The 71,136-nt window shown below is 46.2% G+C and overlaps 2 protein-coding genes and 1 pseudogene across 2 annotated transcripts; all 3 read left to right on the top strand.

Moving 5' to 3' along the window:
- The first annotated feature begins 427 nt into the window (after window positions 1-427).
- Window positions 428-4,344, top strand: LOC147911890 (uncharacterized protein CXorf49 homolog; annotated as a pseudogene).
- Window positions 4,345-19,944: 15,600 nt separating this feature from the next.
- LOC101396935 (uncharacterized protein CXorf49 homolog) lies at window positions 19,945-23,864 on the top strand. The gene is made up of 6 exons (XM_087427492.1): window positions 19,945-21,291; window positions 21,865-22,021; window positions 22,569-22,645; window positions 22,901-22,946; window positions 23,549-23,590; window positions 23,697-23,864. The coding sequence occupies exons 1-6, from the start codon at window positions 20,029-20,031 to the stop codon at window positions 23,699-23,701; spliced, it is 1,590 nt and encodes a 529-aa protein (XP_087283618.1). The 5' UTR covers window positions 19,945-20,028; the 3' UTR covers window positions 23,702-23,864.
- Window positions 23,865-39,451: 15,587 nt separating this feature from the next.
- On the top strand, window positions 39,452-43,371 carry LOC101397207 (uncharacterized protein CXorf49 homolog). Its single transcript, XM_087427498.1, has 6 exons — window positions 39,452-40,798; window positions 41,372-41,528; window positions 42,075-42,151; window positions 42,407-42,452; window positions 43,056-43,097; window positions 43,204-43,371. The coding sequence occupies exons 1-6, from the start codon at window positions 39,536-39,538 to the stop codon at window positions 43,206-43,208; spliced, it is 1,590 nt and encodes a 529-aa protein (XP_087283624.1). The 5' UTR covers window positions 39,452-39,535; the 3' UTR covers window positions 43,209-43,371.
- The last annotated feature ends 27,765 nt before the right edge of the window (window positions 43,372-71,136 follow it).

Below are 71,136 nucleotides of genomic sequence, written 5' to 3' on the forward strand. Positions count from 1 at the left end.
CTAGGTGTTTCACCAGGGTACTGAAGTTTCTCCTCACAATCCCCAATCCACCCGCCAGCACCCGAAGACAGGTAGTTGCACTGCCCCCCTCTGCACCCGGGAAACGGGGGCTCAGACCTGCGGCTGCAGTTGGAAGGTAGGTTGTGGCGCGGGGAGGCGGATACTGGGAAGAGGTGGGACGAGAGCCCCGACAGCCAGACTCAGGCACGGGACGGGCTTCCAACTGGGGGTCCAGCGACCGGCTTAGGAGGAAACCAGACGCCCTGCACCCGATTGGTTGGGGCCTCGAGGGGCGGGCCCACAAGGGGCGCGCTGGTTGGCGGGGGGCGGACCAATGAGAAGGGCGCGGCGCAGGCGTCGCCGTCGCGCTGAAGGCGCGCGGCAAGCCGCGTTGTTTGAGGCGATCTCGTGCGGCGCCTCTGGGGAGGGACGGCGTCCTCCGAAGGCCTCGCCGCTGCTGAGGCGCGCCGCCCGCCCGTCCCGCCGCGACCAGGGCGATCGTGTCCCCCTGATGCGACCCGGGGCTGCCCAGACTCACGACATGAGCTCCCCCGACGAGGTGTCTGTTTCGGGGGCGGGTTTCAGCCGGAGGGAGGAGCGGGCGGCGTCCGCCCGGCCGAGCCCCCCGCCCCGCGGGCACCCGGTCTAGGCCGTGATTTGGGGGCGCCGCGGAGGGCTGAGGGCGAGGGCGGGTTCCCAGACCCCGAGGGCTTGGAGTCCGAGCAGCAGGTGATGGAAGCGGGAGGGCCGGTGCTCTGGGGCCGCCAAGGCCGCCGTAGTTCCCTGGCCGATGACAAGGGGGACGCTGTGGACTCCGCGTCCCGCCTGGCTCACCAGCCCGCGGGGAACGCGTGGTGCAGCAGCTGGCCGAGTGGGCTGTCCGGAGCGTCTGGAGAAACCCGTCCCCGGAGAGCGGCGCGGGCCTCGAGGCAGGTGCCAGCGGCCGAGGCGCGCCTGCCCTTAGCTGTGTGCAGTCGCAGCCGGCTCCTGCCGCCCCTCTCCATCTCGGTGGGCCAGAGGGAGGCCGGGCCTGGGGGAACCCTAAAAGGGGCAGCAGGAGCAGGATGATGGGCACTGCGGGTCGCCTGCGGCCCTCCGCGGAAGGCCCGCTCAGGCTGCCTTCTGACTCCAAGTCATCAGACGAGTTCAGTGAGACACAGCTGATGAGGCTGACCCTTTACCCCAAAGAAGGAGGCCAAGCCAAGCCCAGCAGCCCAGAGGATCCCGGGACACACCCAGACACTGCAGTTTCCATGCCAGGGAGAATTTCCCCCATGTGCCAGGCCCTTTCCCGTCCTCCAATGCCCGAGCATTCACCTTGGCTGTGCAAAGGCAGGCTGTTGGAGAGCTGGACTTCTCTTCCTCCAAGAAAATGCAAAGTGTGGTCTGGGGCAAGGTGGGGAGCAGGCCCAGCTACCCGGAAGCTGGTGCTGCTGGAGGCGGCGTGGCCTGGGCCACTCCTCCGAGGAAGGCAACCCAAGAGAAGGAATCCCTAGGGGATGCCTCACAAGTTGCCCAGGGGAGAATCTTTCCTGCCTGGGGGCAGAGAGTCTCGGCAGCTCGCCTGGATCCAGCCACATTCCTCCAATCTGTGGTGTTCCGCTGCTTGGGAGGTCCAAGAAGTATTCCTTGGTCTGCAAGGGAACCAAGCAGTCCAAGCACACCGGCACTGGGAAGAAATCAGTGGCCAGGAGGACAAGGGAGTCCGAGCTGGTGGTGGCGGCGGGAGAAGATAATGACCCAAACAGAGACCCAGCCCCACAGGGACAAGTGAGTAGGCCCTCTCCTCCTCTTTCCCTGCCTCTCCCCACCGCCGCCACACACTTCTTTACCAGTGCTCCCTCTGTCGATCCCACGGGGCTGCTCACTGGGGTCCTCGGTCATTAGGATGCCAGATGGGGGTCATTCTAGGCGGGGCACACCTTAAGCTAGCACTTAGTGTGTGCCGGGCACCATTCTTCACCCTTGGCACATTTCCTGCCCCCTCCTCCAGAGAGGGGCTGGGATGGAAGGGAGGACTGGTAGCTGATTGGGATCGGGGCACTCCTTAAAATTTGGGCCGCAAAGCTTCAGCGTTCAGACGCGTGGGCTTCGCGATTCCTACTGCCAAGCTGTTCCCCAAGCCTTCTCTGCAGGGGTCCTGCACTTTCTCAGTGCTCCACTCCTCTCCCTGGCTCACCTCTGCCTCCTGGCCTGGGGCTGACTGAGGGAGAAAGTGCTGAGGAGATCAGCCTCTGAATTCCCTTCCCTTTTCCCTGGCCCACCCCAGCCTGTAAACACACAAGGGCACACACACACACAGACGCATCCCCGGTCCAGATCAGTGAGAAATGGTTGCTTTAGCTCCCAGCACACAGGCCAGGGCCATGTTGTCCGTGCAAGCACCGTGGAGAAGGCAGCCGTGGCGACCTCAACAACGGAGCCTGCCAAGTTCGGGGAAAGTCACAGCCCTTGGCCCTGAGCCAGGGAGATGTCATGCCCAGAGGGCCCGCAGCCTCCGGTGAGTCTCGTGGGTGTGACAGGAGTAGGGGAGAGGGGCAAGGATGGAAACCTCTGGCTCTGTCTGTCCTGGGGATCTGTGTCTGCTGGGCACGCAGCCTTGCTCCCAGGCCTCCCTGCCTACCCAGGCAGCTTCTCCCACGGGAAACAGGGTAGGACGGGGCTGGCCTTAAGCCACATCACTCGGCATGGGGTTTGCGTGGCAGGGGCGATTCCTTAGCACTGCCCCAAACTGCAACTGCGGACACAGAGTCTCAGCAGGACAGAGCCTTTTCTGTTGAGTTCCCTTCAGCCACAGGCTCATCCCGGGGCCAGGCTGTGGCTGTGGCTGTGGCTGAGGGAGAGTCCAACCCAGAGCCACAGTCCTGGGGTCCCCAGTGGTGTGGGGGCTGCCCCTGGGGAATAGAACAGGGGAGGCTGGGTCCAAGAGAAACTTAGAAGTGCAAGGCAGAGCAGGGGCAAGTTGATGCCACCAGAGGGTGGTGCTGCCTCACTTTCCACTTCCCTGGGAGCCTTGGACGCTGGATTTCCTGTTCTTTCCCTCTCAGGTGACCAGGAGCCACTTCACCATCCTCCAAGACCCAAAAGGCAGCAGCAACCACCTGGAGCTCAGGGCTGTCCGCGGGTATTGTTTCTCTGGCTCCGAGAAATGCAGGCCCAAAGTAGATGGTGGGGTCCTTGTCGATGGTAACTGACATATGTGTCCTCCATCCCCCTCCCATCACCCAAGGGAGGGCTGGCACCTCCTTTCCACTGAGGAGCCCCTGACAGTTTAGCCACTGGGCTTTGGGAGGTACGGGTCGGGGGAGTGGGCCGGTGGAGGAGCGAGGAAGCCAGAAGATACTAATAATTTCTCTTTGTCTGGTGTCTACTGGCCTAGTGTCTCATGCTACAGAGAGAAGTAGACGACCTGAAAGAGCAACTTGGTATGAGGAACCTCTGATTGATACTGGAGCCAGGGCAGAGGCCCTGGGACCAACTGCAGTGTCTTAGTGCAGAACCCAGGGCCTTGGGGTGGGGGTGGGCTACAGGGACAGGTGGGCTCACAGGGACCAACGTTCCTGTGGGGAGGAGAACCCAGCAGGCCTAGCCCTGGACCCTGCTGTCAGGTACACCGGGTGCGTGTGCGAATAGGAAAGAATTGTCTGAACTGCATGCACACTCTGTCAATGAGAACGAGTCCTGGAGATCTCCTTCTCTTAGGAAGCCCAGAGATCCCTCCTTGATTGTCCCTTTAACTGCTGCTTGGTGTGGCTTGTGAGCTGCTTGTTAGGTTGTTTGTTTGACAACTTCTGAATGGTCCCGATATGCCCCAAAGCTTGAGACCCACTGGCATATTTCCTTCCTGTTGAGAACACATTTCCACGTGTAATTCAGGTGGTGGGTGAGGGAGTCAGGCCCGGGTCTCTTTTGATAGGGGCTGGAGGGGGCTTCAGGTTGCAGGGCTAGGCGGTTCCCCACAGTGACATGGGCATGGGCTTCTAGATCACCATGTGTGGAGGTCCTGCTCATGCCTCTCTCTGTTTCAGCCGCCATGCAGTCCCTGGTTGACAAGTTCCAGAGCCTTTCAAGTGAGTGTTACACACCCCATAGCCCTTCCCACAGTCGTGGCTGTTCAGGAGGGCTGTGGGCGGGACCTGGCTTGAGGCTCTTCCCTGGCCCTGCTCTGTTTCACAGGTTGAGCCAGCATCTTCCTACAAGAGAAGTAGCTGGTACCTTTGGAGCCTGGGAGCTGTGGCCAAGCTGGTTCCCTCCTGTTGTACCTCAGCCAGGGCTTCCTCTCCCCTTTCTTTGCCCCCTCCCCAGCCCAGTTCACGGCAGTTTCAAATTAAAGTACCTCTCATCTTCCATGGTCTGTCCTCTCTTGGGTGGGTGGGAGGGCAGAGGGGAGGGGCGGAGTGGGCTGGGGAACTGAGTATTTCAGAGTCTTTTCCAGAAGAGGACCTCTGGCATTCTGTGGTGGGCCTTCTCCCTGTGGGGAGTCTGGGCCAGCCTCTGATAGGAACCCTGCAGTCAGGCCACCAGAGGGCCTGGGGTCTGGGGTCTGGGGTCTGGGGTCTGGGTGCTGTGTGAGCGCTGCCCGGCCACATTGGCGCTTCCTCCTTTCCCCTGCAGGTTCTCCTGGAGTTCTCTGAAACCCCTCCTCTTTTGGGGTCTCAATGTTCCCATTCCTCACTGCTCTTCCCCTCCCGCTCAGCAGGATTCCATGACCCCTTGCAGAGCTCCATTCCCTCTTCCCTTCCCTCACTGGGATCACGGTCATGCTTCTCCCGACCACCGTGTTTTGCTGTCTGGGCACCCTGATATCTCCCGTGGCTTTCTGCCTGTCAGTTTCCTCCCTTGCAGCTGTACCTCAACGGATGCTAAAGAGCACATTTGAGCTCATCTTCCCCCTTCCCAGGCCCAGTCCTCCCTCTGGTGGTCCCTACCTCCCTCTGGTGCCACCCTGCACACTGACAACTGACCCTGGAGCCTGCGCTTCATCCTACTCTCTACTTTAGCCCTCACCTTTGACACTCGCTTACCAGTCCTGCCAGTTCTCCCTCCTTGGTTTCAGTAGAGGGGTGGAGGCAGAAGTCAGCCCCGTGGGTTGGTGGGTTGTGGACCGAGAGGGAAGGTACAGGGGACACGGAAGAAAACCGCAGGTTACTCTCTGGGCCACTGTCTGGGCAATGAGTCTGTTGTGGGGCCAACCTGGAGGAAACTGCCCGCCAGCTGCTAGATGTGGATGGCCTAGCCATGGGAGCTTTCACGTCCTTCCTGTCCTAGCCAGCTCACCGGATCTCCTCCAGCCTGTACGTTTCCATAGCCTGGATTGGAAAGTGGCCCGGCAGTTTCTACAGGAAGTGTGGTTGGTAGGTCTCAATGTTCTTGCACGCTCCCCTTCAAATACTGTTGGACCACCTGCATGACACACATTTTGCTGGAAATGGTGTTTCTGGGTCCCAGCTCAGTCTCCCAGACTGCCTCTATAGGTTACACAAGATGTAGTCTGATCTCTAGGTTGCATTCCCCCTCCCCTAAGGTCGGGGATCACTTCCTTCCCTCAGCCCGGACCCAGGGCTGTGCCGGCATGAGACTCAGAGGGACAGATTCTGGGTGGCGTGTTGGTGGGTTCTGCCAGAGACCTTTCCTGAGAGACTGAGCTTTTAATACACAAAATGAGACTGTGGTCGATAGAACATTCAACATTGGCCTGTGTGTGTGTGTGTGTGTGTGTCTGTGTGTGAATAAAATTAATCGTGGATAATCTCCCTTGAGCGAGAAAGATGTGATTCATGAGTAAGGGGAGTTGAGACTGTGGTCAAGAACCTGTAAGGGATCAAATGAGCAAAAGTCTGCGTGGGATCTGCTTTTTCCAAGGGGTGTTCCTAAAACATTCCTGTAACATGGGAGAGGATTGACATGGAAGTTACCAAACTCCACGACAGTGTGTCCAGAGGCTTACAATGTTGGAGTCTCTGGAAGAGGGTCTGGATCCTACTCTGCGATCCCACGATGTCTGACAAATCCTGTGCCCGCCGATGGAATGAGAAGGGGAAGGATGGGGGCTCAGAGTAGTGGGTACATGCCACATCTTAGAAGCAGAGAGCTGACGGAGGAGACTGCCCCAAGGTGAGCTAACCGGGACAGAGCAGGATAGGCACAGGGACGATGAGTAGAAAAGAGTAACTGCCCCTGGAAAACCGGGGGAACCTGGTTCCACCATGAAGGCCCCATATTCTCACCCTGTCTCCTCCCGCCCCCCGGGGGTGAACTCACGGTGACAGACCATCAAGCAGAGGATGGGACAACCCCAGACCTCTGGGCCTGAAAGGAACATTCCTGGGGCTTAATCTTTCCACTTCAAAGCCCTCAATTGAGAAGGTGGCCTTGACTGAGGCTTAGGCTCTGGCTTTGGCCCTCACCGAAAGGTGATTTCTTGGCGAGGCAACACAGCACGATGCTGTCTGAATGAATAAGTTTGGCAGAGACTTTCCAGCTGGGATTTCTGGCCATGAGACCTGCAGGCATGTGGTGCTTTGGGGGCAGTCCAGCACAAGCACTGCCCGGGGAGGCACGGGGCCACGGTGGCCACGGTGAGGAAGGGGAGAAGAGCGTGGAAGGGGACGTGGGAGCGCGTGAACACAACCCTTGGTGACTAGTATTGCCAAGCCTCCCTTCCCTGCTCTGAGCGCACAATCTCTCTCTGCCATATTCAGTCCAACTACGGCACAATCATATTGCTGTAAATATGTACGTCACAGACCGTGGCTTGGTGCCTGCCAGTTCCAGGGGAAGTAAGTGGCAGATACTGAGGCATAGAGTAACCAAATACCTCTGGGTCCAGGGAAAAGAGGAGATCGGACCTTTCCCCTAATCCAGTGCTCGCATTTGGCCTTTCCCCTCAAGCCTCCTCGCCAGCCAGGGAGGCAGTGGCAGCTGTCTCGAGAGCCCTAGACCCCTTCCTGCCTCGTTCTCCTACCTGTTCAACTCCTGGGCAGATGCTTCCTGTCTACCACCACCAGTACCACCAGCAGTGCCATCACCACAACCCGCCAGCCACTCCCTCCAGATATTTGGGGTGGGTTGACTCACTCAAGGGAGGTAGGAGGAGGTGAGCACTGGAGCTGGAGCTGGCTGTGGTGAGCAGAGTAGTGGTCCCTAAGGATGCTCTCACTCTAATTCCTGGAATCAGCTAATATGTTACTTTGCATGGCAACGGGTTGTGAGGTTGCAGATGCGATAACAGTTGCTACTCAGCTGACTTGAGGTGGGGAGATTTTTCTGGATTACCCATTCAGGCTCTAGATGGTCACATGTGACCTTAAATGTAGAAGAGGGAGGCAGAAGTGTGGATCAGAGTGATGTGATATGAGAAGGACTTGATCCACTCTGACCGGCTGGGAAGACCGATGAAGGTGACCATGAGCTAAGGAATGCAGGCATCTTCTAGAACTGGAGGGACAAGGAAATGGAATCTCCCTAGAGCCTCCAGAATGGAACATTGGTCTGATGACCCTTTGATTTTAGACCAGGGATCCCTGTGTCTGACTTCTATTCTCCGGGAGTGTAAGGTAATAAACTTGTGTTCTTTTTCAGCCACTCAATTTGTAGTCATTTGTCATGCAATAGGCATGCAAATAGGCATTTGGCTGCAATAGGCAAGTAAAACAGTGGTAGAGAATGAAGTCTCAATTGCTGCACATCTCAGAGATTTGCTGATGTGTGAGCCTGGTCTTGATGCAGCTGTGTTGGTGGGGCCCTGAGCAAAATTCCACGTGTGCAGCACACCAGGGGCCTCAAGTTTTTGTTTACAAATATGAACTTGAACTCTGCAGGCAGAATAGATTGTCCTCTCTCAGACTCCAGGGAGGGCAGAAGGTGCATGAGTGAGCAAGTCAGTCAGTGAGGATCAGCAAGGGGGGCCATCCCTAGCTGTGTCAGAGGCCCAGCTTACTGCACAGGGGGTTATGTGATGACAGTCGTACTATGAGAGACTCGTGGTGAGTAAAAACCATGCATTCTAGTCTTTGCTGTCAGTAAGTCCTTGGTGAACTTGGACGACCTCATGCACGTCTATCCTCAATCTCTACACCAGGAACTCCTCCTTTCTTCATCCATATTTTCTCATTATCCATTTCCTTTAATGATTCACCAAGATGATACAACAACTATAAATATATATGCACCTAACATCAGAACACTGAAATATATGAACTCAACATTGACGGGAGAAATAGACAACAATACAATAATAATAGGAGATCTCAATATCCCACTTTCAATAATGGATAGAACAATGAAAATGAAGATGAATAAGGAAACAGAGGAGTTGAACAACAATATAGGTCAATTGGACGTAACCAACATATACAGAACACTCCACCCAAAAACGCTCTTCTCAACTACACACGGAATATAATCCAGGATGGATCACATGGTAGACTGAGAAACACAGATAAACAACACAATGATACCAGGAAAACAATAAAGGAACAAACTGAGAAGTTCAAGAAAGAGATACAAAACCTAAAGAACCATACAGAAATTTTGGAGATGAACAATACAATGACTTAACTGAGGAATTCAATAGAGAGCTTTAAGAGCAGACTTCACCAGACTGAAGAAGGAATCAGTAAGCTCAATCAGAGCTGCAAAAAGAACAAAGAATGGGAGGAGATGAAGAAAGCTTATGAGATTTATAGGACTCCATCAAGAGAAATTGTATGTATCATTGGATGGTAGAAAACACATTTAAGGAAATAGCTGCTGAGAACTTCCCCAAAATGGGGAGAGATTTGGATATCCAAGTTGGTGAACCTAATAGATAACCCCAAAATTTCAATTCAAAACCATCTTCTCCGAGATACATTATAATAATCTATCTGTCTAAAATCAAAGACCAAGTGAGAATTTTAAAAGAAGCAAGAGAAAAAAACAATCTCTCACACAAGGGAACCCCTATAATGCTATCAGTGGATTTCTCATCAGAGATTTTGAAGGCCAGAAGTGAGTGGGATGATATATTCAAAGTGATGAAAGAAGGAAACTGCCAACCAAGAATACTTTACCCAGCAAAGTTATTCTTTAGACATGAAGGCGAGGTAAAGACTTTCTCTAATAAACAAAAGCTGAGGGAATTCATCACCACTAAACGTGCCTTACAAAAACTGCTGCAAGGAGTTCTTCAAGCTGAAACAAAAGGATGCTCATTAGTATCATGAAACAAATGAAAATACACAACACAATGGTAAAGGAAAGCATATACTCAGATTCAGAATAACCTAATAGTGTAATATGGTGATGTAACTACTTAACTCTAGTATAAAGGGTAAAGGTCAAAAGTATTAAAATTTGCTGTAGTTTCAACAATTTGTTAACGGATACACAATTTAAAAATATGTAAATGGTGACATCAAAACGTAAAAGGGAGGAGTAAAGGATGCAGCTTTTACATGTGATTTAAGTTAAATTTTTATCAGTGTAAAGTAGGCTGTTATATATATAAGACCTTTCATGTAAGCCTCACGGTAACCACAAAGGGAAAACATATAGTAGATTCACAAAAGATGAAGAGAAGCGAATCAAAGCACACCACTATGGAAAATCATCAATTCACAAAAGAAAGCAGCAAGAGAGGAAGAATGGAACTAGGGAACTACAAAACAGCCAGAAAACAATTAATAAGATGGCATTAGTGAATTTTTACCTAGTAATAATTACTCTAAATGTAAATGGATTTAATTCTCCAATGAAACAGCATAGCGTGGATGGACGGATAAAAAACAAGACCCAACTATGTGCTGCCTACAAGACACTCACTTCAGCTTTAAGATCACAGAAGCGGCTCAAAGTGAAGATATGGCAAAAGGCATTCAGTGGAAGTGGAAAACAAAAGAGAGCAAGGCTAGCTATACTTATATCAGAAAAAATAGACTTTAAGATAAAACCATAACAAGAGACAAAGTGGACATTATCTAATGATAAGGGGATCAATTCATCAAGATGAGATAACAATAGGAAATATATATGGTCACAATATCAGAGCATCTAAATATATGAAGGAAACACTATCACACCTGAAGGAAGAAATACACAATACAATAACAGGAGGGGACTTCAGTACTTCGCTTTCAACAGTGGATAGATCATTCGGACAGAAGACCTACAAGGAAATGGACTTGAACCCTACTCTAGACCAAATGAACCTAAGAGACATATACACCACATTGCATCTAACAGCAGCAGAGTACACCTTCTTCTCAAGTGAACATGGAACATCCTCCAAGATAGATCATATGATAGGTCACAAAGCAATCTTAGCAGATTTAGGAAGCTTGAAATCATACCAGGTATCTTTTCCTGCAACAATGGTAGGAAATTAGAAATCAACCACAGCAGCAAAACTAAAAACTTCAGAAATTTGTGGCTATTAAACAACACACTCCTGAATGATTAATGGGTCAAAGAAGAAATAAAAAGGTATATTAAAAAAAATCTTGAAAGAAATAAAAATGGAACCATAACATCCCAAAACCTATGGGATGCTGCAAAAGCAGTTCTAAGGGGGAGATTTATAGTGATAAATACCTACATTAAGCAACAAGAAATATCTCAAATAAGCAACCTAACTTTACACCTCAAGGAACAAGAAAATGAACAAACTAAGCCCAAAGTTAGCAGACCGAAGGAAATAACAAAGATCAGAGCAGAAGAAAATGAAACAGAGACCAGAAAAACAAGAGAAAAGATCAACAAAACTAAGGTGGTTTTTTTGAAATGGAAAACAAAATTGACAAACCTTTAGCTAGACTAACTCAGAAAAAAAGAGAAAGGACTCAAATAAAGAAAATCAGAAATGAAAGAGGAGACATCACGACTTACACCAAAGAAATACAGAGGATCCTGAGAGACCACTATAGACAATTATATGCCATCAAATTGGATAATCTAGAAAGGGACAAGTTCCTAGAAACATACAACTTACCAGAGTGAATCATGAAGAAATAGAAAACATGAACAACAGACAAATAAGAACTAAGAAGATTGAATCAGTAAAACAAACAAAACCTTCTAACAAAGAAAAGCCCAAGACCAGATGGGTTTACTGGTGAATTCTACCAAATATTTAAAGAATTCAGTCCAATCCTTAGAAAGATAGAAAGGGAGGCAGGGGCGGGTGGAGAAAGGGGGGGGGGGGAAGAAGACAAAGACGAAGAAAAAGTAGGGACAAAAGAAAAAACGCTCCTTGTCTTTGCACATCGGCTCTGTGCTGAGGCACTTTTTCAATGCTTAGCCAGGTCATTTCAAACTCCACCTTAACCTTCACATCATGCTTTTACTGAGTCTATAGATGATCCAGAGGTGAAAGCTTAGGGTCTTCTCAGGACTTTTTAAGGCATGCATTCTGCCCTGGACATGCACACGGCTTTCTTAATTCCCCAGTAAACATGAATGATTTGGAATGCTGTAGTTTCCCTCTGTCCCCAGCTTTTTGTCCCAGACTTTCAGCACTCAATCAAATGCCTCAACCCTAGTCTGTTGGCCCAGGTGGCCGTGGATTGTTTGCCTCACAATATGTACAAGAATATCTACCTGCTCTTCTGCCCTGAGCTAGGTCTGAATAAGATGCATCAGTCCCAGGGCCGGCCCGGTGGCCCAGTGGTTAAATTCATGCATTCCGCATCGGCGACCTGGGGTTCACCAGTTCGGATCCTGAGCACAGACCTACCGGCCGCTCATCAAGCAATTCTGAGGCGGAGTCCCACATAGAAGGACTAGAAGGACCTACAGCCAAGATATACAACTACGTACTGGGGCTTTGGGGAGAAAAAAGAAAAAGAGGAAGATTGGCAACAGATGTGAGCTCAAGACCAATTTTCCTCAAAAAAAGAAAAGAAAAAAAAACTGATGCATCAGTCCTTTAGGTAGCCCCCAGACAGACTAGAAGAAACAGAATTCCTTGAGAATAAGTCAGCTCTGCTTTTTTTGGAACCAAGGACTAGAGCTCTGCACTGGGAACGTGGGCTGCAGTCTTCAAGATAACCATTGAGCGGCACAGGGCAAGGACAAGTAGAAATGCCACAAAGATTTCCTACCACTTTTAACTTGCCTTTTTCTTGTTTCAGCATATGCTTAGCTGCTGTAAACTTTGACTGTTTTCCAGAATTCAGACAAAGTCGATTCTCATAGTTTTTGCTTGATTTTTTGGTGTTTCTGTAAAGGGACTGGCCCTTGGAGGTACCTACTTCACCACTTTTGCCGACGTCACTCGTGCCAATTGATTTCTTACAAAGGCGCAAAATAATTTCAATGTAGAAAGCATAGTCTTTTCACAAATGCCATTGCAACATTTGGGTATCCGTATGCCAAAAAGAAACAAAAAAAGAGCCTGAACCTTAGTATTGCACTTTATACAAAACTAAACTCACAATAGATCATGGATATGGATGTAAAACATATAAATGCAAAATTTTAAGAAGAAAACGTAAGGGAAAATCATCATGACTGGAGGTTCGGGGAAGAATTCTTAGAAATAACAGAAAAAGGCTGATTCACAAGGAACTCTAAGAAAAAACTGTTAGATTCGATTTCATCAAAATCATAAAATTTTGCTCTGAGAAGGACTCTGTTAAGAGAATGAAAAGACAGGGGCCGGCCCGGTGGCGCAAGCGGTTAAGTGCGCGCGCTCCGCTGCGGCGGCCCGGGGTTCGCTGGTTCGGATCCCGGGCGCGCACCGACGCACTGCTTGGCAAGCCATGCTGTGGCGGCGTCCCATATAAAGTGGAGGAAGATGGGCACAGATGTTAGCCCAGGGCCGTCTCCCTCAGCAAAAAAAGAGGAGGATTGGCGGATGTTAGCACAGGGCTGATCTCCTCACAAAAAAAAAAAAAAAAAAAAAAAGAGAATGAAAAGACAGATATAGAATGAGAGTAAATATTTGTAAATAACAACCAAAAAGAATATACAAAGAACAGGAAAACTTCACTATAAGAAAATAAACTACTCATTTTAAAAATAGGCAAAGGACACATATAGACACTTCACCAAAGAAGGTATAAGGGTGACAAATAAGCACATGAAAAGATGTTCAACATCATTACCCATTAGGAAAATATGAACTGAAACCATCGGAAGATACCACTGTAATCCTGCGTGAATGACTAAAATAAAAAATACTGACAATGCCAAGTACTGGTGAGTTTGCGAAGGAGCTGGAATTCCCATATACTGACGGAGGGAATGCAAAATGGGTACAGCCACTCTGGAAAACAGTTTTCCAATTTCTTGTAAAGGTGAACATACAATTCCCATAAGACCCAGAAATCCCATTCCTTGGAACTTGCCCTTGATAAACGAAGACTTATGTTTACAAAAAACCCTCTGCATGAATGTTCATAGCAATCTTATTCATAAATCACTAAAAACTGAAAGCAACCAAGGTGTCCTTCAATAGGTAAATGAATAAACAAACTCTGGTACATCCATACATTAGAACTATTCACTTAGAAATATAAATGAAGGTACAATTGATATATGCACAACTTGGATGAATCACAAATGCATTATGCTAAATGAAAGAAGCCAGTCTTAAAAAGTTACATACTGTATGATTATGTTTGTATAACATTGTGGAAAAGGTAAAACTATAGGGAAGGGAAAGAGATCACTGGTTCTCAGAGGTTCGGATGGGGAGGTAGTTTGACTACAAAAGGGGCAGAATCAGGGAGATCTGGGGGTGGATGAAACTGGTTTAAATCCTGCGTGTGGTGATGGTTACACGAATTTATCTGTGTGTTAAAATTCATGGTACTGGAAACGGAAAGCGATTATTTTACTATAATAATTTCAAAAGGTTATATTAGAAAAACATTTAGTGGAGTCACGTATAAAGGATTGGGCAACATAATAGCGTTGAAAATAATGCCAGACTTCTCAAAAGGGACATTGAAAAGGGAAAAAAAAAAAGTGGATCAATGCCTTTAAAATCCTTAGTGACAGTTTCCAGCCTCAAATTATATATCAAGCTATCAGTTCAGCATGAGAAAGACAAACTTTGCTCATGCAAAGTCTCAAAAGAAATCATCTCCCGTATACCTCTTCTCAGAAAGTTCCTGGAAGATGTGTCCCATCAAAAACATTGTAGTAAACTGAAAAAAAGTGAGTTCCAGGAAACAGAAGATCCCACTTACGGCCTTGGCAAAGGAATGTTCTAGATCAATGCAGCACCCTTACCAACCAATAAAAGTTGGAGCACGGTCTGGGAAAGCAATCTCCAAGAACAAAGGAATGACCATATTTGAAGATTTGGAAAATACTGCTGATAAGCCTATGACAGAAATGTAAGCTCCTTTAGAGCAGGAACTTGATCTGTCTTGCTCACTGATATAGTCCCAGGTCTCAGAACAGTACCTAGCACATGGTGAGCTTTCAATGAAGGTTTCTTATATGCAATAAAAAAGAGGAAGAGCGAATGGGAGGAGAGGAATTTGATACGGTGAGTACACACAACAGTTTTACAGGAGTTTTTCTTTAAAGCTGAGCGGGGAAGTGTAAGGTAGCTCAAAGGGAATGTGGGATCAGAAGAGAGTTTCTTAAGTTAGGAGAAATGATGTGACTGTATGCTGATACTAATGATCCCAAATAGAGGAAAACATTTATGAGGAAGGAGGGAAGTTTTCTTCTGATTGCCCTGTGTCCTCGGGGAAATAGGGAGCAAGGTCATCAGGTGAGAGTGAAGATGGTCCATGATGAGCAAGTACCCCCAAATCCTCAATGTCTCTAGATGTTCCCCTCATCTTCTTGCTTACCCAAAAGCTGGCTGTTCCCTAAGATCATTGCTTTCCTTGAAGCCTTCTTAAGTGATACTGTTGTCTCTCACACACCTCTACCGGCATAAGGCTAAATCCTTTGCATAATTTAGATCCTTTTAGAATTACTAAGACTAGGTTCATGGCCTTCAATATGTTTTATCCAGAAAAACGATTGATGAGGGCTTGAAAAGAATGTGAACAGTATTCCACTGCTGTGGAATGAAGTGTTTTACAGACGTCAGTTTGCTCGAGTTAATAGAGACTGTTGTTCAAGTCTTCTATATCCTTGTTAACTTTCCATTCAGTTTTCTATCGTCTATTGAGAGTGGAGTACTAAAGCCTCCAGAGACTATTGTCGAATTTTCTATTTCTCCCACCAGTTTTGTCAAGTTCTGTTGTATATATTTTGAAGCTCTGTTGTTGTGTGCATATGGGGTTAAAATTGGTATGTCTCCTGGATCAGGGTTCCTTTTGTCATTATAAGATGTCCAATTTTGTCTCTAATAACTCTTTCTGTCTTAAAAGTTTACTTTGCCTTATATTTTTATGGCCACTACAGCACTCTTTTGGTTGCTTAATTCGTAGTATATCCTTATTCTGTGCTTTTACTCTCAGTGGATTTAAGTCCTTAACTCTAAAGTGTATCGCCTGTGGAGAGCATAGAGTTGATTCCTGTTCTTATATCAGGTTGATAATCTCTACCTTTTGGGTGGAGTGTTTAATGCATTCATAATATAGACAGATTTACATCTGTTATTTTCTATGAGTTTTATACATGTCACATGTCCTTTTGTTCCTCGATTTCACCATGACGACCATCTTTTGTGTTAAATAGATATGTTCTAATATACCATTTGATTCTTTTGTTCCAGGGCCCCACCCCCTGAGGCCTCAGAGCTTGCAGGGTGGCCCATCCTCATCTAGCAAGAGCTAGCACCTACTCTGTGCTGGTAGAGGCTACAGAGTCTACTCCCCCACAAAGCCACTGGTGCCCCTCCCAGGGAAAACCCTACCTCCTCTCCATGACCTCTCTGGGGATACACTGAGCCTGATAAGGGAGAAAAGAAATTATACACCAAGGGAGTTGCAAGAAATCGCCAGCCTGTACTGGCAGGAGCAGGGGAATATCCATGGGATTGGATTTTGAGAGTGCTGGACTAAGGGGACTGAGATATAAGACTGGATAAACAAGTTTTACTGAACGGAGGCACTTTCTCACGTCATGGGATTTAAGACACTGGCAAGGACTCCAGGAGATGGAGGAAATTCCCTGCCAGAGTGGCCCTTAGAAGCTTTAAGAAAGCGATGGCCCACCAGGAGAGCCACGGAAATGCCTGCCTTGGACTGGCAGATGGTAGAGGAAGGAACAACAAGGTTGAGCGATGCAGGCATGCTGGAATGGATGGAGAATGTGAGGCCAGTTGCATCGCCTCATGGTTATGTTCCACAGGAGGACCGAGAGGACACACCATTCACCAAAGCTATCAGGAGTGTTCTGGTGAGAGGTGCCGCAGGATCACTAAGAAGTTTGGTGGTTGCTCTCCTCTGCAGGCTGATGCGGATGATGGAAGGAAAGTGGTCCCGGCCTAGGCTCATTACCATCCATGGGAATGATGGAATTCCAACACAATAGAGGGCAGAGGGCAGCTCTTAACCAAGAGATACCAGGAGACCACATCTCCAGTGACAACCAGCAAGGGCAGAGGGGCAGTCAAGAGTACTTGACTGGTAAGGAGCTGAGAAGATGGTTCAGACAGCATGGCTTCCTAGGGGCAACTACAGCCAGAAAAAGGCAAGAACGCAAGAGAAAGAAGGCGGTCGTCCCAGAAAAAAAGTCACTCTCCCTTGTTCAGTTCCAGGAACTGAGGAATTTTGAGACCAGCCCCACTGTCTGAAGAGGTGGATGAGTCCTGAGGAGGAAGGATCCGAGAAAAATGCGGTGAGTATATGTACTGTTATGATGCTGCTGCCCTTCCCTAACGAGAATGACCGCCATTTCTCAGGGTAAAGAGGAATACCCAGACATTTGTAGGACTGTTGGACACAGGTCTGAGCTGACATTGATCCTGGGAGGCCCAAGGTGTCACAATGGGCCTTGTGGAAGAGTGGGGTTTGTGAAGACCTGGTAATAAAAAGGACTTTGGGATAGAGATCAGTTCACAGTGAGCTGACTGCGTTCATGGACCAATACAGTGGTCATTTCTCCAGTCTGTAAGTTGACAATTGTAAGTGATACACTTGGCAGTTGGAGCAATAACCCCACATTGGGTCACTGGTCTGTGGGGTAAGAGCTATCGTGGTGGGGAAGGCCAAGTGGAACCTCTAAAGCCCTCTGGGGTGTAAAAAGTTGAAGACACTAAGTGAAAACCAATATCAGCTCCTGGGGAGCAAGTGGGGGGATGTTAAGCAGAGATTAGTGACACCATTGGAGACCTAAGGATTCAGGGGAAGGGGAGGTAGGAGAGCTGCAGGGATGAAGAGACTGGAGATGGTGTGAATAAGTTCTAGGATTCTCTCTGTGGGAGAGACATGAAGAGAGAGAGGGACGGAGGGAGGGAAGGAATGGAAATGGTGAGAGGGAAGCTAGAGTGTTTCACTGGATCCATCAGTCATGTTCCCTCGGATGGTGGTGGCTACAGGAGATCTTGCTATACCTTCATTATCCATTTCAGCGATTTTGAAGTAGCACACCATGTCTCTAAAAGTCACTGGGAGAGGTGGGAGAGGGCATTATCCACACACAGGCAGGGATTGTGGGGTGCACCCTTGAGGAGGCTGATGGCAGATTTAGAGTGCGCCCAATCTCTCGTGCTCTGTAACCTTCTCCAGCATGGTAGGGTTCTCAGGTGCAGACCCAGAGAAATCAGGCCTGTGAGTTCCCGCAGGCAAAAGGTGTCCAGACACCCCAGGCCTTTCTTGGAGATCAGCCAGAGTAGGATGCAGGACAGACAGGCGACGGGAATACAGAGGAGTATGAATGGGAAAGAGAGGAAGGAAGGGAGGGAAGGAATGGAGGGCTGTTGGAGTAAGGATTGGGTGGCAAACAAGGGAAATTCTAACCCTGGAGGGAGAAACCAAGGGAGGGTCCGCTCCCCAGATATCAGGACTGCTCAGCCCAGGGAAGCTGGCAACCGGCAGTTTCAGGAAAATGTGAGAGACAACTGCTGCCCCCCCCCCCCACAACCGCCAAGGAGACTGGTAGGCCTTGGATGTAACTCCTTCCACACTGTTCAAACACACTGGTGCAACACCTATATGTATTCTCAAACATCGTATAGGATTGGTTTGTTGGTGTTGTCGTTTTGTGTTTGTTTTTTTAAAATCTCACCTTGTTTTTCTTTTTTTTTTTCCTCTCTTTGGAGGGAAAGAACTGCCCTGAGCTAACAACTGTTGCCAAACTTCTTTCTTTCATTTATATTTTTTCCTCCCCAAAGCCCCAGGACATGGTTGTATATGCTAATTGTAGGTCGTTCTAATTCTTCTATGTGAGCTGCTGCCACAGCATGGCAACTGAGACAGGCGGTGTGGTGCTGCAACTGGGATGTGAACCTGGGCCTCCCAGCCAGTGAGCACCGAAGTTTAACCACTAGGTGATCTGGGCTTGCTTGTTGTTGTTGTTGTTCTAATTTGTGAATGTGTACCCAACTCCACTGATCTGCAACTTGCTGAATGCAGTCACAAGGATGCTTTTGAAATCTGTGAACGTGCCTCATGCCTTCCTTCCGACTGCCGAGTTTTAATCTCCTGGGTGCACAGGCCAAGTTGCTTCATCCGCTTCCTTACTGATGGGAATTGAGAGTGTTCCCAGTTTTCCCCATCACCAACATCCTTGTGCCCGTGTCCTTGGACGCTACAGGTAGCAACGAGTCTCAAGAAGATGTGCCCGGCAGGGCAATTGTTGGTTCATAGAGGGAATGGGCATTTTTCTCAGTTTTAAGCTTTTCTGCTCAAAGCAAGGACTCTCGAGCCAGACTGCCTGGTTTCAATCCTGCCACTGATCCCGACAAGCCAAATGACTTCGGGCCAGTGGGTGAACCTCTCAGCGCCTGTTTCCTCTCCTGTAAGAGGGCAGTAATAGTGGGTACGTCAATCCGAAGATTGTCAGGAGAATACGTGACTATATATCTACAGGGGTTAGAAGAGTGCCAGGCAGAGTAGCTGAGCTCTAAGTTGGTTTTCATAGATTCTGCCAAATGAACCTCCCCAAAGGCTCTTCTGCCCCGCTGCCACTGCCGCTGCCCCTTCTCCCCCACTCCCTAGAGGTGAAAAGCAGGGGTTTTGTCATGACCTCTCCCAACCTTGGAATGGTGAAGCTCTTGGATAGTTGCAAACCTGTGGGGTGAAAATTGATTTGTGGTTTTATTTCATATCTCCAGGACAAGTGATGGTGAGCATCTTTTGGGGCGGGCACTGGACACTGGGATTCCCTATGTTTGAACAGACTAGGAGTGGGGGAGGGCCCAAGGGACAGGGGAAAACCCCGTCCTGCCCATCAAACCAGCTTGCCAATAGAGTCCCCAGAGCACACAACACAGCCCCATTTGATCACGGATCGTAATCTAGCAGGTGCGACAGAGACCGTGCAGCCTTAAATACGACATTTGCTCTCTTTACGGAAACAGTATGCCGGCCCCTGATGGTTGACGGCGGGCCGCCTGTGCCCATTTTCCTATGGGGTCCTAAGTCTCGTTGTGGAATAGAGGCTGGCAAACCCCTTCTGCGCTAGGTGTTTCACCAGGGTACTGAAGTTTCTCCTCACAATCCCCAATCCACCCGCCAGCACCCGAAGACAGGTAGTTGCACTGCCCCCCTCTGCACCCGGGAAACGGGGGCTCAGACCTGCGGCTGCAATTGGAAGGTAGGTTGTGGCGCGGGGAGGCGGATACTGGGAAGAGGTGGGACGAGAGCCCCGACAGCCAGACTCAGGCACGGGACGGGCTTCCAACTGGGGGTCCAGCGACCGGCTTAGGAGGAAACCAGACGCCCTGCACCCGATTGGTTGGGGCCTCGAGGGGCGGGCCCACAAGGGGCGCGCTGGTTGGCGGGGGGCGGACCAATGAGAAGGGCGCGGCGCAGGCGTCGCCGTCGCGCTGAAGGCGCGCGGCAAGCCGCGTTGTTTGAGGCGATCTCGTGCGGCGCCTCTGGGGAGGGACGGCGTCCTCCGAAGGCCTCGCCGCTGCTGAGGCGCGCCGCCCGCCCGTCCCGCCGCGACCAGGGCGATCGTGTCCCCCTGATGCGACCCGGGGCTGCCCAGACTCACGACATGAGCTCCCCCGACGAGGTGTCTGTTTCGGGGGGGGGTTTCAGCCCGGAGGGAGGGGAGCGGGCCGGCGCCCGCCCAGCCGAGCCCCGCGCCCCGCGGGCACCCGGTCTAGGCCGTGATTTGGGGGCGCCGCGGAGGGCTGAGGGCGAGGGCGGGTTCCCAGACCCCGAGGGCTTGGAGTCCGAGCAGCAGGTGATGGAAGCGGGAGGGCCGGTGCTCTGGGGCCGCCAAGGCCGCCGTAGTTCCCTGGCCGATGACAAGGGGGACGCTGTGGACTCCGCGTCCCGCCTGGCTCACCAGTCCGCGGTGAACGTGGTGCAGCAGCTGGCCGAGTGGGCTGTCCGGAGCGTCTGGAGAAACCCGTCCCCGGAGAGCGGCGCGGGCCTCGAGGCAGGTGCCAGCGGCCGAGGCGCGCCTGCCCTTAGCTGTGTGCAGTCGCAGCCGGCTCCTGCCGCCCCTCTCCATCTCGGTGGGCCAGAGGGAGGCCGGGCCTGGGGGAACCCTAAAAGGGGCAGCAGGAGCAGGATGATGGGCACTGCGGGTCGCCTGCGGCCCTCCGCGGAAGGCCCGCTCAGGCTGCCTTCTGACTCCAAGTCATCAGACGAGTTCAGTGAGACACAGCTGATGAGGCTGACCCTTTACCCCAAAGAAGGAGGCCAAGCCAAGCCCAGCAGCCCAGAGGATCCCGGGGACACACCCAGACACTGCAGTTTCCATGCCAGGGAGAATTTCCCCCATGTGCCAGGCCCTTTCCCGTCCTCCAATGCCCGAGCATTCACCTTGGCTGTGCAAAGGCAGGCTGTTGGAGAGCTGGACTTCTCTTCCTCCAAGAAAATGCAAAGTGTGGTCTGGGGCAAGGTGGGGAGCAGGCCCAGCTACCCGGAAGCTGGTGCTGCTGGAGGCGGCGTGGCCTGGGCCACTCCTCCGAGGAAGGCAACCCAAGAGAAGGAATCCCTAGGGGATGCCTCACAAGTTGCCCAGGGGAGAATCTTTCCTGCCTGGGGGCAGAGAGTCTCGGCAGCTCGCCTGGATCCAGCCACATTCCCTCCAATCTGTGGTGTTCCGCTGCTTGGGAGGTCCAAGAAGTATTCCTTGGCCCGTGCGGGAACCAAGCAGTCCAAGCACACCGGCACTGGGAAGAAATCAGTGGCCAGGAGGACAAGGGAGTCCGAGCTGGTGGTGGCGGCGGGAGAAGATAATGACCCAAACAGAGACCCAGCCCCACAGGGACAAGTGAGTAGGCCCTCTCCTCCTCTTTCCCTGCCTCTCCCCACCGCCGCCACACACTTCTTTACCAGTGCTCCCTCTGTCGATCCCACGGGGCTGCTCACTGGGGTCCTCGGTCATTAGGATGCCAGATGGGGGTCATTCTAGGCGGGGCACACCTTAAGCTAGCACTTAGTGTGTGCCGGGCACCATTCTTCACCCTTGGCACATTTCCTGCCCCCTCCTCCAGAGAGGGGCTGGGATGGAAGGGAGGACTGGTAGCTGATTGGGATCGGGGCACTCCTTAAAATTTGGGCCACAAAGCTTCAGCGTTCAGACGCGTGGGCTTCGCGATTCCTACTGCCAAGCTGTTCCCCAAGCCTTCTCTGCAGGGGTCCTGCACTTTCTCAGTGCTCCACTCCTCTCCCTGGCTCACCTCTGCCTCCTGGCCTGGGGCTGACTGAGGGAGAAAGTGCTGAGGAGATCAGCCTCTGAATTCCCTTCCCTTTTCCCTGGCCCACCCCAGCCTGTAAACACACAAGGGCACACACACACACAGACGCATCCCCGGTCCAGATCAGTGAGAAATGGTTGCTTTAGCTCCCAGCACACAGGCCAGGGCCATGTTGTCCGTGCAAGCACCGTGGAGAAGGCAGCCGTGGCGACCTCAACAACGGAGCCTGCCAAGTTCGGGGAAAGTCACAGCCCTTGGCCCTGAGCCAGGGAGATGTCATGCCCAGAGGGCCCGCAGCCTCCGGTGAGTCTCGTGGGTGTGACAGGAGTAGGGGAGAGGGGCAAGGATGGAAACCTCTGGCTCTGTCTGTCCTGGGGATCTGTGTCTGCTGGGCACGCAGCCTTGCTCCCAGGCCTCCCTGCCTACCCAGGCAGCTTCTCCCACGGGAAACAGGGTAGGACGGGGCTGGCCTTAAGCCACATCACTCGGCATGGGGTTTGCGTGGCAGGGGCGATTCCTTAGCACTGCCCCAAACTGCAACTGCGGACACAGAGTCTCAGCAGGACAGAGCCTTTTCTGTTGAGTTCCCTTCAGCCACAGGCTCATCCCGGGGCCAGGCTGTGGCTGTGGCTGTGGCTGAGGGAGAGTCCAACCCAGAGCCACAGTCCTGGGGTCCACAGTGGTGTGGGGGCTGCCCCTGGGGAATAGAACAGGGGAGGCTGGGTCCAAGAGAAACTTAGAAGTGCAAGGCAGAGCAGGGGCAAGTTGATGCCACCAGAGGGTGGTGCTGCCTCACTTTCCACTTCCCTGGGAGCCTTGGACGCTGGATTTCCTGTTCTTTCCCTCTCAGGTGACCAGGAGCCACTTCACCATCCTCCAAGACCCAAAAGGCAGCAGCAACCACCTGGAGCTCAGGGCTGTCGTCGGGTATTGTTTCTCTGGCTCCGAGAAATGCAGGCCCAAAGTAGATGGTGGGGTCCTTGTCGATGGTAACTGACATATGTGTCCTCCATCCCCCTCCCATCACCCAAGGGAGGGCTGGCACCTCCTTTCCACTGAGGAGCCCCTGACAGTTTAGCCACTGGGCTTTGGGAGGTGCGGGTCGGGGGAGTGGGCCGGTGGAGGAGCGAGGAAGCCAGAAGATACTAATAATTTCTCTTTGTCTGGTGTCTACTGGCCTAGTGTCTCGTGCTACAGAGAGAAGTAGACGACCTGAAAGAGCAACTTGGTATGAGGAACCTCTGATTGATACTGGAGCCAGGGCAGAGGCCCTGGGACCAACTGCAGTGTCTTAGTGCAGAACCCAGGGCCTTGGGGTGGGGTGGGCTACAGGGACAGGTGGGCTCACAGGGACCAACGTTCCTGTGGGGAGGAGAACCCAGCAGGCCTAGCCCTGGACCCTGCTGTCAGGTACACCGGTGCGTGTGCGAATAGGGAAAGAATTGTCTGAACTGCATGCACACTCTGTCAATGAGAACGAGTCCTGGAGATCTCCTTCTCTTAGGAAGCCCAGAGATCCCTCCTTGATTGTCCCTTTAACTGCTGCTTGGTGTGGCTTGTGAGCTGCTTGTTAGGTTGTTTGTTTGACAACTTCTGAATGGTCCCGATATGCCCCAAAGCTTGAGACCCACTGGCATATTTCCTTCCTGTTGAGAACACATTTCCACGTGTAATTCAGGTGGTGGGTGAGGGAGTCAGGCCCGGGTCTCTTTTGATAGGGGCTGGAGGGGGCTTCAGGTTGCAGGGCTAGGCGGTTCCCCACAGTGACATGGGCATGGGCTTCTAGATCACCATGTGTGGAGGTCCTGCTCATGCCTCTCTCTGTTTCAGCCGCCATGCAGTCCCTGGTTGACAAGTTCCAGAGCCTTTCAAGTGAGTGTTACACACCCCATAGCCCTTCCCACAGTCGTGGCTGTTCAGGAGGGCTGTGGGCGGGACCTGGCTTGAGGCTCTTCCCTGGCCCTGCTCTGTTTCACAGGTTGAGCCAGCATCTTCCTACAAGAGAAGTAGCTGGTACCTTTGGAGCCTGGGAGCTGTGGCCAAGCTGGTTCCCTCCTGTTGTACCTCAGCCAGGGCTTCCTCTCCCCTTTCTTTGCCCCCTCCCCAGCCCAGTTCACGGCAGTTTCAAATTAAAGTACCTCTCATCTTCCATGGTCTGTCCTCTCTTGGGTGGGTGGGAGGGCAGAGGGGAGGGGCGGAGTGGGCTGGGGAACTGAGTATTTCAGAGTCTTTTCCAGAAGAGGACCTCTGGCATTCTGTGGTGGGCCTTCTCCCTGTGGGGAGTCTGGGCCAGCCTCTGATAGGAACCCTGCAGTCAGGCCACCAGAGGGCCTGGGGTCTGGGGTCTGGGGTCTGGGGTCTGGGTGCTGTGTGAGCGCTGCCCGGCCACATTGGCGCTTCCTCCCTTTCCCTGCAGGTTCTCCTGGAGTTCTCTGAAACCCCTCCTCTTTTGGGGTCTCAATGTTCCCATTCCTCACTGCTCTTCCCCCTCCCGCTCAGCAGGATTCCATGACCCCCTTGCAGAGCTCCATTCCCTCTTCCCTTCCCTCACTGGGATCACGGTCATGCTTCTCCCGACCACCGTGTTTTGCTGTCTGGGCACCCTGATATCTCCCGTGGCTTTCTGCCTGTCAGTTTCCTCCCTTGCAGCTGTACCTCAACGGATGCTAAAGAGCACATTTGAGCTCATCTTCCCCCTTCCCAGGCCCAGTCCTCCCTCTGGTGGTCCCTACCTCCCTCTGGTGCCACCCTGCACACTGACAACTGACCCTGGAGCCTGCGCTTCATCCTACTCTCTACTTTAGCCCTCACCTTTGACACTCGCTTACCAGTCCTGCCAGTTCTCCCTCCTTGGTTTCAGTAGAGGGGTGGAGGCAGAAGTCAGCCCGTGGGTTGGTGGGTTGTGGACCGAGAGGGAAGGTACAGGGGACACGGAAGAAAACCGCAGGTTACTCTCTGGGCCACTGTCTGGGCAATGAGTCTGTTGTGGGGCCAACCTGGAGGAAACTGCCCGCCAGCTGCTAGATGTGGATGGCCTAGCCATGGGAGCTTTCACGTCCTTCCTGTCCTAGCCAGCTCACCGGATCTCCTCCAGCCTGTACGTTTCCATAGCCTGGATTGGAAAGTGGCCCGGCAGTTTCTACAGGAAGTGTGGTTGGTAGGTCTCAATGTTCTTGCACGCTCCCCTTCAAATACTGTTGGACCACCTGCATGACACACATTTTGCTGGAAATGGTGTTTCTGGGTCCCAGCTCAGTCTCCCAGACTGCCTCTATAGGTTACACAAGATGTAGTCTGATCTCTAGGTTGCATTCCCCCTCCCCTAAGGTCGGGGATCACTTCCTTCCCTCAGCCCGGACCCAGGGCTGTGCCGGCATGAGACTCAGAGGGACAGATTCTGGGTGGCGTGTTGGTGGGTTCTGCCAGAGACCTTTCCTGAGAGACTGAGCTTTTAATACACAAAATGAGACTGTGGTCGATAGAACATTCAACATTGGCCTGTGTGGGTGTGTGTGTGTGTGTCTGTGTGTGAATAAAATTAATCGTGGATAATCTCCCTTGAGCGAGAAAGATGTGATTCATGAGTAAGGGGAGTTGAGACTGTGGTCAAGAACCTGTAAGGGATCAAATGAGCAAAAGTCTGCGTGGGATCTGCTTTTTCCAAGGGGTGTTCCTAAAACATTCCGGTAACATGGGAGAGGATTGACATGGAAGTTACCAAACTCCACGACAGTGTGTCCAGAGGCTTACAATGTTGGAGTCTCTGGAAGAGGGTCTGGATCCTACTCTGCGATCCCACGATGTCTGACAAATCCTGTGCCCGTCGATGGAATGAGAAGGGGAAGGATGGGGGGCTCAGAGTAGTGGGTACATGCCACATCTTAGAAGCAGAGAGCTGACGGAGGAGACTGCCCCAAGGTGAGCTAACCGGGACAGAGCAGGATAGGCACAGGGGACGATGAGTAGAAAAGAGTAACTGCCCCTGGAAAACCGGGGGAACCTGGTTCCACCATGAAGGCCCCATATTCTCACCCTGTCTCCTCCCGGCCCCGGGGTGTGAACTCAGGTTGACAGACCATCAAGCAGAGGATGGGACAACCCCAGACCTCTGGGCCTGAAAGGAACATTCCTGGGGCTTAATCTTTCCACTTCAAAGCCCTCAATTGAGAAGGTGGCCTTGACTGAGGCTTAGGCTCTGGCTTTGGCCCTCACCGAAAGGTGATTTCTTGGCGAGGCAACACAGCACAATGCTGTCTGAATGAATAAGTTTGGCAGAGACTTTCCAGCTGGGATTTCTGGCCATGAGACCTGCAGGCATGTGGTGCTTTGGGGGCAGTCCAGCACAAGCACTGCCCGGGGAGGCACGGGGCCACGGTGGCCACGGTGAGGAAGGGGAGAAGAGCGTGGAAGGGGACGTGGGAGCGCGTGAACACAACCCTTGGTGACTAGTATTGCCAAGCCTCCCTTCCCTGCTCTGAGCGCACAATCTCTCTCTGCCATATTCAGTCCAACTACGGCACAATCATATTGCTGTAAATATGTACGTCACAGACCGTGGCTTGGTGCCTGCCAGTTCCAGGGGAAGTAAGTGGCAGATACTGAGGCATAGAGTAACCAAATACCTCTGGGTCCAGGGAAAAGAGGAGATCGGACCTTTCCCCTAATCCAGTGCTCGCATTTGGCCTTTCCCCTCAAGCCTCCTCGCCAGCCAGGGAGGCAGTGGCAGCTGTCTCGAGAGCCCTAGACCCCTTCCTGCCTCGTTCTCCTACCTGTTCAACTCCTGGGCAGATGCTTCCTGTCTACCACCACCAGTACCACCAGCAGTGCCATCACCACAACCCGCCAGCCACTCCCTCCAGATATTTGGGGTGGGTTGACTCACTCAAGGGAGGTAGGAGGAGGTGAGCACTGGAGCTGGAGCTGGCTGTGGTGAGCAGAGTAGTGGTCCCTAAGGATGCTCTCACTCTAATTCCTGGAATCAGCTAATATGTTACTTTGCATGGCAACGGGTTGTGAGGTTGCAGATGCGATAACAGTTGCTACTCAGCTGACTTGAGGTGGGGAGATTTTTCTGGATTACCCATTCAGGCTCTAGATGGTCACATGTGACCTTAAATGTAGAAGAGGGAGGCAGAAGTGTGGATCAGAGTGATGTGATATGAGAAGGACTTGATCCACTCTGACCGGCTGGGAAGACCGATGAAGGTGACCATGAGCTAAGGAATGCAGGCATCTTCTAGAACTGGAGGGACAAGGAAATGGAATCTCCCTAGAGCCTCCAGAATGGAACATTGGTCTGATGACCCTTTGATTTTAGACCAGGGATCCCTGTGTCTGACTTCTATTCTCCGGGAGTGTAAGGTAATAAACTTGTGTTCTTTTTCAGCCACTCAATTTGTAGTCATTTGTCATGCAATAGGCATGCAAATAGGCATTTGGCTGCAATAGGCAAGTAAAACAGTGGTAGAGAATGAAGTCTCAATTGCTGCACATCTCAGAGATTTGCTGATGTGTGAGCCTGGTCTTGATGCAGCTGTGTTGGTGGGGCCCTGAGCAAAATTCCACGTGTGCAGCACACCAGGGGCCTCAAGTTTTTGTTTACAAATATGAACTTGAACTCTGCAGGCAGAATAGATTGTCCTCTCTCAGACTCCAGGGAGGGCAGAAGGTGCATGAGTGAGCAAGTCAGTCAGTGAGGATCAGCAAGGGGGGCCATCCCTAGCTGTGTCAGAGGCCCAGCTTACTGCACAGGGGTTATGTGATGACAGTCGTACTATGAGAGACTCGTGGTGAGTAAAAACCATGCATTCTAGTCTTTGCTGTCAGTAAGTCCTTGGTGAACTTGGACGACCTCATGCACGTCTATCCTCAATCTCTACACCAGGAACTCCTCCTTTCTTCATCCATATTTTCTCATTATCCATTTCCTTTAATGATTCACCAAGATGATACAACAACTATAAATATATATGCACCTAACATCAGAACACTGAAATATATGAACTCAACATTGACGGGAGAAATAGACAACAATACAATAATAATAGGAGATCTCAATATCCCACTTTCAATAATGGATAGAACAATGAAAATGAAGATGAATAAGGAAACAGAGGAGTTGAACAACAATATAGGTCAATTGGACGTAACCAACATATACAGAACACTCCACCCAAAAACGCTCTTCTCAACTACACACGGAATATAATCCAGGATGGATCACATGGTAGACTGAGAAACACAGATAAACAACACAATGATACCAGGAAAACAATAAAGGAACAAACTGAGAAGTTCAAGAAAGAGATACAAAACCTAAAGAACCATACAGAAATTTTGGAGATGAACAATACAATGACTTAACTGAGGAATTGAATAGAGAGGTTTAAGAGCAGAGTTCACCAGACTGAAGAACGAATCAGTAAGCTCAATCAGAGCTGCAAAAGAACAAAGAATGGGAGGAGATGAAGAAAGCTTATGAGATTTATAGGACTCCATCAAGAGAAATTGTATGTATCATTGGATGGTAGAAAACACATTTAAGGAAATAGCTGCTGAGAACTTCCCCAAAATGGGGAGAGATTTGGATATCCAAGTTGGTGAACCTAATAGATAACCCCAAAATTTCAATTCAAAACCATCTTCTCCGAGATACATTATAATAATCTATCTGTCTAAAAATCAAAGACCAAGTGAGAATTTTAAAAGAAGCAAGAGAAAAACAATCTCTCACACAAGGGAACCCTATAATGCTATCAGTGGATTTCTCATCAGAGATTTTGAAGGCCAGAAGTGAGTGGGATGATATATTCAAAGTGATGAAAGAAGGAAACTGCCAACCAAGAATACTTTACCCAGCAAAGTTATTCTTTAGACATGAAGGCGAGGTAAAGACTTTCTCTAATAAACAAAAGCTGAGGGAATTCATCACCACTAAACGTGCCTTACAAAAACTGCTGCAAGGAGTTCTTCAAGCTGAAACAAAAGGATGCTCATTAGTATCATGAAACAAATGAAAATACACAACACAATGGTAAAGGAAAGCATATACTCAGATTCAGAATAACCTAATAGTGTAATATGGTGATGTAACTACTTAACTCTAGTATAAAGGGTAAAGGTCAAAAGTATTAAAATTTGCTGTAGTTTCAACAATTTGTTAACGGATACACAATTTAAAAATATGTAAATGGTGACATCAAAACGTAAAAGGGAGGAGTAAAAGGATGCAGCTTTTACATGTGATTTAAGTTAAATTTTTATCAGTGTAAAGTAGGCTGTTATATATATAAGACCTTTCATGTAAGCCTCACGGTAACCACAAAGGGAAAACATATAGTAGATTCACAAAAGATGAAGAGAAGCGAATCAAAGCACACCACTATGGAAAATCATCAATTCACAAAAGAAAGCAGCAAGAGAGGAAGAATGGAACTAGGGAACTACAAAACAGCCAGAAAACAATTAATAAGATGGCATTAGTGAATTTTTACCTAGTAATAATTACTCTAAATGTAAATGGATTTAATTCTCCAATGAAACAGCATAGCGTGGATGGACGGATAAAAAACAAGACCCAACTATGTGCTGCCTACAAGACACTCACTTCAGCTTTAAGATCACAGAAGCGGCTCAAAGTGAAGATATGGCAAAAGGCATTCAGTGGAAGTGGAAAACAAAAGAGAGCAAGGCTAGCTATACTTATATCAGAAAAAATAGACTTTAAGATAAAACCATAACAAGAGACAAAGTGGACATTATCTAATGATAAGGGGATCAATTCATCAAGATGAGATAACAATAGGAAATATATATGGTCACAATATCAGAGCATCTAAATATATGAAGGAAACACTATCACACCTGAAGGAAGAAATACACAATACAATAACAGGAGGGGACTTCAGTACTTCGCTTTCAACAGTGGATAGATCATTCGGACAGAAGACCTACAAGGAAATGGACTTGAACCCTACTCTAGACCAAATGAACCTAAGAGACATATACACCACATTGCATCTAACAGCAGCAGAGTACACCTTCTTCTCAAGTGAACATGGAACATCCTCCAAGATAGATCATATGATAGGTCACAAAGCAATCTTAGCAGATTTAGGAAGCTTGAAATCATACCAGGTATCTTTTCCTGCAACAATGGTAGGAAATTAGAAATCAACCACAGCAGCAAAACTAAAAACTTCAGAAATTTGTGGCTATTAAACAACACACTCCTGAATGATTAATGGGTCAAAGAAGAAATAAAAAGGTATATTAAAAAAAATCTTGAAAGAAATAAAAATGGAACCATAACATCCCAAAACCTATGGGATGCTGCAAAAGCAGTTCTAAGGGGAGATTTATAGTGATAAATACCTACATTAAGCAACAAGAAATATCTCAAATAAGCAACCTAACTTTACACCTCAAGGAACAAGAAAATGAACAAACTAAGCCCAAAGTTAGCAGACCGAAGGAAATAACAAAGATCAGAGCAGAAGAAAATGAAACAGAGACCAGAAAAACAAGAGAAAAGATCAACAAAACTAAGGTGGTTTTTGAAATGGAAAACAAAATTGACAAACCTTTAGCTAGACTAACTCAGAAAAAAAGAGAAAGGACTCAAATAAAGAAAATCAGAAATGAAAGAGGAGACATCACGACTTACACCAAAGAAATACAGAGGATCCTGAGAGACCACTATAGACAATTATATGCCATCAAATTGGATAATCTAGAAAGGGACAAGTTCCTAGAAACATACAACTTACCAGAGTGAATCATGAAGAAATAGAAAACATGAACAACAGACAAATAAGAACTAAGAAGATTGAATCAGTAAAACAAACAAAACCTTCTAACAAAGAAAAGCCCAAGACCAGATGGGTTTACTGGTGAATTCTACCAAATATTTAAAGAAGTCAGTCCAATGCTTAGAAAGATAGAAAGGGAGGGAGGGGCGGTGGAGAAAGGGGGAAGAAGACAAAGACGAAGAAAAAGTAGGAACAAAAGAAAAAACGAACCTTGTTTTTGCACATCGGCTCTGTGCTGAGGCACTTTTTCAATGCTTAGCCAGGTCATTTCAAACTCCACCTTAACCTTCACATCATGCTTTTACTGAGTCTATAGATGATCCAGAGGTGAAAGCTTAGGGTCTTCTCAGGACTTTTTAAGGCATGCATTCTGCCCTGGACATGCACACGGCTTTCTTAATTCCCCAGTAAACATGAATGATTTGGAATGCTGTAGTTTCCCTCTGTCCCCAGCTTTTGTCCCAGACTTTCAGCACTCAATCAAATGCCTCAACCCTAGTCTGTTGGCCCAGGTGGCCGTGGATTGTTTGCCTCACAATATGTACAAGAATATCTACCTGCTCTTCTGCCCTGAGCTAGGTCTGAATAAGATGCATCAGTCCCAGGGCCGGCCCGGTGGCCCAGTGGTTAAATTCATGCATTCCGCATCGGCGACCTGGGGTTCACCAGTTCGGATCCTGAGCACAGACCTACCGGCCGCTCATCAAGCAATTCTGAGGCGGAGTCCCACATAGAAGGACTAGAAGGACCTACAGCCAAGATATACAACTACGTACTGGGGCTTTGGGGAGAAAAAAGAAAAAGAGGAAGATTGGCAACAGATGTGAGCTCAAGACCAATTTTCCTCAAAAAAAGAAAAGAAAAAAAAACTGATGCATCAGTCCTTTAGGTAGCCCCCAGACAGACTAGAAGAAACAGAATTCCTTGAGAATAAGTCAGCTCTGCTTTTTTTGGAACCAAGGACTAGAGCTCTGCACTGGGAACGTGGGCTGCAGTCTTCAAGATAGCCATTGAGCGGCACAGGGCAAGGACAAGTAGAAATGCCACAAAGATTTCCTACCACTTTTAACTTGCCTTTTTCTTGTTTCAGCATATGCTTAGCTGCTGTAAACTTTGACTGTTTTCCAGAATTCAGACAAAGTCGATTCTCATAGTTTTTGCTTGATTTTTTGGTGTTTCTGTAAAGGGACTGGCCCTTGGAGGTACCTACTTCACCACTTTTGCCGACGCCACTGTGCCAATTGATTTCTTACAAAGGCGCAAAATAATTTCAATGTAGAAAGCATAGTCTTTTCACAAATGCCATTGCAACATTTGGGTATCCGTATGCCAAAAAGAAACAAAAAAAGAGCCTGAACCTTAGTATTGCACTTTATACAAAACTAAACTCACAATAGATCATGGATATGGATGTAAAACATATAAATGCAAAATTTTAAGAAGAAAACGTAAGGGAAAATCATCATGACTGGAGGTTCGGGGAAGAATTCTTAGAAATAACAGAAAAAGGCTGATTCACAAGGAACTCTAAGAAAAAACTGTTAGATTCGATTTCATCAAAATCATAAAATTTTGCTCTGAGAAGGACTCTGTTAAGAGAATGAAAAGACAGGGGCCGGCCCGGTGGCGCAAGCGGTTAAGTCTTGGCGCTCCGCTGCGGCGACCGGGGTTCGCTGGTTCGGATCCCGGCGCAAGACCGACGCACTGCTTGGCAAGCCATGCTGTGGCGGCGTCCCATATAAAGTGGAGGAAGATGGGCACAGATGTTAGCCCAGGGCCGTCTCCCTCAGCAAAAAAAGAGGAGGATTGGCGGATGTTAGCACAGGGCTGATCTCCTCACAAAAAAAAAAAAAAAAAAAAAAAGAGAATGAAAAGACAGATATAGAATGAGAGTAAATATTTGTAAATAACAACTATATAGAATATACAAAGAACAGGGAAAACTTCACTATAAGAAAATAAACTACTCATTTTAAAAATAGGCAAAGGACACATATAGACACTTCACCAAAGAAGGTATAAGGGTGACAAATAAGCACATGAAAAGATGTTCAACATCATTACCCATTAGGAAAATATGAACTGAAACCATCGGAAGATACCACTGTAATCCTGCGTGAATGACTAAAATAAAAAATACTGACAATGCCAAGTACTGGTGAGTTTGCGAAGGAGCTGGAATTCCCATATACTGACGGAGGGAATGCAAAATGGGTACAGCCACTCTGGAAAACAGTTTTCCAATTTCTTGTAAAGGTGAACATACAATTCCCATAAGACCCAGAAATCCCATTCCTTGGAACTTGCCCTTGATAAACGAAGACTTATGTTTACAAAAAAACCCTCTGCATGAATGTTCATAGCAATCTTATTCATAAATCACTAAAAACTGAAAGCAACCAAGGTGTCCTTCAATAGGTAAATGAATAAACAAACTCTGGTACATCCATACATTAGAACTATTCACTTAGAAATATAAATGAAGGTACAATTGATATATGCACAACTTGGATGAATCACAAATGCATTATGCTAAATGAAAGAAGCCAGTCTTAAAAAGTTACATACTGTATGATTATGTTTGTATAACATTGTGGAAAAGGTAAAACTATAGGGAAGGGAAAGAGATCACTGGTTCTCAGAGGTTCGGATGGGGGAGGTAGTTTGACTACAAAAGGGGCAGAATGAGGGAGATTTGGGGGGTGATGAAACTGTTTTGAATCCTGCCTGTGGTGATGGTTACACGAATTTATCTGTGTGTTAAAATTCATGGTACTGGAAACGGAAAAGCGATTATTTTACTATAATAATTTCAAAAAGGTTATATTAGAAAAACATTTAGTGGGTCACGTATAAAGGATTGGGCAACATAATAGCGTTGAAAATAATGCCAGACTTCTCAAAAGGGACATTGAAAAGGGAAAAAAAAAAAGTGGATCAATGCCTTTAAAATCCTTAGTGACAGTTTCCAGCCTCAAATTATATATCAAGCTATCAGTTCAGCATGAGAAAGACAAACTTTGCTCATGCAAAGTCTCAAAAGAAATCATCTCCCGTATACCTCTTCTCAGAAAGTTCCTGGAAGATGTGTCCCATCAAAAACATTGTAGTAAACTGAAAAAAAGTGAGTTCCAGGAAACAGAAGATCCCACTTACGGCCTTGGCAAAGGAATGTTCTAGATCAATGCAGCACCCTTACCAACCAATAAAAGTTGGAGCACGGTCTGGGAAAGCAATCTCCAAGAACAAAGGAATGACCATATTTGAAGATTTGGAAAATACTGCTGATAAGCCTATGACAGAAATGTAAGCTCCTTTAGAGCAGGAACTTGATCTGTCTTGCTCACTGATATAGTCCCAGGTCTCAGAACAGTACCTAGCACATGGTGAGCTTTCAATGAAGGTTTCTTATATGCAATAAAAAGAGGAAGAGCGAATGGGAGGAGAGGAATTTGATACGGTGAGTACACACAACAGTTTTACAGGAGTTTTTCTTTAAAGCTGAGCGGGGAAGTGTAAGGTAGCTCAAAGGGAATGTGGGATCAGAAGAGAGTTTCTTAAGTTAGGAGAAATGATGTGACTGTATGCTGATACTAATGATCCCAAATAGAGGAAAACATTTATGAGGAAGGAGGGAAGTTTTCTTCTGATTGCCCTGTGTCCTCGGGGAAATAGGGAGCAAGGTCATCAGGTGAGAGTGAAGATGGTCCATGATGAGCAAGTACCCCCAAATCCTCAATGTCTCTAGATGTTCCCCTCATCTTCTTGCTTACCCAAAAGCTGGCTGTTCCCTAAGATCATTGCTTTCCTTGAAGCCTTCTTAAGTGATACTGTTGTCTCTCACACACCTCTACCGGCATAAGGCTAAATCCTTTGCATAATTTAGATCCTTTTAGAATTACTAAGACTAGGTTCATGGCCTTCAATATGTTTTATCCAGAAAAACGATTGATGAGGGCTTGAAAAGAATGTGAACAGTATTCCACTGCTGTGGAATGAAGTGTTTTACAGACGTCAGTTTGCTCGAGTTAATAGAGACTGTTGTTCAAGTCTTCTATATCCTTGTTAACTTTCCATTCAGTTTTCTATCGTCTATTGAGAGTGGAGTACTAAAGCCTCCAGAGACTATTGTCGAATTTTCTATTTCTCCCACCAGTTTTGTCAAGTTCTGTTGTATATATTTTGAAGCTCTGTTGTTGTGTGCATATGGGTTTAAAATTGTTATGTCTCCTGGATCAGGGGTTCCTTTTGTCATTATAAGATGTCCAATTTTGTCTCTAATAACTCTTTCTGTCTTAAAAGTTTACTTTGCCTTATATTTTTATGGCCACTACAGCACTCTTTTGGTTGCTTAATTCGTAGTATATCCTTATTCTGTGCTTTTACTCTCAGTGGATTTAAGTCCTTAACTCTAAAGTGTATCGCCTGTGGAGAGCATAGAGTTGATTCCTGTTCTTATATCAGGTTGATAATCTCTACCTTTTGGGTGGAGTGTTTAATGCATTCATAATATAGACAGATTTACATCTGTTATTTTCTATGAGTTTTATACATGTCACATGTCCTTTTGTTCCTCGATTTCACCATGACGACCATCTTTTGTGTTAAATAGATATGTTCTAATATACCATTTGATTCTTTTGTTCCAGGGCCCCACCCCCTGAGGCCTCAGAGCTTGCAGGGTGGCCCATCCTCATCTAGCAAGAGCTAGCACCTACTCTGTGCTGGTAGAGGCTACAGAGTCTACTCCCCCACAAAGCCACTGGTGCCCCTCCCAGGGAAAACCCTACCTCCTCTCCATGACCTCTCTGGGGATACACTGAGCCTGATAAGGGAGAAAAGAAATTATACACCAAGGGAGTTGCAAGAAATCGCCAGCCTGTACTGGCAGGAGCAGGGGAATATCCATGGGATTGGATTTTGAGAGTGCTGGACTAAGGGGACTGAGATATAAGACTGGATAAACAAGTTTTACTGAACGGAGGCACTTTCTCACGTCATGGGATTTAAGACACTGGCAAGGACTCCAGGAGATGGAGGAAATTCCCTGCCAGAGTGGCCCTTAGAAGCTTTAAGAAAGCGATGGCCCACCAGGAGAGCCACGGAAATGCCTGCCTTGGACTGGCAGATGGTAGAGGAAGGAACAAAAAGGTTGAGCGATGCAGGCATGCTGGAATGGATGGAGAATGTGAGGCCAGTTGCATCGCCTCATGGTTATGTTCCACAGGAGGACCGAGAGGACACACCATTCACCAAAGCTATCAGGAGTGTTCTGGTGAGAGGTGCCGCAGGATCACTAAGAAGTTTGGTGGTTGCTCTCCTCTGCAGGCTGATGCGGATGATGGAAGGAAAGTGGTCCCGGCCTAGGCTCATTACCATCCATGGGAATGATGGAATTCCAACACAATAGAGGGCAGAGGGCAGCTCTTAACCAAGAGATACCAGGAGACCACATCTCCAGTGACAACCAGCAAGGGCAGAGGGGCAGTCAAGAGTACTTGACTGGTAAGGAGCTGAGAAGATGGTTCAGACAGCATGGCTTCCTAGGGGCAACTACAGCCAGAAAAAGGCAAGAACGCAAGAGAAAGAAGGCGGTCGTCCCAGAAAAAAAGTCACTCTCCCTTGTTCAGTTCCAGGAACTGAGGAATTTTGAGACCAGCCCCACTGTCTGAAGAGGTGGATGAGTCCTGAGGAGGAAGGATCCGAGAAAAATGCGGTGAGTATATGTACTGTTATGATGCTGCTGCCCTTCCCTAACGAGAATGACCGCCATTTCTCAGGGTAAAGAGGAATACCCAGACATTTGTAGGACTGTTGGACACAGGTCTGAGCTGACATTGATCCTGGGAGGCCCAAGGTGTCACAATGGGCCTTGTGGAAGAGTGGGGTTTGTGAAGACCTGGTAATAAAAAGGACTTTGGGATAGAGATCAGTTCACAGTGAGCTGACTGCGTTCATGGACCAATACAGTGGTCATTTCTCCAGTCTGTAAGTTGACAATTGTAAGTGATACACTTGGCAGTTGGAGCAATAACCCCACATTGGGTCACTGGTCTGTGGGGTAAGAGCTATCGTGGTGGGGAAGGCCAAGTGGAACCTCTAAAGCCCTCTGGGGTGTAAAAAGTTGAAGACACTAAGTGAAAACCAATATCAGCTCCTGGGGAGCAAGTGGGGGGATGTTAAGCAGAGATTAGTGACACCATTGGAGACCTAAGGATTCAGGGGAAGGGGAGGTAGGAGAGCTGCAGGGATGAAGAGACTGGAGATGGTGTGAATAAGTTCTAGGATTCTCTCTGTGGGAGAGACATGAAGAGAGAGAGGGACGGAGGGAGGGAAGGAATGGAAATGGTGAGAGGGAAGCTAGAGTGTTTCACTGGATCCATCAGTCATGTTCCCTCGGATGGTGGTGGCTACAGGAGATCTTGCTATACCTTCATTATCCATTTCAGCGATTTTGAAGTAGCACACCATGTCTCTAAAAGTCACTGGGAGAGGTGGGAGAGGGCATTATCCACACACAGGCAGGGATTGTGGGGTGCACCCTTGAGGAGGCTGATGGCAGATTTAGAGTGCGCCCAATCTCTCGTGCTCTGTAACCTTCTCCAGCATGGTAGGGTTCTCAGGTCCAGACCCAGAGAAATCAGGCCTGTGAGTTCCTGCAGAGGCAAAGGTGTCCAGACACCCCAGGCCTTTCTTGGAGATCAGCCAGAGTAGGATGCAGGACAGACAGGCGACGGGAATACAGAGGAGTATGAATGGGAAAGAGAGGAAGGAAGGGAGGGAAGGAATGGAGGGCTGTTGGAGTAAGGATTGGGTGGCAAACAAGGGAAATTCTAACCCTGGAGGGAGAAACCAAGGGAGGGTCCGCTCCCCAGATATCAGGACTGCTCAGCCCAGGGAAGCTGGCAACCGGCAGTTTCAGGAAAATGTGAGAGACAACTGCTGCCCCCCCCCCACAACCGCCAAGGAGACTGGTAGGCCTTGGATGTAACTCCTTCCACACTGTTCAAACACACTGGTGCAACACCTATATGTATTCTCAAACATCGTATAGGATTGGTTTGTTGGTGTTGTCGTTTTGTGTTTGTTTTTTTAAAATCTCACCTTGTTTTTCTTTTTTTTTTTCCTCTCTTTGGAGGGAAAGAACTGCCCTGAGCTAACAACTGTTGCCAAACTTCTTTCTTTCATTTATATTTTTTCCTCCCCAAAGCCCCAGGACATGGTTGTATATGCTAATTGTAGGTCGTTCTAATTCTTCTATGTGAGCTGCTGCCACAGCATGGCAACTGAGACAGGCGGTGTGGTGCCGCAACTGGGATGTGAACCTGGGCCTCCCAGCCAGTGAGCACCGAAGTTTAACCACTAGGTGATCTGGGCTTGCTTGTTGTTGTTGTTGTTCTAATTTGTGAATGTGTACCCAACTCCACTGATCTGCAACTTGCTGAATGCAGTCACAAGGATGCTTTTGAAATCTGTGAACGTGCCTCATGCCTTCCTTCCGACTGCCGAGTTTTAATCTCCTGGGTGCACAGGCCAAGTTGCTTCATCCGCTTCCTTACTGATGGGAATTGAGAGTGTTCCCAGTTTTCCCCATCACCAACATCCTTGTGCCCGTGTCCTTGGACGCTACAGGTAGCAACGAGTCTCAAGAAGATGTGCCCGGCAGGGCAATTGTTGGTTCATAGAGGGAATGGGCATTTTTCTCAGTTTTAAGCTTTTCTGCTCAAAGCAAGGACTCTCGAGCCAGACTGCCTGGTTTCAATCCTGCCACTGATCCCGACAAGCCAAATGACTTCGGGCCAGTGGGTGAACCTCTCAGCGCCTGTTTCCTCTCCTGTAAGAGGGCAGTAATAGTGGGTACGTCAATCCGAAGATTGTCAGGAGAATACGTGACTATATATCTACAGGGGTTAGAAGAGTGCCAGGCAGAGTAGCTGAGCTCTAAGTTGGTTTTCATAGATTCTGCCAAATGAACCTCCCCAAAGGCTCTTCTGCCCCGCTGCCACTGCCGCTGCCCCTTCTCCCCCACTCCCTAGAGGTGAAAAGCAGGGGTTTTGTCATGACCTCTCCCAACCTTGGAATGGTGAAGCTCTTGGATAGTTGCAAACCTGTGGGGTGAAAATTGATTTGTGGTTTTATTTCATATCTCCAGGACAAGTGATGGTGAGCATCTTTTGGGGCGGGCACTGGACACTGGGATTCCTATGTTTGAACAGACTAGGAGTGGGGGAGGGCCCAAGGGACAGGGGAAAACCCCGTCCTGCCCATCAAACCAGCTTGCCAATAGAGTCCCCAGAGCACACAACACAGCCCCATTTGATCACGGATCGTAATCTAGCAGGTGCGACAGAGACCGTGCAGCCTTAAATACGACATTTGCTCTCTTTACGGAAACAGTATGCCGGCCCCTGATGGTTGACGGCGGGCCGCCTGTGCCCATTTTCCTATGGGGTCCTAAGTCTCGTTGTGGAATAGAGGCTGGCAAACCCCTTCTGCGCTAGGTGTTTCACCAGGGTACTGAAGTTTCTCCTCACAATCCCCAATCCACCCGCCAGCACCCGAAGACAGGTAGTTGCACTGCCCCCCTCTGCACCCGGGAAACGGGGGCTCAGACCTGCGGCTGCAATTGGAAGGTAGGTTGTGGCGCGGGAGGCGGATACTGGGAAGAGGTGGGACGAGAGCCCCGACAGCCAGACTCAGGCACGGGACGGGCTTCCAACTGGGGGTCCAGCGACCGGCTTAGGAGGAAACCAGACGCCCTGCACCCGATTGGTTGGGGCCTCGAGGGGCGGGCCCACAAGGGGCGCGCTGGTTGGCGGGGGGCGGACCAATGAGAAGGGCGCGGCGCAGGCGTCGCCGTCGCGCTGAAGGCGCGCGGCAAGCCGCGTTGTTTGAGGCGATCTCGTGCGGCGCCTCTGGGGAGGGACGGCGTCCTCCGAAGGCCTCGCCGCTGCTGAGGCGCGCCGCCCGCCCGTCCCGCCGCGACCAGGGCGATCGTGTCCCCCTGATGCGACCCGGGGCTGCCCAGACTCACGACATGAGCTCCCCCGACGAGGTGTCTGTTTCGGGGGCGGGTTTCAGCCCGGAGGGAGGGGAGCGGGCCGGCGTCCGCCCAGCCGAGCCCCGCGCCCCGCGGGCACCCGGTCTAGGCCGTGATTTGGGGGCGCCGCGGAGGGCTGAGGGCGAGGGCGGGTTCCCAGACCCCGAGGGCTTGGAGTCCGAGCAGCAGGTGATGGAAGCGGGAGGGCCGGTGCTCTGGGGCCGCCAAGGCCGCCGTAGTTCCCTGGCCGATGACAAGGGGGACGCTGTGGACTCCGCGTCCCGCCTGGCTCACCAGTCCGCGGTGAACGTGGTGCAGCAGCTGGCCGAGTGGGCTGTCCGGAGCGTCTGGAGAAACCCGTCCCCGGAGAGCGGCGCGGGCCTCGAGGCAGGTGCCAGCGGCCGAGGCGCGCCTGCCCTTAGCTGTGTGCAGTCGCAGCCGGCTCCTGCCGCCCCTCTCCATCTCGGTGGGCCAGAGGGAGGCCGGGCCTGGGGGAACCCTAAAAGGGGCAGCAGGAGCAGGATGATGGGCACTGCGGGTCGCCTGCGGCCCTCCGCGGAAGGCCCGCTCAGGCTGCCTTCTGACTCCAAGTCATCAGACGAGTTCAGTGAGACACAGCTGATGAGGCTGACCCTTTACCCCAAAGAAGGAGGCCAAGCCAAGCCCAGCAGCCCAGAGGATCCCGGGGACACACCCAGACACTGCAGTTTCCATGCCAGGGAGAATTTCCCCCATGTGCCAGGCCCTTTCCCGTCCTCCAATGCCCGAGCATTCACCTTGGCTGTGCAAAGGCAGGCTGTTGGAGAGCTGGACTTCTCTTCCTCCAAGAAAATGCAAAGTGTGGTCTGGGGCAAGGTGGGGAGCAGGCCCAGCTACCCGGAAGCTGGTGCTGCTGGAGGCGGCGTGGCCTGGGCCACTCCTCCGAGGAAGGCAACCCAAGAGAAGGAATCCCTAGGGGATGCCTCACAAGTTGCCCAGGGGAGAATCTTTCCTGCCTGGGGGCAGAGAGTCTCGGCAGCTCGCCTGGATCCAGCCACATTCCCTCCAATCTGTGGTGTTCCGCTGCTTGGGAGGTCCAAGAAGTATTCCTTGGCCCGTGCGGGAACCAAGCAGTCCAAGCACACCGGCACTGGGAAGAAATCAGTGGCCAGGAGGACAAGGGAGTCCGAGCTGGTGGTGGCGGCGGGAGAAGATAATGACCCAAACAGAGACCCAGCCCCACAGGGACAAGTGAGTAGGCCCTCTCCTCCTCTTTCCCTGCCTCTCCCCACCGCCGCCACACACTTCTTTACCAGTGCTCCCTCTGTCGATCCCACGGGGCTGCTCACTGGGGTCCTCGGTCATTAGGATGCCAGATGGGGGTCATTCTAGGCGGGGCACACCTTAAGCTAGCACTTAGTGTGTGCCGGGCACCATTCTTCACCCTTGGCACATTTCCTGCCCCCTCCTCCAGAGAGGGGCTGGGATGGAAGGGAGGACTGGTAGCTGATTGGGATCGGGGCACTCCTTAAAATTTGGGCCGCAAAGCTTCAGCGTTCAGACGCGTGGGCTTCGCGATTCCTACTGCCAAGCTGTTCCCCAAGCCTTCTCTGCAGGGGTCCTGCACTTTCTCAGTGCTCCACTCCTCTCCCTGGCTCACCTCTGCCTCCTGGCCTGGGGCTGACTGAGGGAGAAAGTGCTGAGGAGATCAGCCTCTGAATTCCCTTCCCTTTTCCCTGGCCCACCCCAGCCTGTAAACACACAAGGGCACACACACACACAGACGCATCCCCGGTCCAGATCAGTGAGAAATGGTTGCTTTAGCTCCCAGCACACAGGCCAGGGCCATGTTGTCCGTGCAAGCACCGTGGAGAAGGCAGCCGTGGCGACCTCAACAACGGAGCCTGCCAAGTTCGGGGAAAGTCACAGCCCTTGGCCCTGAGCCAGGGAGATGTCATGCCCAGAGGGCCCGCAGCCTCCGGTGAGTCTCGTGGGTGTGACAGGAGTAGGGGAGAGGGGCAAGGATGGAAACCTCTGGCTCTGTCTGTCCTGGGGATCTGTGTCTGCTGGGCACGCAGCCTTGCTCCCAGGCCTCCCTGCCTACCCAGGCAGCTTCTCCCACGGGAAACAGGGTAGGACGGGGCTGGCCTTAAGCCACATCACTCGGCATGGGGTTTGCGTGGCAGGGGCGATTCCTTAGCACTGCCCCAAACTGCAACTGCGGACACAGAGTCTCAGCAGGACAGAGCCTTTTCTGTTGAGTTCCCTTCAGCCACAGGCTCATCCCGGGCCAGGCTGTGGCTGTGGCTGTGGCTGAGGGAGAGTCCAACCCAGAGCCACAGTCCTGGGGTCCACAGTGGTGTGGGGGCTGCCCCTGGGGAATAGAACAGGGGAGGCTGGGTCCAAGAGAAACTTAGAAGTGCAAGGCAGAGCAGGGGCAAGTTGATGCCACCAGAGGGTGGTGCTGCCTCACTTTCCACTTCCCTGGGAGCCTTGGACGCTGGATTTCCTGTTCTTTCCCTCTCAGGTGACCAGGAGCCACTTCACCATCCTCCAAGACCCAAAAGGCAGCAGCAACCACCTGGAGCTCAGGGCTGTCGTCGGGTATTGTTTCTCTGGCTCCGAGAAATGCAGGCCCAAAGTAGATGGTGGGGTCCTTGTCGATGGTAACTGACATATGTGTCCTCCATCCCCCTCCCATCACCCAAGGGAGGGCTGGCACCTCCTTTCCACTGAGGAGCCCCTGACAGTTTAGCCACTGGGCTTTGGGAGGTACGGGTCGGGGGAGTGGGCCGGTGGAGGAGCGAGGAAGCCAGAAGATACTAATAATTTCTCTTTGTCTGGTGTCTACTGGCCTAGTGTCTCGTGCTACAGAGAGAAGTAGACGACCTGAAAGAGCAACTTGGTATGAGGAACCTCTGATTGATACTGGAGCCAGGGCAGAGGCCCTGGGACCAACTGCAGTGTCTTAGTGCAGAACCCAGGGCCTTGGGGTGGGGGTGGGCTACAGGGACAGGTGGGCTCACAGGGACCAACGTTCCTGTGGGGAGGAGAACCCAGCAGGCCTAGCCCTGGACCCTGCTGTCAGGTACACCGGGTGCGTGTGCGAATAGGAAAGAATTGTCTGAACTGCATGCACACTCTGTCAATGAGAACGAGTCCTGGAGATCTCCTTCTCTTAGGAAGCCCAGAGATCCCTCCTTGATTGTCCCTTTAACTGCTGCTTGGTGTGGCTTGTGAGCTGCTTGTTAGGTTGTTTGTTTGACAACTTCTGAATGGTCCCGATATGCCCCAAAGCTTGAGACCCACTGGCATATTTCCTTCCTGTTGAGAACACATTTCCACGTGTAATTCAGGTGGTGGGTGAGGGAGTCAGGCCCGGGTCTCTTTTGATAGGGGCTGGAGGGGGCTTCAGGTTGCAGGGCTAGGCGGTTCCCCACAGTGACATGGGCATGGGCTTCTAGATCACCATGTGTGGAGGTCCTGCTCATGCCTCTCTCTGTTTCAGCCGCCATGCAGTCCCTGGTTGACAAGTTCCAGAGCCTTTCAAGTGAGTGTTACACACCCCATAGCCCTTCCCACAGTCGTGGCTGTTCAGGAGGGCTGTGGGCGGGACCTGGCTTGAGGCTCTTCCCTGGCCCTGCTCTGTTTCACAGGTTGAGCCAGCATCTTCCTACAAGAGAAGTAGCTGGTACCTTTGGAGCCTGGGAGCTGTGGCCAAGCTGGTTCCCTCCTGTTGTACCTCAGCCAGGGCTTCCTCTCCCCTTTCTTTGCCCCCTCCCCAGCCCAGTTCACGGCAGTTTCAAATTAAAGTACCTCTCATCTTCCATGGTCTGTCCTCTCTTGGGTGGGTGGGAGGGCAGAGGGGAGGGGCGGAGTGGGCTGGGGAACTGAGTATTTCAGAGTCTTTTCCAGAAGAGGACCTCTGGCATTCTGTGGTGGGCCTTCTCCCTGTGGGGAGTCTGGGCCAGCCTCTGATAGGAACCCTGCAGTCAGGCCACCAGAGGGCCTGGGGTCTGGGGTCTGGGGTCTGGGGTCTGGGTGCTGTGTGAGCGCTGCCCGGCCACATTGGCGCTTCCTCCCTTTCCCCTGCAGGTTCTCCTGGAGTTCTCTGAAACCCCTCCTCTTTTGGGGTCTCAATGTTCCCATTCCTCACTGCTCTTCCCCCTCCCGCTCAGCAGGATTCCATGACCCCCTTGCAGAGCTCCATTCCCTCTTCCCTTCCCTCACTGGGATCACGGTCATGCTTCTCCCGACCACCGTGTTTTGCTGTCTGGGCACCCTGATATCTCCCGTGGCTTTCTGCCTGTCAGTTTCCTCCCTTGCAGCTGTACCTCAACGGATGCTAAAGAGCACATTTGAGCTCATCTTCCCCCTTCCCAGGCCCAGTCCTCCCTCTGGTGGTCCCTACCTCCCTCTGGTGCCACCCTGCACACTGACAACTGACCCTGGAGCCTGCGCTTCATCCTACTCTCTACTTTAGCCCTCACCTTTGACACTCGCTTACCAGTCCTGCCAGTTCTCCCTCCTTGGTTTCAGTAGAGGGGTGGAGGCAGAAGTCAGCCCCGTGGGTTGGTGGGTTGTGGACCGAGAGGGAAGGTACAGGGGACACGGAAGAAAACCGCAGGTTACTCTCTGGGCCACTGTCTGGGCAATGAGTCTGTTGTGGGGCCAACCTGGAGGAAACTGCCCGCCAGCTGCTAGATGTGGATGGCCTAGCCATGGGAGCTTTCACGTCCTTCCTGTCCTAGCCAGCTCACCGGATCTCCTCCAGCCTGTACGTTTCCATAGCCTGGATTGGAAAGTGGCCCGGCAGTTTCTACAGGAAGTGTGCTTGGTAGGTCTCAATGTTCTTGCACGCTCCCCTTCAAATACTGTTGGACCACCTGCATGACACACATTTTGCTGGAAATGGTGTTTCTGGGTCCCAGCTCAGTCTCCCAGACTGCCTCTATAGGTTACACAAGATGTAGTCTGATCTCTAGGTTGCATTCCCTCTCCCCTAAGGTCGGAGATCACTTCCTTCCCTCAGCTCGGACCCAGGGCTGTGCCGGCCTGAGACTCAGAGGGACAGATTCTGGGTGGAGTGTGGGTGTGTTCTGCCAGACACCTCTCCTGAGAGACTGAGCGTTTAATACATAAAATGGGACTGTGGTCGATAGAACATTCAACATTGGACTGTGTGTGTGTGTGTGTCTGTGTGTGTGTCTGTGTGTGAATAAAATTAATCGTGGATAATATCCCTTGAGGGAGAAAGATGTGATTCGGGAGTAAGGGGAGTAGAGACTGTGTTCAAGAACCTCTAAGGGATCGAATGAGCAAAAGTCTGCGTGGGATCTGCTTTTTCCAAGGTGTGTTCCTAAAACATTCCTATAACATGGGAGGGGAATGACATGGAAGTTTCCAAACTCCACGACAGTGTGTCCGGAGGCTTAAAATTTTGGAGTCTCTGGAAGAGGGTCTGGATCCTACTCTGCGATCCCACGATGTCTGACAAATCCTGTGCCCGTCGATGGAATGAGAAGGGGAAGGGTGGGTGGCTCAGAGTAGTGGGGACATGCTACATCTTAGAGGCAGAGAACTGACAGAGGAGACTGCCCCAAGGTGAGCTAACCGGGACAGGGTAGGGTAGGCGCAGGGGACGATGAGGAGAAAAGAGTAACTGCCCCTGGAAAACTGGGTGGACCTGGTTCCACCATGAAGGCCCCATATTCTCACCCTGTCTCTCCTCCTGGCCCCGGGGTGCAAGCTCAGGTTGACAGACCATCAAGCAGAGGATGGGACAACCCCAGACCTCTGGGCCGGAAAGGAATATTCCTGGGACTTAATCCTTCCACTTCAAAGCCCTGACTTCAGAAGGTGGCCTTGATTGAGGGTTAGGCTCTGGATTTGCCCCTGATGCAAAGGTGAGTTCTTGGTGAGACAACACAGCATGCTGCTGCCTCAGTGAATGAGTTTGGCAGGGACTTTCCAGCTGGTATTTCTGGCCATGGAGATATGCAGGCAGGGCGGATTTGGGGGCAGTCCAGCATGAGCACTGCTCCAGGAGCCGTGGGGCCATGGTCGCCTGGGTGAGGAAGGGGAGAAGCACATGGAAAGGGATGTGGGAGGGCATGAACACGACCCTTGGTGACTAATTTTGCCATCTCCCCTTCCCTGCTCTGAGCACGCAATCTCTCTCTGCTGTATTCAGACCAACAATTGCACAATCATGTTGCTGTAACCATGTACATCACAGGCCGTGGTTGGCACCTGCCAGTTCCAGGGAAAGTGAGTGGCAGATACTGAGGCATAGAGTAATCAAATACCTCTGCGCCCAGGGTGAAAGAGAAGGTTGGACCCCTCCCCTAATTCAGTGCTCCCCTTTAGCCTTTCCTCTCTAGCTTCCTTACCGGCCAGGGAGGCACTGGTGGCTGTTCGAGAGCCCTAGGCCAACCTGCGCAGCTCCTGGGCAGGTGTCCCCTCTCCACCACCACCAGTAACACCATCAGTACCATCACCACCACCTGCCAACTGATCCCTCCAGAGATTTCGGGGGGGGGGGGTGGCTCACTCAAAGAAGGTAGGAGGAGGTGAGCACTGGAGAGGGAGCAGGCTGTGGTGAGCAGAGTAGTGGTCCCCATGGATGTTCTCGTCCTAATTCCTGGAACCGGCTAACATGTTACTTTGCATGGCAATGGGGTGCAAGGTTGCACATGCGATAATGGTTGCTACTCAGCTGACTTAAGGTGAGGATACTCTCCCCGTGTTTACCAGGTCTGGCCGGGCACACTGAGGCTGCCAGGGTGGCCATGGGAGCTGTACCTGCCTGATTCCAGAGTGCACCCTTCACGTGACTGTAGGGTGCTTTGCACCCCTGTGTTTGTGCAACGTGGATGTCCTGGTAACCATCACTCAGATGAAGATAGAGAACACTGACCGTTGTTCTGGAACCCTCAGTTTGCCGCACGCCAACGACTTTCTTCATCCCAAATTTTCCTGAGGTAACTGCTGTCCTGTTTTCTCCAAGAGTCATTCACTCTCTGAAAGGACAAGACTTGCTATTTTATCAATAACCCTTACAAGTTTATAAAAGTTAAATTACATGAAATTAAATGTTAATTATATTTATAAACCACACACTACATATACACAATTGTAGAAAGCAGAAGCTCACAATTTGACAAATAATTTATGAAGTGATCAAGCCATGTGACTGCTACCCAGGTGAAGAAAGGGTACATTGCACCTCCAAGAGTCCCACGTGTGTCCCTTCCTGTGAAGGAAGCCAAATGCAGAAGTTTACATACTCCATGATTCCATTGCCTATGACATTCTTGAGAAGGCCAAACTCTAGGGACAGAAAACAGTTCGGTGGATGGCAGGGTGTGGGGGTTGAGAGAAGGGGTTTAACTACCAAAGAGCATGAAGGAAGTTTGGGGATGATGGAAATGTTTTATGTTTTGATTGTGGAGGTGGTTCTGTAACAGTATGCATTTATAACAACTCATAGACCTTGTGTGTGTTACTGCATCTCAATAATCCCAACTTTTAAAAAGAATTGTGAAAAGAGCATCACAGCTGGATATGGATATTTACTAATTATTATTTTCTGAACATGAGGATCGTAATTTTCTCCCATCATCTGTTAATGTGGAATATTATATTCCCTATATCTAAGGTTAAATCAAGTTTGTATTCCTGGGATGAATCCAGTTTCTTCAAGGCATAGTATGTATTCTCCTTCCTATACCTGTAGGGTTCAGTTTGCTAATGTTCTGTTTCTGGTTCCTGTTTCTATGTCACGAGCTGTGATTGACTTGTGATTTTCCTTTCTCAAACTGTCCTTGACAGGATTTAGGATCAAGGTTATTCTGTCCTCACAAAATGAGATGTGGAGTGTTCCTCCTTTTCTATGTTTTCTACGAGTTTGTGTCAAATTGGAAATATTTATGCCTGGGATGTTTGTCAGAATTCAGTGAGGAAGCATGGAGTTTTGTGCTCAAAGCATTTTGACTAGTGCTGATATATTTCCTTATGTTTATGGAACGATTCAGGCTGGCTGTTCCTTCTTGAGTCAGTTTTGGCAAGTTCTGTTCTACTAGAAATCAGTCACCTTTTTCTAAGTTTTCAAATTGATTGGCATCAAATGGTCCATAATATCCTCTTTTTCTCCAAAATTTATTTTTGAAAATGTGTGTCCTACAGATAGTTGCAAGAAAATTGTGAGGAACACCCATATATCCCTCACGTGGACTCACCCATTGTTAACATTTTGTCATGTTTGTCATATTATCTCCCTCCTCATCTCTCTACCTGTGTGTGTATTTTAATTGTTTGGTTGAATCACTTGAGTACTTGAAGACATTACAGTACATTTTCCCTAAATACTTCAGCATGTATCTCTTAAGAAAAAGAATTGTCTGCTTCAAAATCTTAATGAAGTTATGACACTGAGAAAATTTAACATTGAAACAATACAATTACCTAGTATATGAGCCTCACTCAAAATTTCCAATTGTCCCAATATTGTTCTTTGTACCTCGTTGCTTTAAAAAAATCGTGTTTGCATATAAAGATCATGCATTGCATTCAGTTGTCAAATCTTTAGTGTTATTTAAACTAGAACATTTTCCCCGACTTTTTTTGGTCTTGCATGACATTGACATTTGAAGATCCAGTCCAGTTGTTTTTCTGAAAGCTTCTCCAGTTACTTTTCTGTAGTTCTGAAAGCTTCTCCAGTAATTTTTCTAATTACTTTTTCCTGATTACATTCAGGTTAAATATGTTGGGCAGGAATACTACCTAGGTGGTGTCTTGTCCTTCTCAGCACATGACATCAGGATATTTTTGATGTCAGTTTGTCCTACAACTTGATGTTAACTTTGACCATTTGGCTTTGTGGTTATTTCTACCCTTTCTTTCCTGATATTGGTGGCCTGCTTCCTTGTTCCCTTGGCCAATCTCATTAAAGTTTCTCCAATTTTATTATTTTTCCAAAGAATCAACATCTGGTTTTGTGATCCTTTCTATTGTATACTTGTTTCCTCTTTCCCTGATTTCTTTAACCTTTATTACTTCCTTATACCTTCCTTGAGCTTATGATGCTGTTCTTTTTCTAACTTCTTCTCATTAATTTTCAGCTATCCTCTTTTAAATATATGCCTTTAAAAATACTCCTTTAGTTGCATCATACAATGATTTGTGAGTAGTATTTTTGCTATTATTCTGTTCCAAATATGGAAACAACTCAAATTTCCACTTTCATAGACTGGATCAACAAATTGTGGCATATTCATGTGAAGGAATACTATTTCATCAGCAAAAATATACAAAGTACCACTACAAAGAGTAATAGGAATGAATCTTAGAAGTATAACATTGAGTGAAAGAAGCAAGAAACAATACAAACATATTTAATGATTCCATTCATATAACTGTAAATAACAGACAACACTAACTTATATCATTTAAGGATGCATATATCAGGCATACCTCATTTTATTGCACTTCGCTTTATTGCACTTTGCAGATATTGTGTTTTTTACAAATTGAAGGTTTGTGGCAACCCTGTGTCAAGCAAGTCTATCGGCACCATTTTTCCAACAGCGTTTTCTCACTTCATGTCTCTGTGTCACATTTTGGTAATTCTCGCAATATTTCAAACTTTTTCATTATGATTATATTTGTTGTGGTGATCTGTGATCAGTGATCTTTGATTTTACTATTGTAATTTTCTTGGGGTGACTGGAACTGCGTCCATGTAAGACAGTGAACTTAATCGATAAATGTTATGTTTGTTCTGACTGCTCCACCATCTGGCCATTCCCCCGTCTCTCTCCCTGTCCTTGGGCCTCCCTCCCTGAGACACAACAATATTGAAATTAGGCCAATTAATAACCCTACAATGGCCTCTAAGTGCTCAAGTGAAAGGAAGAGTTGCACGTCTCTCACTTTAAATCAAAAGGGAGAAATGATTAAGCTTTGGGAGGAAGGCGTGTCGAAAGCCAAGATAGGCCAAAAGCTAGGCCTCTTGCACCAAACAATTAGCCAAGTTTTGAATGTAAAAGAAAGTTCTTGAAGGAAATTAAAAGTGCTACCCCAGTGAACACACGAATGGTAAGAAAGCAAAACAGCCTTCTTAAAGCTGATATTTTCACCTTTAAGTGGTCTGGGTAGAAGATCAAACCTGCCACAACATTCCCTTAGGCCAAAGCCTAATCCAGAGGAAGGCCCTAATTCTCGTCAATCCTCTGAAGGCTGAGAGAGGTGAGGAAGCTGCAGAAGAAAAGTTTGAAGCTAGCAGAGGTTGGTTCATGAAATTTAAGGAATGAAGCCATCTCCATAACATAAAAGTGCAAAGTGAAGCAGCAAGTGCTGATGTAGAGTCTGCAGAAAGTTATCCAGAAGATCTAGCTAAGATAATTCATGAAGGTGGCCACACTAAACAACAGGTTTTCGATGTAGGCAAAATGCCTTATGTTGGAAGAAGATGCCATCTAGGACTTTCATAGCTAGAGAAGAGAAGTCAATGCCTGGCTTCAAAGCTTCAAAGGAGAGGCTGGCTCTCTCGTTAGGGGCTAATGCAGCTGGTGGCTTTAAGTTGAAGCCATTGCTTATTTACCATTCCAAAAATCCTAGGGCCCTTAAGAATTATGCTAAATCCTACTCTGCCTGTGCTATAAATGGAACAACAAAGCCTGGATGACAGCACATCTGTTTACAACATGGTTGACTGAATATTTCAAGCCCACTGTTGAGACCTACTGCTCAGAAAAAAAGATTCCTTTCAAAATATTACTGCTTATTGACGATGCATCTGGTCACCCAAGAGCTCTGATAGAGATGTACAATGAAATTAATGTTGTTTTCATGCCTGCTAACACAACATCCATTCTGCAGCCCATGGATCAAAGAGTAATTTTGACTTTCAAGTCTTATTATTGAAGAAATACATTTTGTAAAGCTATAGCTGCCATAGATAGTGATTCCTCTGATGGATCTGGGCAAAGTAAATTGAAAACCTCTGGAAAGGATTCACCATTCTCGATGCCATTAAGAACACATGATTCATGAGAAGAGGTCAAAATAGCAACATTAACAGGAGTTTGGAAGAAGTTGATTCTAACCCTCATGGATGACTTTGAGGGGTTCAAGACTTCAGTGGAGGAAGTAACTGCAGATGTGGTGGAAAGAGCAAGAGAACTAGGATTAGAAGTGAAGCTTCAAGATGTGACTGAATTGCTGCAATCTCATGATAAAACTTTAACGGATGAGGAGTTGCTTCTCATGGATGAGCAAAGAAAGTGGCTTCTTGAGATGGAATCTACTCCTGGTGAAGATGCTGTGAAGATTGTTGAAATGACAGCAAAGGATTTTGATATTACATAAACTTAGTTGATAATGCAGCGGCAGGGTTTGAGAGGATTGACTTCAATTTTGAAAGAAATTCTACTGTGGGCAAAATGCTATCAAACAGCATCACATGCTAGAGAAATCGTTCGTGAAAGGAAGAGTCAATCTATGTGGCAAACTTCATTGTTGTCTTATTTTAAGAAATTGCCACAGCCGCCCCAACCTTCAGCAACCACCACCCTGGTCAGTCAGCAGCCATCAACATTGAGGCAAGACCCTCCACCAGCAAAAAGATTATCACTCCCCGAAGGCTCAGATGATGGTTAGCATTTTTAGCAATATTTTCTAATTAAAGTATGTACATTGTTTTTTTAGACATAATGCTATTGCACACTTCATAGACTACACTGTAGTGTAAACATAACTTTTATATGCGCAGGTAAACCAAAAATATCGTGTGACTCTCTTTATTGCGGTGGTCTGAAGCCGAACCCACAATATTTCCAAAGTATGCCTGTGTAGGATATAAAACCGCAAGGAAAAGCGAGGAAAGGGGAGTCACGAAAGTGAAGATGTGGGTTTCCTCTTTGGAGGAGGAATGGGACTGAGATCAGGCAGGGAAACTTCAGGAGTCTTGGGGGATGCTGACAGTGTTCTCTTCTGTGACCTGGGGGTGTTTACATAGAGGTTCACTTGATAATCATTTATTAAACTATGCATATATATTGTGACATTTTCTCTATCTATGTTACCTTTCACCATCGACGGAGAAAAAAAATAACACTAAGGGAAATAACATCCCAGTATAAACCTATTGTAATTGTGTTATAACCAGAAGTAGAACTAAAATTATTTCCTTTATTTATAACAGATCTCATTGAGATCAGTAATCTAATTTCATCTATATTAAAAGCCTTATTTTTGAAAACTCATAGATTTTACTAAAAATAATAGGAATGATGCTTACATAATTATAATATCAATCTCGATTTCTCGTAAATATTCCATTTTTGGGTAGTACATTTTCATTCAGAATTTAATTGTGAATTTGTGCTGAAAACTCACAGAAGTATTGCACTATGGTTACAATTTCTCGGAGGAGGTTTCTCCCCTCCCCATCCACGTCTTCTCAGAGGTGGAGGACCAAGACCCTGAGAAAAGGAAATGAAGGCAAACGATCCAAAACAATGTGCCTGCATTGTAATACACCTACTTGACCAGCTGAGGGCAGTGCCGTTTAAGGCCGTTAGTCGGGAAGTAAGGGGCCGATGCCATGCCTTTGGAGTTCCTCCCGTCCTTTGCGATGAGCGGGTTAGCCACTGGGACTGAAGGGGTTACTTGTGCCAATAAAGGTGGTGGTGGTGGTGGTTTTGATGGGCTGCATCTCCCTTGCCTGTTTGACACTTCCATCTTCACACCAACCTTCACCCCTGCTCCCCCAGCAGCAATTCTTTTCTTCCTCTTTCTTCTCCCCAGACAGAAACTGAGACCACTGATGTGCTAGACTAGGCGTGGGGCCCCGACAGGCAGCGAAACAGCAGGTGTGTGTGCTCAGCCCTTCGAGGCCTTATTGTTTGTAGGGAGCAAAGCTAGAAGAATTTTTCTGAAAAGTGAGCCCCCACCCCACAGTGAGTTTCCCCTGCTTTGGTTTCCAGTCTTGTGTTCCCCCCAGGTGGCCCAAATGAAGGCTCCACACTGGTTTGTGGCATTGATAGGGTTAGTAGGAAGAATGTCATGGTTCTTTATTTCATTGATTGATGAAATGAAACGAAAATGATTCTCCGGGGCCACTCCCTCTGCCTAAAGATAAGTAGCATTTCCCGTTATAAATACTGCTCCATTCTCTGGCCCCATTATTGAGAAGTCCCGCTACCACCTCCGTTACTTAAGGATGGGCCTGAAACAGAAATAAAGGAAACACTTATGTCGAAACTTTACTTTAAATGACTATTTAAATATTTAAAGGGTCTTTTCGGATTCTCGTTAGGGATTTTTCATCTCTTCAAACTACATTTTCTTTATTGCCAATTCTATTATACCATTAGAAGACATTTTGAAAAAAAATTATTTTGCCCATAATTCTAGGACCCAAATGCCTCAACTGATCTTTTCCTCATGGTTTCTGCCACAGACTCATAGAAGTATAGAATATTAGGGCTATAACTCTTGGAGAAATCTAATAGGCCAACTCCTGGGCAGCGTACAAGTGAAGAATCTGAGAGCTAGAGGAGCTGTGCCATGTCAGGGCCACCAGACAGTTCAAGGCTGTGCCTCTTCAGTCTCCACTTTGTCCTTCAGCAGTACAGAAGCCCCTCCATCTCCTCACACTCAGGCCTCTTGTGTGTGGATATCGACCAAGGTTGGTGCAGCTTCTTCCCAACCTGCCGACTAGTTTGAAGCACTGAAATCTATCCCATTTGCGGCCAGTTACGGCTTAGAGTGTTGTTAACCCACATGAGCATCCCAGGTGAAGAAGCGACTGTGACCTTTACCCTGTCCACAGGACCTGTGCTGTGCTGGGGTCACCCACGATGGTTGCCCTAACAGGTCTGACAGAAGGCAGAGTTAGGTAGGGCAAGCAATAGATGAGGAATCAGGAGACCTGGCTCTCTCCTAACCTGCTGAAAATCACTTCCCCTTTCTGAATCTCCATTTCTCCATCTGCGAAAAGAGGAAGGCGGCCTGGAACGGTGGCTCTCAACTGGGGTCCATGGACTTCCTGAAATGATGTGCAAAGTTGTGGGAGGCGGTGTATACAGTCTCCTAGAGAAGATGTACAGAGTTTTCATCAGATTCTGAAGGGAGTCCTGTTATGGACTGAATTGTGTTGCCCCAAAATTCCTGTGTTGAAGCCCTAACCACTGATGTGATTGTATTTGGAGATAGAGCCTTCAGGGAGGTAATTAAGGTTTCTGGCACCTTGATCTTGGACTTCTGATATCCAGAACTATGAGAAAATAAGTTTCTGTTGTTTAAGCCACCAGCCTGTGGTATTTTGTGTTGGCAGCCCAAACAGGCTAATACAGGTCCTGTAACCCAAAAAAGATTCAGAGCCACTGGACCCACTGGTCCCCAGAAACCCATCCTGGACATTCATGTTTTACTGCAACATGTTTCTAGATATTTTGCAGACTTCTTGAGTTTTTAACCTTTCCTATACATATTTTACAAAGTTGTGGTTAGAGTGTAGATACATATTTATTTTCCTTTTTTCTGCCCAGATAAAGAGGGCCTGGCACATAGTAAAGTTTCAACAGATACTAGTAGCTTTTGTTATTCTTGTTATTGAACATTTAAGTTGTTATCAGGTTTTTCGCCCTTATAAATTACACCGCCATGAACAAACTTCCTTGTACATAGAGAATTTTCTTTCTTTTAGATGATTTCCTCAGGCTAAATTCCTGAAAGTGGTGTCACTAGGTCAATAGTTAGGGTATCTTTTTCTTATCATTTAGAATTTTTATTTTGCTCTCATTGAAGGATCTCATTTATATTTATTTAGGTGTAGATCTCTTATGAATACATTAAAAAGCAAAACAAGTCAGTTAATTTATTTCTAGAAGTTCTTTGTATTTAGTGTAGAACTCTTATGAATCCCTTTTCAACTCAAGAGTTGTCTGTGTTGCTGGTTTTGCACCCTATGCGATTCTTTGGTGGCACAGCATTTATAAACAGAATGCTTCACTGTTGGGTCCAGGATTTCCTTCCAAGCTACCGAGACCCCATCTGCACCCTTTCTGTGGAAATGCTTTCTCGATCGATCGTATAAGGGTGTTCCTGTATGTACAAGCAATGACAACCACATCAGGAAACAGCCAGATGGACAATGGCCATCACTGACTGTCAAAAGTATGCTGATTTCAGAAATGTGAAAATGTGAGAAAATGCGCATCTTAGAATCAATGAAATATGCTTACTCACCACTGCTGTGAATCCCACCTTCTTCAAATAGATTTTTTTTCTTTCAGAATATGGTTTATTGTTACTTTTGGAAAATATTTTTTTAAATTTCAGGTTAGTGCACATCTACTTTTTTTTAAATTATTTTGTTGAGGTCCTATTGGCTTACAGCATTGTGTAAATTTCAGATGTACACTATATTTCGGTTTCTGTATAGGGGGAGGGCGAAAGGGATAAAGGGGCACGTTTCTATGGTGACAGAAAAAAAATGGGCTGTTGGTGGTAAACACGAAGCAGTCTATATAGAATTTTCTTGAACTACATTTGCCAGCATCCCTTGCGGGCCTGTGACCTAGTTTACACCAATAAGATGCACTCAATGAAGACTTTGATTTGGAAGTGACGTGGGGAAACAGCTGGGCAGAGGTCATCTGTTTCGCTGGCATGGATGGCAGAAGAGGCAGTGTTTCTGAGGTAAATCAGACCAATTGAGCAGCATTGTTTCTAAGAGCTTTGCCTAGACCTCCTTCTGTAACCCTTCTAACAATTCTGCAGGGGATAAATTCCTTTCTGCCCCGACCAGTTAGAGCTGCCCACCTGACATCTTTTCTTTCCTTCTTCCTTGTTAACAAACCCTGATTTTGTTGGGAGCAGCAATATGTGCCAGCTAAAGAGCTACATTTCTCAGGCTCCCTCAAAGTCACGTAGAGAACCACGTAACTACATTCTGGCCAGTGCGATGTAAGCAGATATTGGTGCATAGAGCTTTCAGGAAAATTCCTCAAGAAGCAAGGTGATCTCAGTATGTCCCACAAGGTAATGTCCTGCAGCTGAGGTGGTGTGTGTCAGCGCCTCAAAGCTAAAGTTTTACTTTGTTATTGTTGTTGAGTGTAACCATAGGGCACATATTCATTTTGGAAAATCAAAATCGCACCCTGAAATGCATTTGAATTATGATAAGGCAACAAACATAGGAAAACTTGGATCTCCTGCCATGTACTGACAACTCCCGCAGGAGATGGAGAACGCTCTTTCAGATCTGTACACAGGTTTGTACATAGCGTCATTTTACCTGAACCCCATTCAGCGTGCATAAGGAGTCACTAAGTAGAAATTGACTAGAGGCTTCTGTAGATAATGTTGGTGCAGGAAATATTTGACAAGCCAGAACCTGCGTCTATTGCCTTGCATTTATTGCAGGTAAATTTTTCTTATTATATCACCACTGATTTGGATTTTATTTTGTATTTGCAAGGTTTGCCATTGAATAATAATTAATGTCCATCTTATGGAAAGCTGATATTTATAACTCAATAAATGCTAATTTTCTTCTTGTGTGCCCTACATCCCTTTTCACACCCTCAGAAGTCGATTTTGTTTTTCATGATGGTCCTATTTCTTCATGTTTTAAATTGGAATAATCCTAATTCATGAAGCTTTAAATTATTATTGTAAATTCCATTGTAGATTAAGTGTTCTTTGCTAAACCTTCGTTTCCATGTGCCACTGCCTATTCCACACTGGATATATCATTCTTTGACATTATATTCTGCTGAACTTAGCAGTGAAATCTGAGTATCATCTTCCCCACTTAAAAGTGCCTAAATGCTTATACAAATATATTTTATAGCAAAGAAACGTGGGCAGGAGAGCTGAATCAATTGACCAACCTCCTTTTGCTTTACCTTCTCTTCTTCTCTGGTGCTTTAAGGCAGATATAAAGCTGGAGCTCAGGCAGCCATCTTGTGAAGGCTAAATGACCATTCTAACATTGAGCAGAAATACAAAAAGAGTCTGAATTTTTGAAAACACCATGAAGATACCACTTCAGCCCTTGACTGCCTATCTTCAGACTTCTCCTTAGATGGAAAAAAATTTTTTAACCTCATTTGTTCAAGCCACTGTTCTTGGAGTCCCAGTTACTGGAGCTAAATCCAGATTCTAATTGATTTAGCATTTGGTACCTCAAAGTGGGAGCTGCAAGTTACAGAATCTAACGTTTTGGAATTGGCTGAATAGAGAGGTTTGGGCTTGGATCCATATGGCAAAGCTATGGTAGACTGGAAATTTGTCACCCTTAGTTATGTGGTAGCAAAACATCTAGTCAAATTGTTGCCTGTGGTACTCTAGAAAGTGGACTCTGTGCCGACCAAAATTGTAGGTTAGGGCAGTTATGTTATTTTTAAAGTTGTATGTGCTTTTTAATCTTTCTACTTAGAAGGGTTTATCATCCAGGAGGATACAGGGGAGAAGGAGAGAGACAGATACAAAGAGAGAAACAGAGACTGAAAGAGAGATGAAAGGAAGCTACCCTCACCCCCTCAGCTGCCCACTACTGCCCTTGCACAGCCATCTCAGGTACTGGGCCCCAGTTGAACAAGGCTGGAAGACTTTCCCAGATAAGCAAAAGCTGAGACCTACCACTAGACCTGTTCTACTAGATGTGCTAAAGGGAGTCCTTCAAGTTGAAACAAAAGGATGGTAAACAGCAACATGAAGCCATGTCAAAATATAAGATTCTCTGGTAAAGGTAAATGCATGGACCAATATAATAGCCTGTACTATGGTAATCTTGGTGCAGAGGATTAAATGACAAAAACATAAAAATAACTATAAACCTATGTTAATGGGTGTATAAGACATAAAGATGTATGTTATCAATAACATAAAAGGGGGGGTAGAGCTGTGAAGGAGTAGAGTTTTTGTATAGGATTGAAGTTGTTTTTATCAGTCTAAAATAGAATGTTATAACTTTAAGATGTTTTGTGTAATTGCAATGGTAACCACAAGGAAAATATCTATAGAATATACACAAAAGGAAATGAGAAGGGAATCAAAGCATATCACTAGAAAAAAGAAAATCAACAAAACACAAAGGAAGCAATAGGAGAGTATAGGAGGGACAAAAAAGCTACAAGACATATGGAAAACAATGAACAAAATGGCAATAGTAAGTCCTTCTTTATAACTAATTACTTTAAATGTAAATGGTTAAAATCCCCAATCAAAAGACAGAGATTTCCTGAATGGATAAAAAGGAAAAAAAACAGGACCAAACTATGTACTGTCTACAAGAGACTCACTTTATATGTAAGGACACACAGAGGCTAAAAAATGAAAGAACAGAAACAGATATCCCATGCAAATGGAACCAAAAGAGAGCAGGAGTGGCTATACAAATATCAGACAAAATGGACTTGAAATCAAAAACAGTAACAAAAGACCAAGGACATTTTATAATGTTAAAAGGGTCAATTCACCAAAAAGATATAACAATTATAAATATTTATGCACCAAACCTCGGAGCTCCTAAATATAGGAAGCAAGGGGCCAGCCCAGTGACATGGCAGTTAAGTTTGTGCACTCTGCTTTGGCAGCCCGGGGTTTGCCGGTTCAGATCCGGGGCAAACTTACGCACCATTCATCAAGCCATGCTGAGGCAGCATCCCACATAGAGCAACTAGAAAGATGTACAGCTATGACATACAGCTATCTACTGGGATTTTTGGGGAGAAAAAAGGAAAAGAGGAAGAATATTGGCAACAGATGTTAGCTCAGGGCCAATCTTCCTCAAAAAAATAAAAGCTTATCATACTAAATATAGGAAGCAAACCTTGACGTAATTGAAAGGAGAAATAAACTGCAACACAATGACAGTAGGAGACTTCAATATCTCACTTTCAATAAGGGATAAACAACCAGACAGAAGATCAACAAGGAAATAGAGAACCTGACAATGCTATAGACCAATTGGACTTAAACAACATAGGTGGAACACTCCACCCAACAACAGAAGAATATACATTCTCATGTGCAAATGGAACATTCTCTAGGATATACCACATGCGAGGCCAGAAAACAAGTCTTAACAAATTCAAGAAAACTGAAATCATACAAAGTATCTTTTCTGATCGCAATGGAATGAAACCAGAAAGCAATAGCACAAGGAAAACTGGAAAATCCACAAATAGGTGGAAATTTAACAACACACCTTATAACAGTCAATAGGTCAAAGAAAAAATCACAAGAAAAATTAGAAAATACCTTGAGACAGAAGAAAATGAAAACACAATATACCAAAACTTATGGGATACAGTGAAAGCAATGCTAAGATGGAGTTTATAACTGTCTATGCACACAATAAAAAAGAAGAAAGATCTCAAATCAACAATGTAACTTTACTTCTCAAGGAACTAGAAAAAGAAGATCAAACTAAACTTAAAGCTAGCAGAAGGAAGGAAATAATAAAGATTAAGGCAGAGATGAAAGAAATATAAAATAGAAAAAAACAACAAAACTAAGATTTGGTTTTTTTAAAAAATCAACAAAATTGACAAATGCTTAGCTAGATTAACTAAGAAAAAAAGATAAAAGACTCACATAACTAAAATTGGAAATGAAAGGGGACATTATAACCAATGCCACAGAAATAAAAAAGATTATTAGAGACTGCTATAAACAGTTGTATGCCAAGAAACTGGATAACCTAGAAGAAATGGATAAATTCCTAGAAACACACAACCTACCAAGACTCAATCAAGAAGAAAAAGAAAGCCTGATAGACCAATAGAAAATAAGGAAATTGAATCAGTTATCACAAACCTACAAACAAAAAAAAAAAGACCAGAACCAGACAGCTTCACTGGAGAATTCTGCCAAACATTTAAAGAAGAGTTAATACCAATCTTTCTCAAACTCTTCCAAAAAACTGAGGAGGAAGGAATAGTTCCAAACTCATTTTATGAGGCCAGCATTACCCTGATACCAAAGCCAGACAAAGACACAATAAGAAAACTATTGGCTGGTTTCCCAGATGAACATAGATGCAAAAATTCTCAACAAAGTACTAGCAAAATGAACTCAACAGCACATTAAAAGGATGATACACGACAGCCAAGTGGGATTTACCCCTTGGATGCAAGGATGGTCTAACATACGAAAGTCAGTCAATGTGATACAACACATTAACAGAATGAAGGATAGAAATCACATAATCATCTCAATAGATGCATAAAAAGCATTTGAAAAATTCAACACCCTTTCATGATAAAAACACTCAACAAACTAAGAATCGAAGGAAATTACCTCAACTAATAAAGGCCATATACGAAAAGCCCACAGCTAACATCATACTCAATGGTGAAAATCTGAAAGATTTTCTTTTAAGATAAGGAACAAGGGAAAGATGCCCATGCTTGCCGCTTCTATTCAACATAGTAATGGAAGTCCTAGCCAGAGCAGTTAGGCAAGAAAAAGAAATAAAAGGCATCCAAATCAGAAAGAAGTAAAATTATCTCTGTTTGCAGGGGGCATGATCTTATATGTAGAAAACCCTAAAGATTCCACACACACAAAAGAAAAACCTATTAGAACTAATAAATGAATTTAGCACAGTTGTAGGACACAAAACTAACAAAAAATAGTTGCATTTCTATACTCTAACAGTGAACAATCTGAAAAGGAAGTTAAGAAAACAATTCCATTTCCAATAGCACCAAAAAGAATAAAATACTTAGGAATAAACTTAAGCAAGGAGTTGAAAGCCTTGTACACTAAAAATTATAAAACATTGCTGAAAGAAATTAAAGAAGACACAAATAAATGGAAAGGCATCCATGTACATAGATTGGAAGACTTAATATTGTTAAGAGGTCCATCCTACCTGTGATGGTTAATTTTATGTGTTAACCTGACTGGGCCATGCAGGGGGTGCCTAGATATTCGGTCAGACATTATTCTGGGTGTTTCCGTGATGGTGTTTTTTGATGAGATTAACATTTAAATCATGTAATCATGTCAACTGAGTCAACTGAGTAAAGTCAACTGAGTAAAGCAGATTGTTCTCCCTAATGTGAATAGTGGGGCTCATTCAATCAGTTGAAAGCCTGCACAGAACAAAAAGCCTAAACTTTCCTTGAGTAAGAGAGAATTCCTCCTGCATGAAAGCCTTTGGACTGGGACATCAGCTTCTTTTCCTGCTTTTGGACTCAAACTGAAACACGGGTTCTCCTGGTTCTTAGGCCTTCTAACTTGAGCTAGAACTAAACCGTTGGCTATCCTGGGTCTTCAGCTTGCCAACTCACCCTTCAGATCTTGGGACTTGCCAGCCTCCCCGATTGCATGAGGCAATTCCTTATCATAAATCTCTATCTATCTGTCTATCTCTACACATGCGTGTGTGGGCGCACACACACACACACACACATTTACACACACACATTCTATTGGTTCTGTTTCTCTGGAGAACCCTGACTAATACACTACCCAGAGTGATCTACGGATTTGATGCAATCCCCATCAAAATCCCAATGGCATTTTTTTGCGGAAATAGAAAAGTTCATACTAAAATTCACATGGCATCTCAAGAGACCCTGAATAGCCAAAACAATTTTGAAAAAGAACAAAGTTAGGGGGATCCTACTTTCTGATTTTAAAACATATTACAGACCTACAGTAATCAAAACAGTGTGGTACTGACATATTGATGGACCAATAGACCAATGGAATAGAATAAAGAGCTCAGAAATAAACCCTCACTCATGGTCAAATCATCTTCAACAAGGGTGCCAAGACCACTCAGTGGGGAAAGGACAGTATCCTCAACAAACAGTGTTGGTAAAATTGGATCTCCACATGCAAAAGAATGAAGTTGGACCCTTACCTTATACCATATACAAAAATTAACTAAAAATGAATTAGGGACCTAATGTAAGAGCTAAAATATAAAACTCCTAGAAGAAAATCATAGGGGGAAACTTCATGACATCGGACTTGGTGATGATTTCTTGGATATGACACCAAAAGCACAGGCGACAAAAGCAAAAATAAACAAATTGGGGTACATCAAACTTAAAAAGTTTTGTGCATCAAATGGCACAATCAACAGAGTGAAAAGGCAACCCACAGAATGGGAGAAAATATTTACAAATTATATATCTGATAAGGGGCTAATATCCAGAATACATACAGAACTCCTAAAACTCAACAACAAAAAGTCAAATAACCCAACTTAAAAATGAACAAAGAATTTGAATAGACATTTCTCCAAAGATGATAAACAAATGACCATCAAGCATATGAAAAGATGCTCAATGTTGCTAATCATCAGGGAAATGCAAATCCAAACCAGGATGAGATATCACCTCATTAGGATGGCTACCATAAAAAAACAAAGCAAACAGAATATAACAAGTGTTGGTGAAGATGTGAAGAAATTGGAACCCTTGTGCACTGTTGGGATTCCAAACTGGTTCAGCTGTATGGAGGTTCCTTAAAAAATTAAAAATAGAAATACCACATGATCCAGCAGTCCCACTTTCAGGTATATATCCAAAAGATTTGAAAGCAGAGTCTCAAAAATATATTTGGCCACTCATGTTCATAGTAGCACAGTTCACAGTATCCAAGTGGTGGAACCAACTCAGGTGTCCACTGACAGATGAATGAATAAAGAAAATGTTGTATAAACATAACGTGGAATACTCTTAAGCCTAAAAAATGAAGGAAATCTTATTACATGCTTCAATGTAGGTGAACTTTGGGGACATAATGCTAAGTGAAATAAGCCAGTCACAAAAAGACAAAAACTGCATGATTCCACTTATATGAAGTATCTAAAGTAGTCAAATTTATAGAAACTAAAAGTAGAATGGTGGCTACCAGAGGCTGGGGGAAAGGGGAAAAGGGGATTTGTCATTTAATGGGTATAGAGTTTCAGATTTGCAAGATGAAAATTTCTGGAGATCTGTTTACAACAATGTAAATATACTTAACTCAATGTTAAAATATACACTAAAAATTATCAAGATGGTAAGTCTTATGTTTTATGTTATGTGTTTTTTACCACAATAAAAAAAATGACCTAAAAAATAAAATCCCTGACCGCCATATAGAGCCTGGGTTGGATGGGGACACAGACTGGAGACAGGGAGTCCACTGAGGGGGCTGTGACAATTGTCCAGGAAAGAGATGCTAAGCGCTTGGATCAGGACAAATTGAATGGAATGGAGAAGAGGTGAGGTGTTCAAGAGATGGTTAGGAAGTAACACTGTCAGTAGTTTAGAGAGGGAGGAAAAAGTCAGAGGTGGCTAAGATTTTAAACCTGGGTGGCTGAGAGAATCCTGACACCATTAGCAAAAGTGGGGAAGTTTTCATCTTGTATAACCGAAACTTTGTAACCTTTGACTAATACCTCAGGCCTCGTTTCTCCCTCACCTCATGCCCTGGCAACCACTATTCCACTCTCTACTTCTATGAATTTGACAATTTTAGATTTGTCATATAAGTGGTGTCATGTGTATTTATTCTTCTGTGTCTGACTTAGTATAATGTCCTCCCTGTTCATCCATGTTGTTGCAAATGGTAGGATTTCCTTGTTTTTAAAGGCTGAATAATATTTCATTGTTCATATACACCACATTTTCATGATCCATTCATTTATCCATGGACTTTTAGGTTTCTTCCATGTCTTGGCTATTGTCAATAATGAAGCAATGAACATGGGGGAGCAGATATCTTTTCAAAATCCTGATTTCAATTCCTTTGGATATATACCCAGAAGTGGGATTGCTGAATCATATGGTCGTTCTTGTTTTAGTTTTTTGAGGAACCTCCATACTGTTTTCCATAGTGGCTGAACCAATTTACATTCCCACCAACGGTGTACAAGGGTTCCCTTTTCTCCACATCCTCACCAACACTGATCTCCTGTCTTCTTGATGATAGCCATTCTAATGAGTATGAGATGATATCTCATTGTGGTTTTAATTTGCATATCCCTGATAGTGATGTTGAGCATCTTTTCGTGTACCTGTTGGCCATTTGGATTTCTTCTTTGGAAAAATGTCTATTTAGTTCCTCTGCCCATTTTTTAATTGGATTATTTGTTTTTTTGATATTGAGTTGTATGAGTTCCTTGTCTATTTTGGATATTGACCCTTTACCCTTTATATGGTTTGCAAATATTTTCTTCTATTCTGCAGGTTGCCTTTTCATTTTGTTGATTGTTTCTTTTGCTGTGCAGAAGCTTTTAAGTTTGATGTAAACCCACTTGTTGGTTTTTGCTTTTGTTGTTTGTGCTTTTCGTGTTGTATCCAAAAAATCGTCGCCAAGACCAATGTCAAGGAGCTTCTTCCCTATGTTTTCTTCCAGGAGTTTATTGGTATCCAGGTCTTATGTTTAAGTCTTTAATTCAAGTTAATTTTTGTGAGTGATGTAAGATAGGGGTCCAATTTCTTTTTTCTGCATGTGTTTACCCGGTTTTCCCTACACCATTTATTAAAGAGACTATCTTTTCCCCATTGGGTGTTCTTGGCTCCCTTGTCAAATATTGGTTGACTGCATATGTTGGGGTTTAATTCTGGGCTCTCTGTCCTGTTCCATTGGCCTATGTCTCTATTTTTATGCTAGTACCATACTGTTTTCATTACTATAGCTCTGTAGTACAGTTTGGTATCAGGAAATGTGATGCCTCAAGCTTTGTTCTTTCTCATGATTGCTTTGGCAATTTGGGGTCTTTGGTGATTCCATACAAATTTTAGGATTGTTTTTTCCGCTTTTGTGAAAAATACTATTGGAATCTTGATACAGATTGTATTGAATCTATAGATTACTTTGCATAGTATGGACATTTTAACAATATTAATTCTTCCAATCCATGAACATGGGATCTCTTTCCATTTGTTTGTGTCTTCTTCCCTTTCTTCTAACAAAGTCTTGTAGTGTTCCTTGTACAGATCTTTCAGTTACCTAGTTAAATTTATTCTCAGGTATTTTATTGTTTCTGATGTTATTGTGAATGGGATAATTTTCTTTATTTCTTTTTCAGGTGTTTTATTATTAGCGTATAGAAATGCAACTGATTCCTGTATGTTGATTTTATATCCTGCAACTTTACTGTATTTGTTGATTAGTTCCAACAGTTTTTTGTTGGTGTTTTAGGATTTTCTATATATAAGATCATATTAGCTGCAAACAAAGACAGTTTTACTTCTTCCTTTCCTATTTGGATGCCTTTTATTTCTTTGTCTTACCTGCTTACTCTGGCTAGGACTTCCAGTACTATATTGAATAAGAGTGTTGAGAATGGGCACACTTGTCTTGTTCCTCATTTTACAGGGAAAGTTTTCAACCTTTCACCATTGAGTATGATGTTGGCCATGGGTTTGGCATACATGATCTTTATCATGTTAAGATATGTTGAGAGTTTTTATCATGAAAGGATGTTGTATTTTGTCAGATGCTTTTTCTGCATCTATTGATATGATCTCAATAGGTGAGATCTTTATCTTTCATTCTATTAATGTGGTGTTTCACATTTTTTGATTTGCATATGTTGAACCATCCTTGCATCCCAGGGATAAATCCCACTTGGCCATGGTATATAATCCTTTTAATGTGCTGTTGAGTTTGGTTTGCTAATATTTTGTTGAAAGTTTTTGCATCCATATTCATCAGGAGTATTGGTCTATAGCTTTCTTTTCTTGTAGTGTCCTTATTTGGCTTTGGTATCAGAGTAATGCTGACCTCATAAAATGAGTTTAGAAGTGTTTCCTCCTCTTCGATTTTTTGGAACACTTTGAGAAGGATTTGCATTAATTCTTCTCTAAATGTTTTGTAGAATTTGCCAGCGAAGCTGTCTGATCCTGGGACTTTCCGTGTTGGGAGGTTTTTCATTACTGATTCAATCCTTTTACTCATTACTGGTCTATTCAGATTTTCTCTTTCTTCATGATTCAGTCTTCGTAGGTTGTGGGTTTCTAAGAATTTATCCATTTCTTCTAGGTTTTCCAATTTGTTGGCATATAATTGTTCATAGTATTCTCTTATTATCCTATGTATTTCTGTAGTATCAGTTGTAATGTCTCCTTTTCATTTCTGATTTTATTTATTTGAGTCCTTTATCTTTTTTTCTTAGTCTAGCTAAAGGTTTGTCAATTTTGTTTATCTTTTTGAAAAAACAGCTCTTCATTTTGTTGATCTTTACTCCTAGTTTTCTGGTCTCCATTTCATTTATTTCTGCTCTGATCTTTATTACTTCCTTTTTTCTGCTATCTTTGGGGTTAATTTGTTCTCCTTTTTCTAGTTCTTTGAGGTGTAAAGTTAGGTGGGTTTTTTTTTTTTACATCTTTCTAATTTCTTAATTTATGTGTTTATCACTATAAAGTTCCCTCTCAGAACTGCTTTTGTAGCATCTCATAGTTTTTGATATATTGTGTTTTCATTTTCATTTGTTTCAAGATATTTTTTGATTTCCCTTTTGATTTCTTCTTTGACTCACTGGTTGTTCAGGGGAGTGTTGTTTAGTTTCCATGTATTTGTAGATTTTCCAGCTTTCTTCTTGTAGTTGATTTCTAGTTTCATATCATTGTAATTGGAAAAGGTACTTGGTATGATTTCAGTCTTCTTAAATTTGCTAAGACTTGTTTTGTGTCCTATCATATGATCTATCCTGGACAACATTCCTTGTGCCCTTGAGAAGAATGTGTAGTATGCTGCCATTGGATGGAATGTTCTAAATATGTCTGTTAGGTCCATTTGGTCTAAAGTATGTTTCAATTCCAACGTTTCCTTGTTGATTTTCTTTCTGTATTATCTATCCATGTTGAAAGTGGGGTATTGAAGTCTCCTACTATTATTATATTGTTGTCTGTTTATCCCTTCAGATCTATTAGTATTTGCTCAATGTATTTAGGTGCTCCTATGGTGGGTGCGTATACATTTACAATTGTTATATCATCTTGATGAATCGACCCCTTTATCATTATATAATGACTTTCTTTGCCTCTCATTGTCATTTTTGGCTTAAAGTCAATTTTGTCTGCTATGAGTATGGATACCCCCACTTTCTTTTGTTTTCTATTTGCATGGAATACCTTTTTCAGTCCCTTCAGTTTGAGCCTATGTGTGTCCTTAAAGCTGAAGTGAGTCTCCTGTAGGCAGCATATGGTTGGGTTTTGGTTTTTTATCTATCCAGACAGTCTATCCCTTTTGATTGGTGAATTTGGCCCGTTTAAATTTAGAGTAATTATTGATATTTAAGGGCTTACTAACGCCATCTTATTGATTGCTTTTTGGTTGTTTTGTATTTCCATCATTTCTTTTTCCCTCTGCTTTTGCCTACCTTTGTAAATGGTAATTTTCCTTAGTGGTGTGCTCTGTTTCCCCCTTTTCTGTCTTTTGTAAATCTACTCTCGATTTTTGCTTTGTGGCTACCATGAGACTTACATAAAACATCTCATAGATAAAACTGTCCATTTTATGCTGATAGCCACTTATCTTCAATTGCTTACAAAGGCTACACCCTTTTATCCTCCCTTTTATAATTTTTATGTCACAATTTACCTCTTTTTATATTGTGTATCCATTAATTAACAAATTATTATAGTTCTAGTTATTTTTAATACTTTTGTCCTTTAACCTTTATACTACAGGTAAGTGATTAACACACCACCTTATTAGAGTATCAGAGTATTCTGAATTTGACTGTATACTTACCTTTACCAGTGTGTTATATATTTTCTTATGTTTTCATGTTACTAATTAGCATCCTATCATTTCAGCTTGAAGAACTCTTTTCAGCATTTCTTGAAAGGCAGGTCTAGTGGTAATGAACTCCTTCAGCTTTTGTTTGTTTGTTTGTTTGGCAAAGTCTTCATCTCTCCTCATTTCTGAAAGACAGCTTTGCTGGGTAAAGTATTCTTGGCTGGCAGTTTTTTTTCTTTCAGCACTTCTTTGAATATATCATTGTATTCTCTCCTGGCCTGCAAGGTTTCTGCTGAGAAATCCCCTGATAGCCTTACTGGAGTTCCCTTATATGTGAGGAATTTTTTTCTCTTGCTGCTTTTAAATTTTTCTCTTTTTCTTTGATTTGAGACAGTTTTATTATAATGTGTCTTGGAGAAGATTGTTTGGGTTGAAATTTGGGGTGACCTGTTAGCTTCATGAACTTGGATATCCAAATCTCTCCCCAGATTTAGGAAGTTCTCAGCTGTTATTTCTTTAAATAAGCTTTTTTCCCCTTTTCCCATCTGTTCTTCTTCTGGGACTCCAATAATGCACAGGTTGTTTGTTTTAATGCTATCCTGTAATTCACATAGGCTTTCTTCACTCTTTTTCCTTCTTTTTTCTTTTTGCCCCTCTGACTGGATGATTTCCAATGACTTGTCTTCTATCTAGTTCACTAATTCTTTCTTCTCCTTTGTTGAATCTGTCTATTAAATTTTTCAGTTTAGTCGTAATCTTCAACTCTACAATATCTGGGCTTTTTTTTAATGGTTTCTATTGCTTTGTTGAACTTCTCATTTTTTTCATTTGTTCAGAAAAAGGAAGTGATTTGGAAGGAGATAAATTTTATTTTGAACACATTGAATTTGAGGTGTATATGGGATAGCAAAGTATAGATGTCCAGTAGGCAATTGGAAGCACAAGTCTGGAATTCTGGAGAGTTTTCTCCAGAGAGGTGGGAGCTGGAGGTATCAATTGCGGAGTTTTCTGCTTAGAGGTGGTGGTCGAAACCAGGGGTCAACTATAGCCCACAGACCAAATCAAACGCACAACCTGTTTTGTACTTTTTGTGAGCTAAAAACAGTTTTTACATTAAATGTTTATATAAGTATTTACATAATTGCTTTGATTTGCCTCTTGGCCCACAAAGCCAAAAATATTTATTCTCTGACCTTTAAGAAAAAGTCTGCCAACCCCCAGCTGAAACCATGAGAACAGAGGTGCTCACTGTGTGAGTGGTGTTGAGGGAAGCACATCATGAGTAATGAATAAAACAGACAAAAGAAAAACCATAATAAAGTAGCAATGGAGATCAAGGAAGGAGAGTGCTTTAAAAAAGACACCTAGGGCCGGCCCTGTGGCTTAGCGGTTAAGTGCACGCACTCAGCTACTGGCGGCCCGGGTTCGGATCCCGGGTGCGCACCAACGCACCGCTTCTCCGGCCATGCTGAGGCCGCATCCCACATACAGCAACTAGAAGGATGTGCAACTATGACATACAACTATCTATTGGGGCTTTGGGGAAAAAAAGGAGGATTGGCAATAGATGTTAGCTCAGAGCCAGTCTTCCTCAGCAAAAAGGGGAGGATTAGCATGGATGTTAGCTCAGGGCTGATCTTCCTCACAAAATAAAATAAAATAAAATAATAAAAAAGACAACTAGGCCAAAGTGCCAAGTGCTCTATGAAAAATGATAACTGCCATCTGAGTTTGGCAGCTAGGAGACTGTTAGTGGTTGTTAGGTTGGCAACCAAATAGAGTAGTGGAAGCGGAAGTCGTATTGTAAGGGATTAACAACTGAGTAGGTGATGAGTAGGTGGGGAGCACATGTAGACTATTCTTTGAAGAAGTTTAATGTTGGGATGGATAGGCATAGAGTGATATCTGGAATGAAAGACCGAGAAGGTGGTTTTAGAATGGAGGAGCTCTGAGTTTGTTATATGATGAGGGGTAGGAGATATAGAAAGAAAAACTGATGAGACAAATGATATAATTGTTGGAGCAAGGCCTGGCAGAGGTGCTCTGGGGTAGGAGCCAGGGTGCCCGTCAGAGGAGACTGTTGGCAAGGAAGAGGACAATTCTTCCTCAGCCATGGCAAGAAGAAGTCAGGGAGAGGCAGACAGACTTTCTGGTGATGAAGGTGCTCCCATAGCATAGGAGGAAAAGATTTTTTATCTTGAAAACTTGGACATTTGGAAGCTAAAACAGTAAGCTGAGGGTTATCCCGGCTGGGAAGTCATCCCGAGAAAGACAGTGTGTAAGTGCAAGGTGGCAGTCAGAACATAGTGACATGGCTAGCTATGTGGTTCTGGCTTTGCAGAGAGGTGACTGAGACCAGACCAAGGTGGTCTTGGAGAATGAGAATGGCTTGAGGAGCTAGAAGCCAAGCTGAAGACAGAGTGACTTTGGTGGAAGGAAGAGAACTGAAAGAACCAGAGGTTATACTCAGAAAAAGAGGATTTCCAAGTTTTAAATCTTGAAAATGAAACTTTGATTGAGTGAAGAAGTCATCAAACGTGTGATTAAACATGTGGGAGGCTGAATAAGAGTAGAGATGGAGATTACTGAAATCGAAAGGAACAGTTATATGGTCTCATCTATTCCTCATTACAAACCTAGGAAATAGAAGACGAAGAAGCTGAGGCACTGACAGGTTATGTAGCCAGTCCAAAGTCATGCATCTAGGATATGGCAGAGTTAGACTTGAACCCAGATCTGTGACTCCAATATCCAGTTGACAGTGTCATGGAACAGACGTGGTCCTTTTCTGTCACTGGGGATAGAGTAAAAAAGACGGCATGGAGAGAGAAGGACAATGTCCTGCAGGCGAAGGCAAGTTAAGGCAGAATTAAGCAGGAAGTTAGTTTGAACAGTGGAAAAGGAATAAAGAGGGTTTCATCTGTATGAACCAGGTTCTTAAATTAGGGACTTAATTTTTTTCTGTCTATTTCTGGGCCACATTTAACTAAAGTGGTTCTTTGGAGATTATTAACATGTAGCACATAACAATTTGCAGAGCACTTTCACTTCATCTCTCAGTACCTTCATGACAGTCTCTGAGGGTAGCTATTATTATTATGCTCATTTTACTGAGAAGAAACAGAAGCTCAAAGACTATGACCCATGATCACACAGGAAGTAACAGATACAGGTGTGTGGTCCAAATATTGTTTTCCTTTGTTTAGCCATCTCAGTGAAGGTAGAATTTACTGCCTCCCGCCATCCCTCTGGTGTTGAAGAAATCTCTAGTTCCAGCACCTCAAGCCTGAGGTAACTGAGACTAGAAGAGGTAGTCGGGGAGAATGAGGAGCTCCGTGTGCCTGAAACCATATCCTTGGAGAGAACTATTGAGAATCTTACAAAGTGGCAGAAATATAGAGATAACAAGCATAGCCTGTACCTTCAAATAACTCATCAGTGGAGGAGAAAGAATTGTTTTTAAAATTACAATCCAATGTCCTACTTTCTCTTCTATCCTGGTGCATGCTGTATTGTGGGAGCCTACAGGAGAAGCAACTACTACTGCATTGGGCGTTTAAGGCTAGCTTCTGAAGGAAGAGCTTCCTGATGGATAAGGAAGCAACTGAGTTAGGGCAGAGCAGATGGGAACAGCATGCACAGCGGCACAGAAGGGAGCCTGTCGGCCTGTCTGGTGAACTTTGCAGCATGCTTGGAAAATGGTGTCATTGTTAAGGAACCAGGTCATGGAGCCTTGTGTGGCAAGCTCAGAGCATCGGCCTATATGCAGAGGGCAGTGGAGAAAAGCATTGAGGAGTTTTGAGTGATGATGAGTTTTTGATGATTAGGTTTGTATTCTGAGCAGTCTTTCCATAGAGAGGCAAGACTAAGCA

This window comes from Ceratotherium simum, chromosome X (genome assembly GCF_057802395.1).
Source record: "Ceratotherium simum simum isolate JZ-2026a chromosome X, ASM5780239v1, whole genome shotgun sequence".
NCBI classification, from domain to species: Eukaryota; Metazoa; Chordata; class Mammalia; order Perissodactyla; family Rhinocerotidae; genus Ceratotherium; species Ceratotherium simum.

Coding starts and splice junctions, on each gene's coding strand:
- LOC101396935 (XM_087427492.1), top strand. CDS start 20,029: ATGCGACCCGGGGCTGCCCAGACTCACGACATGAGCTCCCCCGACGAG. Junction 22,646..22,900: donor GAGCTCAGGGCTGTCGTCGG/GTATTGTTTCTC, acceptor CTACTGGCCTAG/TGTCTCGTGCTACAGAGAGA. Junction 22,947..23,548: donor CGACCTGAAAGAGCAACTTG/GTATGAGGAACC, acceptor TCTCTGTTTCAG/CCGCCATGCAGTCCCTGGTT.
- LOC101397207 (XM_087427498.1), top strand. CDS start 39,536: ATGCGACCCGGGGCTGCCCAGACTCACGACATGAGCTCCCCCGACGAG. Junction 41,529..42,074: donor CAGAGGGCCCGCAGCCTCCG/GTGAGTCTCGTG, acceptor TTTCCCTCTCAG/GTGACCAGGAGCCACTTCAC. Junction 42,453..43,055: donor CGACCTGAAAGAGCAACTTG/GTATGAGGAACC, acceptor TCTCTGTTTCAG/CCGCCATGCAGTCCCTGGTT.